General features: G+C 32.3%; 2 protein-coding genes and 1 long non-coding RNA gene across 3 annotated transcripts; 1 reads left to right on the top strand and 2 right to left on the bottom strand.

The window, feature by feature from the left end:
- Window positions 1–17,482: 17,482 nt before the first annotated feature.
- On the bottom strand, window positions 17,483–28,845 carry LOC140450770 (uncharacterized). The gene is made up of 5 exons (XM_072544442.1): window positions 28,388–28,845; window positions 22,149–22,545; window positions 18,690–22,046; window positions 17,772–18,451; window positions 17,483–17,729 (listed from the first exon to the last, which is right to left on the bottom strand). The coding sequence occupies exons 1-5, from the start codon at window positions 28,843–28,845 to the stop codon at window positions 17,483–17,485; spliced, it is 5,139 nt and encodes a 1,712-aa protein (XP_072400543.1).
- A 14,411-nt stretch (window positions 28,846–43,256) lies between these two features.
- On the bottom strand, window positions 43,257–44,348 carry LOC140449561 (uncharacterized). Its single transcript, XR_011951829.1, has 2 exons — window positions 44,207–44,348; window positions 43,257–43,585 (listed from the first exon to the last, which is right to left on the bottom strand). It is a non-coding gene; the product is annotated as an uncharacterized lncRNA (long non-coding RNA).
- A 6,620-nt stretch (window positions 44,349–50,968) lies between these two features.
- On the top strand, window positions 50,969–55,300 carry LOC140450771 (uncharacterized). Its single transcript, XM_072544443.1, has 3 exons — window positions 50,969–51,292; window positions 52,883–53,749; window positions 54,311–55,300. The coding sequence occupies exons 1-3, from the start codon at window positions 50,969–50,971 to the stop codon at window positions 55,298–55,300; spliced, it is 2,181 nt and encodes a 726-aa protein (XP_072400544.1).
- The last annotated feature ends 16,439 nt before the right edge of the window (window positions 55,301–71,739 follow it).

Below are 71,739 nucleotides of genomic sequence, written 5' to 3' on the forward strand. Positions count from 1 at the left end.
GCATCGTAAAAGTATTGTTAACTCGCTGGATGAATTTGACAGAGAAGCAATAAGAAGAATAATCCATCAATTCTTCTTTCGAAATGAAATACCCACAATAGACAAAGTTCTGAGGGTTGTTAATGAAGATCCGGTTTTGCCTAACTTCAAAAGAACAACGTTTTTTAAATTATTGAAAGAAATAAATTTTAAGTTTCAACGTCGTCAGCGAAACAGCATTTTGATGGACAGGGACGAAATTGTCTTGTGGAGACGAGAATTTCTGATAAAAATTAAGTCCTACAGAAATGAAAACCGCAAAATTTATTACTTAGACGAGACTTGGCTAAACGCTGGTCACACCAAATCTAAAGTATGGGTCGACAATTCGGTAACGTCTTATAAACAAGCGTTTTTAGATGGACTTTCTACGGGGTTAAAAAATCCTGCAGGTAAATGTTTATGTGCTTGTTTACTCCAAGTAATTTTTAAAATAATAAAATTTTCAGGAAAAGGAAAAAGACTAATAATCTGTCACATTGGCAGTGAAGATGGGTTTGTTCCAGAAGGGCTGTGGGTGTTTGAATCAAAAAAAAGTGGGGACTACCATGAAGAGATGGACGGGAAATCTTTCGAAAATTGGTTCAGAAATATACTGCCCCGATTAGAAGACAACTCCATCATTGTATTGGACAACGCATCTTATCATTCCAGAAAATTGGAAAAAATTCCAACTACTGCATCTAGAAAAGCTGACATCCAAGCCTGGCTGAAATCAAAAAATATAGGGTTTGAGGACTCCATGTTAAAAGTGCAACTGCTGGCTATCGTTAAGGAACATAAGGGACAATATAATAAATATATCATTGATGAGATGGCAAAAAGCCAAAACAAAGTAGTGTTAAGGCTGCCCCCATACCATTGTGAGCTCAATCCGATTGAGCTCATCTGGGCAGAAGTAAAAAATTATGTAGCAGCCAAAAACACTACTTTTAAATTTGCAGATATGAAAAATATCTTTTACGATGCAATAAATAATATTAGTCCAACTACGTGGCAGAAATGTGTGCAACACGTTCAACAAAAAGTCGAGTCCAAAATGTGGAAGTTGGACAATATAATAGAGAACCATATCGAACCCATAGTAATAAATCCAGACGAAGACAGCAGCACATGTAGCTCCTCAGACTCTGAGTAATTTAAATGGTATGTTTTTATGCTTTGATAAACTTATGACAATGCTACTTTATTCAAAATGTTTACTTTGTTATGTATCTCTCAGTTAATGAATATTTTATTTTAGCACATTTTTCTTCAATGGAACATTAAATTTTACTCACAATGATTAAATTTCAAGAAATTCTTACACTAATAGTTTCAAAAGTAAATATTTTTAAAAATTACATAATATACCTCAGTACGACCCTTTTTAGCTTCCACTTGCGTTTGTTTTCATATGGGAATTTGTAAAACGAATGAGGTTTACATGTGTCTATTTTCTATTTTCCAAGTACCAAATGTTGCATAAACATAAAGGGCCTAAATATAAAAATCTCTTTTTCATTACACTACCACACACATGCATAGTTGGTTGCCTAACTATAACCACATTATCTTCTCTCCACATTTCATCTCATACACATAAAAATCAATTTTTAAAAAACAACAACATTGATGGTTGATACTGTTATATTATTTAATATCAAAAAATCTATTACTTTAACAAATTTAATTGTCAACATTGTCATTTAAATCAGTTGCTTCCATTAAGTCCTCGTAGACACACCGTCTCAGGACTTGCAACTTCAACGTGGAGTCATATGTCGCCATGTTACCTAATCTAACGGTAACTTTACCATCCTAGTAATTTATATAATATAATGTAAAACAAATGTAACTAAATTTTTGTTAACGGGTTTTTACCCATGTATTTAGTGGCTACATTCATGTGCACCTAGTAAGTATTAACCACACTTTACATTAACCTTAGTCAAAATTTTAACTTCACGTTCTTTTTAATTAAGTGGTTATATATTTTATAGGACACTGATGATGGAATAATGGATTCCGAAAACGTTTTGTCTAAAACAACCCGTTTGGGTTTTTAAAAATATATACCTTTTACAAAGGATTTTTAATAAATTTTTTAATATATGGTATACAGCCAAATACAGGAACGTAGATTCCTTGTGGATTTTAGATCAAAAAGATATAACCCCATAATCAATAACAATTGTCTCATATGGAGATTTTAAATCGAAGCCTTTAGGTTATGCTACTTTAAAATGTTATTATAAAAATCAAGTTAAAGATGTTCAGTTTCTTATTGTAGATCTAAATACAGAACCTCTTTTAGGATTATCAGATTGTATTGAATTTAATATGATTTCACGTATAAATACAGTACAGAATAAGTTATTTCATTCAAATATTACTTTGCCAAAAAATATTAATGAATTACATAAAATGTTTCCAGAAGTTTTTGAGGGATTAGGTTGCATTCCAGGCATGGTTGACATTAAGTTAAAACCTGATGCAAAGCCAGTTATTCAGGCACAAAGGAGAGTACCATTAGCGTTACATAATCAATTAAAAGTTGCACTTAATGATCTGGAACAAAAAAATATTATATCAAGAGTAGAATATCCTACTGATTGGGTTAATTCTTTGATGATAGTTGAAAAACCTAATGGTAAACTACGACTGTGCTTGGATCCTAAACCTTTAAATCTTTACATTTGTAGGGAAATCTATAGTATTCCAAAATGTGACCAGCTTCTTAGCCAGCTGGATGGTAAAACTACATTTTCATCAATTGATGTGAAGGATGGATTTTGGCAGCTACAATTAAGTAAAAAAAGTTCTGATTTGTGCACCTTCAATACACCATTTGGTAGGTACAAGTTTAACAGGGTTCCGTTTGGACTTAGCAGTATTCCTGAAATTAAAAAAAAAAAAAATATGGAGGTTTTTGGGGATATTCCTAATGTTTACATATATTTTGATGATTTGATTTGTTGTGGTATGAATGAAAAAGAGCATGATGAAGCTTTTAAAAAAATTTTAGAAAGGGCCTTAAAATACAATATTAAATTTAATTTAGAAAAATTGCAATACAAGTTAAGTGAGGTAAATTTTTTGGGAACAAACATATCAAGTAATGGTATACAACCTTCTAAAAAAAATATTGAAGCTGTCATGGCTATTGAAAAGCCATTAAACAAAAAAGATTTGCTTAGAATACTAGGACTGTTTAAATTTTTTTCAAAATTTTTGCCAAACTTATCTCAATTAACTGCAAATATGAGAAATTTGACACGAAATGATGTAAAATTTCAGTGGAATGACTCTCACCAAAAATAGTTGGATGCACTTAAGGCACGTATAACTAATAAACCAATTTTAAAACCTTTTGATGACAATAAACCTATATTAATTCAAACAGATTCCTCTAGTAAAGGTATTGGTAGTGTGTTATTGCAAGATATGCATCCTGTAAGTTTTGCTTCTCGTTCAATGAATAGTTCTGAAATTCGATACCCTCAAATTGAGAAAGAACTTTTGGGCATAGTATTTGCGTGTTAGAAATTTCATTTCTGGATATATGGTCATGAAATACTTGTTCTTAAGCCATTAATTTCAATTTTTAAAAAGAATCTTGATGATGTATCTGCTCGTTTACAAAGAATGTTGTTAAAATTGTTAAAATATAACATTAAAGTTGAATATTTACCGGGGTCAAAAATGTATGTTGCAGATACTTTAAGCAGATCTTTTATAAAAACCGAAACTCCAATTGACAAAGAATTAGAATATACTGTTCATGCTCTTTCTCTGTCAGTACCAATGACAAAAGAAAAAAAGAATAGTTTTCAAAAGGCCATAGAAAATGATCCGGTTTTGACTCAAGTGAAAAAGTTTTGTTTATCAAACTGGCCTAAAAATCCTCATAAACTTGAACCTGATGTAAAATATTACTATAACCTTAAAGAACATATTCATTTGTCAGATAATTTGCTTTTCTTTGATAAAAAAATTATTATTCCTGCTCAACTGAGAAAAGAAATGCTGTGTCTAATACATGGGCTAGGGAAATAATGTACTGGCCAAAAATGTCAAAAGACTGTTGCCGAGAGGGGGCATTTGGGCCTGTAGGACCCATCGCCGGCTCTTCGGGCTTCTTCCTATCCCCGGAATTGGATCGGGTATTCACCATCTTTGGTTTGTCGCTGGTAGAAAGGCTAAATACTACCGCTGTTATAAATAACAGTTCCAGTGACAATTATCTGTTATAGGTAACGGTTCCAAGGAACAGTTACAAAGTAACAGAGCAAAAATTGAAAACAGATAGGTAAAAATGATCTAAGTAAGATTGACTTACGGAAGGAATAACTTAATAAACAATTAAATTAAATGGTATAAAAATATAATGCAAAGAAAAAAAATGTTTCTAAGTGTTTCTTGACTTACGGAAGAAACAACTTAGGACAGAAATATAGATAAATGAAATATGTAAATGTGAGAGTAAAATATGGAAATATTTCTAAGTGTTTCTTGACTTACGGAAGAAACGACTTAGAGTGGAAAAATAAAATACTCAAAATATAAAAACGAGAAATGCAAAAATGAAACAGATTATAGAAATATGTCTAAGTGTTTCTTGACTGACGGAAGAAACAACTTAGAATAGAAAATAAACAAGAGAATAAAATATAGTAAAATATGTGAAAATATTGCTAAGTGTTTCTTGACTTACGGAAGAAACAACTTAGCATAAAATAGAAAATGAAAGAAACAAATGTATTAAGTATTTTCTTAACTTAAGAAAGAAAATATCTTAGATAAAATATCGGAAATAATAATGCAACAATGATTATGAAAATATTTCTAAGAGTTCTTTGACTTACCGGAAAGAACTACTTAGACAAAGTACAAATCAAAATATAAAATAGAAAAAAGCAAGATAAATATTTCTAAGTGTTCTTAACTTACGGAAGAACAACTTAGACACAAAATACAAGAAAAATAAACAATCAAAATATCAAACAATCAGTACATGAACAAATATAGATCAAAGTAATATTCTAACCTGAAAAGGTTTGAATATACAATAATGCTAAAATAAAAATGGTATATAAGAAATCAGAAATAAAACAATAACTTAGTTGGAACAATAATAGCACCGACTAGGTCTACAGTAGAAGAGGCAAGCTCGACTGACTGATGAGAGAAAATCTACCTGCTTTTATGTAAAACAAATCCTTTGTTTTACGTAGCAAAAGTGGAATTTCCCTGCATCGAGTCGATTAGAAATTTGTATTTGGCCAAACTTGGAATTCCCAAGTATTTTGACCAATATCCAAATTCCTTTATGCGTCCGGCACGACAGACATTGAATTTTATATTGAAAACTGTGAACCATGTCAGTTGAACAAACCTTTAAATCAAAAAGAAACGCTGATTAATCACAAGCAACCTGAAAGGCCATGGCAGTTTTTATTCTCAGACTTTTTAGAATTTAAGTCAAAAAGTTATCTTTTAATTGTTGATTTATACTCTCACTGGATAGAGTTATTTCCTGTGAATGACAAAACTGCTAATACGGTTATAAGGTGTTGCAAAGAAACTTTTTCAAAATTTGGTATCCCAGATATATTTGTTGCAGATAATGTTCCTTTTAATAGTTTTTGTATGAAACAATTTGCTCGGGAATGGAATTTTGAATTAGAGTTCTCAAGTCCTGATCACCACCAATCAAACGGTTTTGCAGAAAAATATGTTCAGATATGTAAAAATATGCTAAAAAAAATTAGTAACGTAAACGAGCTGCAAAACTGTTTGATGGAATACAGAAATACGCCTCTTACAGGTATAGGTTTCGCTCCCTCTCAATTATTGTTGAACCGTATTGTCAAAATAAAACTGCCGATTTCTTCTGAAAATTTAAAATCTAATATTGTTGATCCACAAGTAGTTTCAGAAAAATTAAAAGCAAATTCACAAAAAATGAAAGATCACTATGATAAAACAGCTAAAAACTTACCTACTCTTCAGAAAGGCAATAATGTGTTATTCCGGAAGAATAATTCATGGCAAAAAGGTAAAGTAGTTGATAGGTATAATGAGAGGTCATATTTGTTAGTTGATACAAAAGGCCAACAATTCAGAAGAAATCGAAAGTTATTAAATAAAACCAACCTGCCAGTTACAGTTTCTGAGTCTTATTTTTCAAATTTATTATATGATGATGCTCCTAGTTCTAGTTTGATGTGCCATGTTGAAAATAATGAGACTGTAAATATGTCATCTGAGATGGAATCTGCTGATGAATTAGAAAACACAGTCATAGAAACACAAAATACCTCAACTGAAACAGCACAGAATGAGGACTCCAAAGATAATGATAATTGCTGTGACAATCCTGTTGGTAATAATGAGGAACAGCCGTCCATCTCAGGTAACATACATCAAGTAACTGAGAGTAACATAGAGCTGGTGTTTGAGAGTGACTCAGAAACTGATAAAAATAGTGAAATAAACCTTCCGACAGACGTAAAACTAAAAAACCAAATTATCTTAAGGACTTTTTCTTGTATTAATGTTTTTGTTAAAAAAAAAAAAAAGCGTGTTGTATATTTAAGAATTAAGTTTTATGTTTAGAGTAGAATCTAAGTTGTATTTTAGACATTACTGTTTGTCTGTATGCAGCTTAAGATCATGAACTTTAGTGTGTAGACAGCTTAAGCTGACAGCTGACAGAGAACAATGATGGCCGCTAGTTAGAGCCCGTAATGTAAGTTTATATGTTTTAAAAAAAAAGAAAATAAAGTTCTCCAGAATAGTTATTTTTATAATATCCACCACCAACGAAATAAAACAATACCATTAGGAATTACTGGACTGAGTTTAGAATATATTAATTCGAGTCAAATAAGCATATTTATCCAACATCTCTAGCCTCACGATAAGGGTCTAAAAATAAATATTTATTATAGTTTATTCGTCTTCCGGGTTTGGACCGTGTCATTTGTGAGTGACCCAAAAGTGGGTTCATCTCGACGTTTCGCTACAATTGTATGTAGCTTCTTCAGGAGAAAGAAAAAGAAACAAAAGACAAGAAGATGGGTAGTTAGCAACGGTAACTCAGTTACTCAACGCAACCAGAGGCGAATACTAACTACCAAGATGGGCATTTGGTCACAGTAACTCAACTACTCAACGCAGCCAGAGGTGAAAACCAAATGCCAGGACAGGGATTTGGTTTTCACCTCTGGCTGCGTTGAGTAGTTGAGTTACTGTGACCAAATGCCCATCTTGGTAGTTAGTATTCGCCTCTGGTTGCGTTGAGTAACTGAGTTACCGTTGCTAACTACCCATCTTCTTGTCTTTTGTTTCTTTTTCTTTCTCCTGAAGAAGCTACATACAATTGTAGCGAAACGTCGAGATGAACCCACTTTTGGGTCACTCACAAATGACACGGTCCAAACCCGGAAGACGAATAAACTATAATTCTGACTCTGGCCGTGGAAGCCTACGATTTCATATAAATATTTATCTTAAAATATAGAAAGGAAAAGGATTTTTTTTGCTTACAGACCACAAAAGCAGAATCACGTCTTAACGGTTTGACGTTTTAAGCGATAAAAGAAAGACGATATATCCTTTCCGCTAAAAATCGAGATGATTGACAAGTTAATGAACGTTCTCATCCAAAGGATATATTTGGAATTGTAGTAGAATCCTTGAGTTAATTAAAGTACTTGGCAGATAGATGGCGGGAGGAATTTTATTTAAAAAAAAATTAATCGAAATTATAATGAATTTTCTAAAACTTTTGAAACGGTTACAGTATTAATTATATTTACGATAAACAATTTGGTGTTCAGTAATGAAATCTAGTTGGGGAATAACTACGATATTGGCGACTTACTTCAAGTACAATTCCTTAAAGATGACCAAATATTTTACGTTGAAAACTTATATATAAATGAATACATGACAGAAGAAATATATGCAGAAGATGGTTATTTCAGTTTTAATGACATAACGCGACACGTCTTGACGTGACGTTTTTCAGTACGCGTAGACAAAGATACACGGAGATGGGCAGATACACTTAGAGACCATCTACGACACGTAGACAGAGGTACTCACGGACGTGCAGAGACACTCGGAGACCATCTAACCTAATACATTTACCATCGTAATGCTGGTCACTCACTTGCGGATATCGAAGAGGCCATGCGACTGACAGGCCCTTAACTGAAGGCCAAAATCGTCACATACACGCAGTTATCGTAAAGGCATCGGCGCGCTCGCTTATCGAAACTGCACGTGTGTGACATGTCATCTGCAGTCCATTAACTTAACTGACATCGTTAGACAAATCCGATTTTTTGAAGAACAGATGGCGAACAAAAGTGCAAATAATCCCGAATTTTTACGTAAATTCATTGATATTTATCAATCACAACCTTGCTATGGAAGGTTAAAGATAAATCTTACGCGAATCGGGATTTAAGAGAGAAATCGTATCAACAATTAATAAACCTATAAAACGGTTAATGTTGAAGCATCTCAGGATACAGTGCGCAGCAAAATAATTTGCGAAAAGCTTTCCGTAAGGAATTAAAAAAAGTTCAAAAGTCTAAAAGAAGTGGTGCATCCACTGACAATATTTATACTCCATGGCTCTGGTATTATGAACTTTTGTTATGTACCGCTAATCAAGAAGATACTCGTGAGACTGTTTCTTCAATTAACAGTAGTGAGGATGAGGTAGAAAATAAAGAAAATGAAAATTTAAGTATTATAATTTTTATATAACACGTTTATGAATATTAGTTATCACTACAAAAACCGATCTTGCCAAGAAACTTTACTTTCACCAACAAACAAGTGTTCATACATTTCACGGACATGTATAAAGCTTTCGCATTGCGTCGTAAAAAATTATGTAGGATACAACAAGCCATAACTACTAGGTCAACCTTTTCCGGTTTCATGTTTGTCTCTGTGTGAAGTATTCTAAAGCGATTCGCCAAAATACCGAACGCGTTTTCTACAACGTTTCGTGCCCGGCTTAACCGATAATTAAAAATATGCCGTTCGTTGTTTAAATTTTTGTTAGGGTATGGTTTTAGTAGGTGTTCATTCAAGGCAAACGCGTCATCGCCTACGAAAACAAAATTTAAATTCGATGTGGTCGAATCACTATTAGGCAAGTGTAAGTCTAATTCAGTTAATTTTTCAAAAAAATCTGTTACTTTCAAAACGCCCCCATCCGATACTCTACCATTGAAGCCACAATTCACATAAATAAATTCATAATCAGCGTTAACTATTAGAACTATGCTGCAATATCCCTTGTAATTATAAAAATAGGAACCGCTGTTCGGTGGTTTGATTATTCGTACATGCTTTCCATCTATTGGTCCCCCACAGTTTGTAAAGTTCCATCTATTTTCAAAATCTTTTCCAATTTGAGCCCATTCTAGTGAAGTTTTCGGAATCTAAAAAAGAAAAGTAATTTTTAACTCTTTGTTTCAGGTCAGTAGTGAGGCGATTCATGTTGAATCTGTTACTAGCCAAGAATCGATTTTGGAACATGCGTCTACTCCAGTATTATCTAGCACTTCATCTAGAAAGCCTACCTACTCCAATAACACTATACGTAAAGGAAAAAAAAACTAAACGAGACGACGTTATTGATGAAGCATACAAAATTTTGACCAAACCTGACGACGAATGTAGCAGTATTGGTATGACGGTCGCATTTAAACTAAGACGAATGAATGAGCGTCAAAGAAATATTTCAGAATATTTAATAAACCAAATTTTATTTGCTGGAGTACAAAATAAGCTAGATGAAGCAACATATAATGCGTATTCTGCGCCTCGTCAATTTGATTCTACTCCCAGTAATATACCAATAAATTATACCAATAATGACGTATCATTTGAAAATAAACAGCCCAATAATAACTTTGACTTATCCAATTATTTACTTGTACCAAATAAAAGTGTAGAATAGAATTGTCTAAAAATGATTTTTTTAAACAATTCTAATTACTTATTTTTTTACCTTTTTGTTATTCGTTTCTAAGAATTATTAATATATCTAAAATATGGCATCAATTTCATATTTACCTTTAAATATTCTTTTTTTAAGGTGGTTTGAGGTGAAATTAAAGTTGTATATTTCATGTCTTCAAAACTGCGACCGGTTGCCAAAAACCCTAATGTTGCAGTTAGTCTTTCTTCCACAGTAAATATACTTCTCATTTTAGTGTTTTGTTTTTTAATAAAAGGTTTCACTACTTTAACTAATGTTTTAAAATATGTTTCATCCATTCTTAAATAGTTTTTATAATCGTCCGTACATGAAAGCTTTAATTCTGTCATAAGTGACATGTGGGATAACCTATTCTTTTTCATCAGCTAGTCTTTAACCCTTTATAGGTCTGTGGTCGATATTTCGACCACTGCTCTTATTAATACTTATGAGCTAGTAATTGACATGAAAAGTTACCGAAGTGCAAATTTAGTGTTTGTAAATGAATTGTACCCAAAATGAACACCACAGAACAAAATACGGCAACGTGGCAGCAATGTGGTCGATTCGCCAACCACAACCCATCATACTCTGTAAGTTACCGTTGAACGTGATCACAGGTTTTTGCCGTTTGTAAAAGTTAGAAAAATAATTTACAAAAGATTTATACATCAAACTCAAGGTAACACATCACAGTATTATGGTCTTTTATTATCTATTCAGATTTTATTGGCGCTAAGATGATATATCTTGATTTACTTAACATAACCTCAAAGTAGCACATGCTGATTTTACAACTGTTCTATTGAAATGTATTTTCACTCTTGTTTATTTTAAATCTATACAATTATATTCTTTTTTTACGTAAATCTGACTTACTTGAATAATATTTCCAAGAATTAAATTGCTGTGCGGTAGATCAAGTAATTAAATTTTTCAAGTATTTGTATACAACAATGTACGTATCTTTTGCAGTAAAATGGAACACCGCAATATACTTGAAAATTTACAAAATATGACTCAGGATGATTTATTTGATTACATAGATGGTATTCCATATCAACAAGCCATAAATTCAGATTTTGAGGGTGATTCTGATGCAGAAGATAATCTTCCTATTTCCAACCGAACGTCGGTTGCATCCAACGCGACTATTACTTCATTGTCTAATGATGACAAGGTTGAATTTCTTGATGTTGATTCAGATGACTCAATGGATGATATAGCTTTCCACCCTCAGGTAAGAACAAATCGCATTTTTGACGACGTCGATACTTCCTCAGGCGAAGACGAAATAGAAGAGAACCAAGAGAACACAGTAAAGTGCGATGATACATATAAATGGAGAAAGAACGCTTCTGATGCACAAAAATATTCGAATGCGCCGTTTACCAGACCATTTGGCCCAGCAAAACCGGTCAATATAAATTCACCATTCGACGTGTTTTCTTTGTTCATGAGCAAAGATATTATAGCTAATATAATTACACAGTCAAATCTCTATGCTCAACAACAAAATCATAATAATCTCGACCTAACTGAGGAAGAACTGAAAGCATTTCTAGGGGTTCTTATAATCATGGGGTTTCATAAATTATCTAGTTTGAGACATTATTGGTCAACTGATATTAACATGCACGTGCCAAGAGTTTCGCAAATTTTTACGCAAAAACGATTCTTAAAAATTTTTCGTTTTCTCCATCTAAACAATAACGAAAACATGGAAAGAAATCAAAATAACCCCAATTTTGACAAACTGTTCAAAGTAAGGCCTTTGATAACAGAACTGCAGCAACGCTTTCAAGAGAACTTTTATACAAGTAGAAATGTTGCGGTAGATGAAAGTATGGTTGCTTTCAAGGGGCGAAGTTCTCTCAAACAATATATGCCGAAAAAGCCCATAAAAAGAGGCTTTAAAGTTGGCTAAAATTTTGGGTCGTTGCATGCTCCGAAACTGGATACGTGCACAAATTTAGCATATATGAAGGCAAATCTCAATCACAACATGCTGAATATGGTTTAGGAGCTAAAACGGTATTAGACATTACCGAGTCTCTTAGAGGCGCAAACTACTGCATTTATTTCGATAATTTTTTCTCGAGTTTTCCTCTTCTTAAGAAAATGTTAACCTATGATTTGTTCTGCTGTGGAACTTTTAGAATAAATCGTAAAGGCTTTCCAACACAAATGAGAAAGGACAAAACAATGAAAATGGGAGAACACGATTATTTCATGTCCAATGATATGTCTGTTGTTAAATGGAAAGATCGGGGGCGCAAATGCGTTTTAGTCGGCAGTACTATGCATAATCCACTTGAGATTACTTCAGTTTTGCGAAGAAAACCGAATGGTGAACAAGAAAGTGTTAAGTGTCCAAAAGCCATAAGTGATTACAATCGCTATATGGATGGAGTCGATCTATTCGATCAACTTCATGCTTATTATCCAATTTCATGGAAATACCGAAGATGGTATATGAAGATTATTTACTATTTGATTGATGCAGCAGTGGTAAATTCATATATAACTTATAAGACTACAATGAAAATGAGGTCCATTAAATCGAAACCAATGAGTCACCTGTATTTTAGAAGTGTATTGGCCAACGAGCTCATAGGTGATTTCTATAACAGAAAGAGACCAGGACCTAAGGTAACAATAGGAAGAAATAAACTGAAGAAAATGGGAGCAACCACTAATTCTGTTAGCGTTGAAAGCACGGTGAGACTAAGCGATGTTGGCAATCACATGCCAGAAAAAGGAACATCAAGACGTCGTGCACTCTGTTCAACGAGAGCAAAGCCAAAACGTTCAAGTATTAAATGCTCAGATTGCCAGGTTGCATTATGTATTCAATGTTTTCCATTATTTCATAATAAAAATGTTTAATTAATGTGTTTTTTTCTGTGGTCGATTATGGAACTACAACTACATTTACCAAAGTCAACATACCTAATCAGGCTGTGGTCGAAATTTCAACCACCTAAAAAAACAACAAGGAGTGAAAATAAAATGAAAATACGAATGAAAGTTCAATAACGGATCATTCCTTATATATAATCTGCAAAGAATTTGTTTATATTACCAAAAAATAATTCTGCCCTATAAAGGGTTAACCCAGTACACTCTTTTCTTTTGCGTTTTAAGCACAATTATTAAAGCACACACCCTTTTTCGCGAGAGAGATATGTTTTCTCTTCGATAACTGCACTGTGTATGGTGAAGAGTTGCGGTTTCATAGAGATTTTTAACTGAAGGAAATGGTCGTCGGATAACGACCTCATCTCGTATGTGTCGGTTTTCGATAACGGCCTTCAGTCGCGGCCTGCATGCCATCGCTTCTTTGATATCCGCAAGTGAGTAGCCAGCATAAGGCACACTTTGACCTTTGACCGTGTTAATGGCGCATGCGTGAAATAATCAATTAGGGTGGGGGAAGCTGTACTGGTAGATAAATTTAACGACTTCCTAAGGACTCTTTTAGTCTAGTGAGACAGTTTTGAGAGTTCAGTTCTTTGTTCTTAAGCATTCAGTTAAAATATGCCTCTTCTTCCTCTTCGCGTGCCATAGCAGAATTATCCGACGTTGGCGATCACCATTGCGAAGACTTCTCGATCTTCCACCATATGGAATAATTCTCCTGCATTTGATATCTGTGTCCATTCACGAATGTTTTTTAACCAAGAAACTTGTTTTCTTCCTACACCTCTATGGCCCCCTATTTTGCCTTTAAGGATCAGTTGTAATATTTTATATCGACTACTCCTTACTATATGTCCCAGATAAGACATTTTTCGATGGTTAACAATCTTTAGCAGTTCTCTATCTTTGTTGACACTCCTTAGTAGTTCTTCATTAGTTTTCTTTGCTATCCAAGGTATCTTTAGCATTCGTCTATGAACCCACATTTCCAATGCTTCAATTTTGTTGATCGATGCTTTTAGCGTCCACACTTCTGCACTATACAAAAGTACGGACCAAACATAGCACTTAACCATTCTCTGTCTTAGTTCCAAACTAGTCATTGCTATTCTACGTTTTATTTCTATGTCTGGATCTAGTTGGTCCGTTATCACAGTTCCCAAATATGTCATTTTGTGAACTTTCTCAACTTGGACTTCGTTAGTAGTTATAAGTAGATCGGGGTAAGGATCAGGACTTCCGATCCTGCTCCTCACCCCATCTACATATACAGGATCAGGACTTCCGGTCCTGATCCTCACCCCCATCTACATATACAGGATTAAGACTTCCGGTCTTGATCCTCACCTTCATCCACTTATACAGGATTAAGGCTTCCAGTCCCGATCCTTACCTCCCCCATTGCTTGCTGAAAGGATTACTGATAAAAAAAGTCCTGCTCCCCTAATGGATCACTGAGAAAAATCTAGGATAGGATAAAAATAAGAAAGGATTATCGGTAAGAACATGTAATAAGAACTTTCAATACTTCCAATAGCACAAAATGTAGCAGTCTCACTCAAAATGGAAATTAGTTTTTCTAGATAAGGAGAGATTTAAAAAAAAACTACCAACTCGAGACGAATCAAACCAATAAAAGTACTAAATGAACTTCCGATCAAAAGAAAAAACACTAAAGATAAAATGTCTTCAACGACAGCACAAAATACGAAATTAGAAAATATTATTTTTCTATTAATGAAAAATATGACTAGTGCCGTGTGGTTTAAATATTCTCCAGAAGAACGTGAAATGTTAAAAGAATTTGTGCCTTGTAAGAAATATTATTTTAAACATGAATGGAGTGATATATGGGGTTGTTTCATGACTTCAAAGTCTTTATTTTGCAATGTTTCATACTATAAGCCTGAGTAGTACTGTATCATAGTTAAAATAAATTAGTTTTCTCAGTTGTGTAGCCAAATTCTTTTTACTTATAAAAAATAAGATAATAAAACTTTAAAAATAATTGAATTCACCTTCAAATTTAAAATTAGATCCCAAACCGACAGAAAAAAATTACATATAAGTTAAGGAGCGTGATTGCATTATCGGCATTGATATTTTTCAAAAATAATCTAGACAATATCTGCCTTTTTTCCTTGAGACCAACCTACAGACATGTATTTTTAAAAAAGTATGTAGGCTTTATATGTTATATAATTAAAATCACCTTGAGATAACTTTTACAAACGCATGTTCTTTCGGAAGCTTTTCAGACGAAAACATCCTTGAGATTATGCCTTTTTTCCTTAAGATAAGTAATACAAATATATATTTTTAGAAAAAGTAAGTGGGATTTTAAATCTTATATAATTAAAAAATCACTGCAGAAAGCCATTGACGAATCAGAGGTTTCCAAAAAGTTGGAGTCAACTAAATATAAACGGCTCTATGAAAAAATGTAAACTATCTATTTAACTCTGTTTATGACAAATTTCTGAAATCATTTACAAAAATAAATCTTTAAAATTTTCAATATGCGACATTCTAAGCAGTTACTCTTGTTCTGAATACAAAAATTACATAAAAAAAAGTTGAGAACTTCTGGAATAGATACAGATTCAATATATTTGAGTGGTATACCTCAAGTATAAATACAAAAGTCTTACTTGACTTTTCATTGTAGTCATAATGAAAACTGTTACAAATACCAAAGTTACTCCCAAACCGCGGGGTGGAAGTAAAGATATAAAAATAATCAGTTATCAAAAGAAATCTGTCGATTCTGATCATGTAGTAAAGTTGCCCAATACTATCAACGAAGAAGAGGATAATCAAAGTTCAACTTCGTTGGTGTTTTTAGACGATCCTGCAACAGTTAAGCCAATTGGATATAGATCATTTACAAGACATGTACCAGCATCATCAACTCCTGCTAACCATATGGAAGAAATTTCTAGTGACGAAGAAATAGATCGCAATATATTGCAAGCAGAAGTTAAAGGTGAGTTTCATCAAAACCCAGAAGGCATCACAGTAAAATCGATGGTCGAGGAAACAGTTGAAAATCTCCCTGAAAATAACGTTGACGGAGAAAATTACATGGAAGCTGGTCATGATGAATTTGTCTTTGATGAAAATGCTCAAGATGTATCTCATATTCAATCTATTGCCGATAACTCCATGTATGAAACATTTAACTATAATGAAGAGATTCGTTTAGAAAATGAGGAACAATTTCAAATGAAGAAGATAGTGGGAAAATTTATTAATGTAAACAAAAAATTTCTTATGACAAAACAGAAAAAAAGCTACGTATAGAAAGGGAGCTGAAACGATGTGTAGAAAAAGAGACAGAACTCCTAGCAAGTATAAATATAATGAAAAAGAAGAAAACACAGCTTCAAACTACATTAGATTCTATAAATAAGAAAATTTTATCAATAACTAAAATTACTAAATATATTTATAATTGTAATATTTAAATCAAATAAAAAAATCTTTATTATTTTTTTTCATTATTATTTCACTAAACAGACATAATAACGTTAGAAATGAATATAAAAGAAGTAGGTTTCCTATTACAAACAAAATGAGAGTATGTATGTTAAGGTAACGTGGGTAATCTACACCGGATAAAATATGATATTTGTGTTGATATAACACATGACAATAACTTAAACATGACTTAAAGCTTGTAAGACAATAATTAGAAAAGTCGATCTCCCTATAGAGAAAAATGAATGATATTTCCATGAATAATAATTTATATCCCAAAAATCTCCTTTTTTTTAACTTTTATTCACACACAGCCGATATAGATAGAAAAATAAAATTTTTTAACAACGTATCATTTCAAATGTACAATTTTAACTGAGGTTGTTATCTATAATCCGGAAATTAAACCTTGATAACAGATAATCGGTATAATATTTGCTAAGTTAACTAATAGACCAGTCAAAAATGATCTGAGATTGTTTATAAATTAACAAAGAAATATATAAATGTATATATATATATATATATATATATATATATATATATATATATATCTAGAAAAGGAGTACGACCGTCAATCCAAAATAAACTAAGGTACACTCGAAGAGTGGTGGGTTTTTCGGTCAAAGTGGAGAAATAAAAGACAAAGAAGGTGGCTACGTCATCTATTTATTGAAGACGTTTCGCGTTCTGCTCAGAAAGCATCATCAGTTCATCTAAAAAGAACAATATGAACCCAAACATCCATAGAGAACTTACAACAAAAGTGTGTTACCTTACAAAGACATGTAGCAGTCAATGATTGGTAATAAATTTGTACAAACTTACATGCGATATAATTTCTAAAGTAAAGGAATGTCTGCGTTCTTCAGTAGCTGGCAGTGGACTGTGTCTTTTACGGTACGCGATGCGACCGGTACGGGGAAAGGGACGCGGAAGAAACGGAGCATCTTTCGCCTTGCTGTCACGTGTTTTAAACAGGCCCGGTTTTGGCACTAACATAGAGTCCCGGCCTTGAAGCACTGTAGGGGTTCGAAAGAAAATAAGCTAGTTCGGCAAAACACAAATTTTGGTCACGGCACGTTTCAATTCACTGGTAGCAGTCTTTAGGGTGACGGCACGAATGACTTGATCATCGCCAATGTGTAGTTTGGAAATTCGTCCTAATTTCCATTTTAGTGGTGGGACTCCATCTTCTTTAATGAGGACCATAGCGCCAACGTTGATTAATTGTGGAAAATTTTTCTTCCATTTGAGACGGGCTTGTAAGGAGGATACATATTCCTTGGACCACCTGGTTCAAAAATGCTGCACCATAGATTGTAGTCGTTGAAACCTTGAAAGTCGGTTTTCAGCCACATCATGTAACTGGCGATCGGGTGGCGCCATCAGGTTGTCTCCAATCAGAAAGTGTGCGGGTGTGAGAGGAGTTAGATCATTGGGATCGTGTGAAAGAGGACAAAGAGGACGGGAATTGAGGCAGGCTTCTATCTGACACAATACTGTATTATATTCTTCAAAAGTTAATGAAGCATTGCCCAGTACCCTTTTTAAATGTTGTTTTGTAGATTTAATTCCAGCCTCCCAAATGCCCCCGAAGTGAGGAGATTTGGGAGGTATAAACTTCCACTGAATACCATCTTGTGATAAACCATTTGCGATGCTATTCGCGTTACAAGAAAGAAATTTGTTTAATTCGTTGTTAGCTCCTACGAATGTAGTCGCATTGTCAGAATGTATTTCATTGCATTTACCACGTCTCGAAGTGAAACGACGTAGACATGCCAGGAAGCACTCAGTTGTGAGATCACTGACTAACTCTAAGTGTACAGCCTTTGTGGCGAAGCACACGAAAAGTGAAATGTAAGCTCTAGTTGTTTTGAAATTTCTACCCTTACGATCACGTAGTAGGAATGGGCCACCATAGTCTAAACCAGTTATCGAGAAAGGCCTAGAAGGAGTGACGCGAGAAGCAGGAAGATTTCCCATGAGGTGTGATTCAGGTTTGGGGTTTACCTTAAAACATTGTATGCATTCGCGAACCACACGTTTCACCAGATTGCGTCCTCCTAGAGGCCAAAATCTCTCTCTCAGAACTGATAAGAGAGCTTGTGGTCCAGTGTGTAAAAGTCTAATATGTTCAGAGCGTGCTATGATAGTTGTAAGGTGACATTTTGAAGGGAGAATAATTGGATGTCTTTTATCCAAATCAAAATTGGAGTGTTGTAGTCGACCTCCAACACGTATTACCTACATTGTGTGTGGTGTCGAAGAAGGGATGTAGGGATAATAATTTACTCCTTCGATTAAGAGGTTTAGAAGAAGATAACTGGTGATATTCTTCAGATAAATGGTAACGCTGTACCGCACGAATCAAAAAGAAAAGCGCTTGATGCTGTTCAACGACCGTTAGAGGACCAAGCTGTCTAGAGGAGATCTCATGAATTCTAAGATTGTTCATATATCTTAAAACATAAGCGAATATACGCTGTAATTTAAAGAATGAAGAATGTTTGTTGATCAACTCAATAATGTAAGTGTCGAATATGTTGACAATGTTGATAAGAGAAAAGTTCGTGTTTCGAACTTCAGGAAGGTTTTCAGTAAGAATCATAGAAGATTGTTGAGTATTGTTAGTTGGCCATTGAGATTCAGTTTGAATCAACCAAGAAGGTCCATGAAACCAAAAATTTGAGGAAGCTAAGTTAGAAGGTGTCATACCACGTGTCAGTAAATCTGCAGGATTGTCCTTAGTATTTACATAACACCATGAAGTGACATTCGACAGTTGCTGAATGGTTGCCACTCTGTTAGCGACAAAGGTCTTCAATATATGTGGGGATGAATTGACCCATGATAGACATATTGTGGAATCAATCCAGTAGTAAATGTTTTGGAAATCAAACTCACAAGAAGAAGTTACTTTGCTAACAAGTTGTGCCAGTAAAACAGCGCCAGAAAGCTCCAATCGTGGAATAGTTAAAGTTTTGAGGGGAGCGACCCGTGTTTTGGCACAGTACAAGTTGGAAGTAAAATTTCCCAATGTATCACAGCAACGTATGTATATTGATGCACCGTAGGCGTGCTGCGAAGCATCGCAGAACCCGTGCAGTTCCACTGAGGTTGGGTTTGGACAAGACACTTGTCGTGGTATTTTAATAGAGTTGAGTAATTGTAATTGAGAATGATATTTAGACCAAGTCGTGTATAAGTCAGCAGGTACAGTTTCATCCCATGATATTTTGAGCTTCCAAAGCTCTTGGAGTATGATTTTAGCAGTGACAGTGACTGGTGATAGAAGTCCAAGAGGGTCGAAAATCTGTGCAGTTGATGACAAGATTTGTCTTTTTGTAATTCTGAAAGGAGGAGTTAATCCACTGATCGAGTATTGTAGGCAATCGACGTTAGGATTCCAAAGTAAACCAAGTGTTTTGGTTTGGTCACCTTCACAAATGTGCAAAGGGGTTTGGTTGGAATTGGACAATGAGGCTGGATCATTTGAGATCCATTTTCTCAATGGAAATCCGTGACGTAGAAGTAGACTAGTGATTTGTTCTTTAATTTGTATGATTTCATTTACAGTTTCTGCACCTGTTAGGAGATCGTCAACATAAAAATCGTGTAAAATGATATTAGAGATTTTAGGAAAACTATTCATGTTTCTATGAGCGACTTCTTGAAGTGATCTAATGGCAAGAAACGAGGCAGAAGCTAATCCGTATGTCACAGTGTTTAAGGTGTATACTAGAATGCTATCATTAGCGTTAAAACGCCATAGAATCTTTTGAAGGTTGCGTTGAGATTCTTGTACCAGTACCTGACGATACATTTTTGCTACGTCCGCGCTCAAGACGTAGTTGTGTTTTCTAAAGCGCAATAATATGTAAAATAAGTTGTCTTGTACGTTTGGACCGACCATCATAAGGTCGTTAAGTGAAACACCGGTCGAACTTTTAGCTGAACCATCAAAAACGACACGAAGTTGTGTAGTAGTAGATTCAGCCTTAAGCACACAATGATGTGGAAGAAAGAAACCGTTTTTGTCATCTTGATCTTCAGCCAAAGACATGTGCCCAAGATCAATGTATTCCTTAATGAATTGATGGTATTGTAACCGCATATCATTGTTTTTAAGCAATTTATGCTCCAATGTAAAAAATCTGTTAGTTGCTGCAGTTCTGGAATCTCCAAGTTCAGAAATTGATTTTTTGAGTGGAATTGTGATGATAAAACGTCCATCTGCGTCTTGAGTTACATTTTCTTTGAAATGTTGTTCACAGTAGTTTTCTTCGTCAGAAAGAAATTCAGTTTTTGGATATTCTTCTATTTCCCAAAATTTGGAAAGTTGTGTATCCAAGTTGTTTGTTACAAAACAGTGTAAACTTGTATATGTGTTGGTTTTGGTGTGTATAGGTCCAGATATTAGCCAACCTAACTTGGTTTTTTGTAGGATGGGTAGATTACGACCCAGTTTAATTTGCCCTATGCTTATTAGATCCCAGAATATATCTGCTCCTATCAGTAAGTCAATAGGAGCAGGTTTGTTAAACTCAGAATCATCCAAAGAAATATTTTCTGGAATGCGTAGTTTGTCAGTACTAATTGGCAAGGAAGGCAAGTTATCTGTAATGCGAGTTAAGACAACACAAGTTATACGTCTTTGAAAATTCTTAATGTTGAATTTGAAAAGTAAAGAAATGGAGTATGTAACCTTAGTTTGCAGTTGATTTATTCCGGATATGGAAGTATCAATTTGAGTTTTAGGCAATTGTAGAATATTGGAAAGTTTCTCAGAAATGAAGTTTATTTGGCTTCCACTATCAAGAAGCACTCTACACTGATGTGGATTGTGGAAGTTGTCAAACACCGTAATACAAGCAGTTGAAAGGAGTGTCTGAGGTGGTGAGGAAATACTACTTGTCAAGCTGACAATCTCATTCGGTGTGCTAGGAATAGATCCAGTGTTGTTTTTTGAAGTGCTCTGTGTAGCTTGGATCTGCTCCTTGTCATTATTCTGAAAGTGAAGTAAAGTGTGGTGTATTTTCCCACATTTTCTGCTACCAGAAGATTTGCAGTTTCGTGTTACATGATTAGTACCTAGGCAGTTGATACATAATCTCAAACGTTTCGCAGTATTTAATTTTTCAAGAGGTGTTAGTTTCAAAAATTTGTCACAGGTGTACAAACTGTGACTTGCATTGCATAAAGTACAATTGGTTGTAGTGGTAGAAACAAATGATCGTGTTTGCCTATGTGGCTGTTTCGATGCAGTGTCGTCCTGATGTTGAGTTATTGAGGATAGAATACGACAGCGCTCTTCCAGGAAAGAAAGTAAATGTTGTAAGGTTGGGATGTTTCTAGCATCAGTGCGCGATTCCCAAGCTCGTTTAGTAGTGTTATCGAATTTATTAGTGACAAGGTATATGATTAAATCATCCCAATGTTCAGTAGGCCGTTGTAGCACTTCTAATGCGTTCAAGTTCTTCTCGATTCCGTCGCGAATTGATGTTAAGCCGTAATAAGATTCTTTTGTTAGAGTGGGTAAATCAAAAAGAGCCTTAATGTGATTTTTAATAAGAAATTGTTTGTCTTCAAATCGATCTTTAAGTAGCTTCCAAGCAATGTCATAATTCGCGTCACACAACTGTTATGATTTGACCTTGTCTGCTGCTTTTCCTTGTAGGAAAAGCCGCAGGTAGTGAAATTTCTGTACTTTAGACATAGACGAATTTTCGTGTATAATGGATGTGAAACTATCTCTAAAGAAAAGCCACTGATCAAAGGACCCGTCAAAAGTAGGAAGGGATAACTGAGGCAAGCGAATGTTTGAGAAGTTACTTTCTGAAGAGCTAGTACTATCATTATTATCAAATTTATTTGTGTTCATGAAGGAATTCGTTAGTTTTTTGGTGGCTGCAATGATTTTGTAATAATCGTTTTCAAATTTCTCTCTCTCGCGAGAATGAGCATCACAATTAGCATCATAGTTCTTATCTTCTGCTTCAATAGTTGATTGAGCTGTGTTGAAATCGTCTAGCAGTGTTTCAGCTTTATTTAATCGCTGTTGTAGTTCGTATAAATCGATTTCATCACATTCCGAATCTTTAGAACTTTAGAATCTTTCCCAACTCAGAATAATATTAAATAATTCAATTAATAACACTGTTCTGCCTAATACTGTACTTGGGAATCCAACTACCCATTACTCATCTTTACCTTATTTTCCTCAAGTTACTGAGAAACTCGTTAAACTGTACAAACATAACAACGTACCGGTTAAAATTGCTCTTAAGAATGCTAAGACTGTCAGGAATTTGTTTTCTAAAACTAAAACACCTCTGTCCCTTCTGGAACAAGTTAATGTAATATATCATATACCTTGTGCTGAGTGTGACTCATGTTACATCGGTCAGACAGGGAGATCACTGAGAGGGCGTCTTACGACACACCGCAGTGATATTAATTTATCTAAGCATACTTGTGCTCTTGCCCAACATGCTATTAACACTAAGCACGAAGTAAACTTTAATGAAGTTAAAATTCTTGGCACTGAACGCAATCTCGTTAAAAGACAGTTTTTCGAAATGTGTTCAATATTAAAACATCCTAATACCCTTAATAAGAGAACCGACATTAGTAATTTGAGTCAAATTTATCATGCATTAATTTTACAGAATTAGGCTTGATATGTTGTTTACTTAAATTTTGTCCCACATTGGGGTTTCGTTATTACATTTTCATATAATAAATTTAAATAAAAATAAAATAAAATAAATTACTCCTTCCTTAACTAAGATTTATCAACTTACATTTTATTAATATTTGTCAATATCACTTTTACATAATTAAGTAATTGTTCTTTTTGATGAACTTGTTTGATAAAATTTAAACTGAAATTGATTCATAGAATCTTTTTCATTACGGTCCTAAATGGTTGAACCTTTGGACTCTGGAAGTTGTATTAATCTTCACCTGTTAGCTGGCTAACTAGTGACGTCATAATATTATAATATATGATATTTTGATTGACTTCGCATGCTTTGTTCTTTGTTGACAGATCAATCACTGTGGGGTAAATGGTGATCTTAACCACCTTTTCCTTTCATTGTTTGGTTTTTTAACGACAAGCTGTCAACCAAATTTATCACATTCTTTGAATATACCGCCTTATTATATAGAGGTTGGTAGGTTGCCTTGCTGTTTATGTCATTTTGACCTCAAGGCCACTTCTATTCACGTTGTTTGCGTGGGTGTTAAACCTGTAAATTCATTTATCGGCGAGACTCAGTAAGCTAAAGACTGGTAACTTCATTTTATCTTATTACTATTAATCTTAAATAACTTATAATGTTACCTAAAGTTAAAATTAAAATCTAATTTATTAAATAAATTTGTTGGAAGTGCATTCTTATGATCTTTCTAGTTCTTTACACTTTAAAATAAACCTTAATGTTTTTTACTTAAGTTTTTATAATAACTTGTTTATACATGTATGTTTATCACATGTTCTTTTGCTGTGCTAATTTTGTTAAATTGCAAACTATACCTAGTTTCAATTAATTGTTTTATACAACGTTAACTCTGAATGTCCAGTTTCGTAAGCTTTTTCATATTTTTAACATCATTGACTGCTACATGTCTTTGTAAGGTAACACACTTTTGTTGTAACTTCTCTATGGATGTTTGGTTTCATATTGTTCTTTTTAGATGAACCGATGATGCTTTCTGAGCAGAAAGCGAAACGTCTTCAATAAATAGATGAAGTAGCCACCTTATTTGTGAATGATGTTTTAATGAGCAATGAGTGTTTTTTAATAATATATATATATATATATATATATATATATATATATATATATATATATATATATAATTGAAAAACAAACAGTTAACGGAAATATAATTCATGAAGATTTTTTGGGTTTCGTACCATTAAATGAATTAAATGCTAAATCAATAGCACTTGAAATTTTAACATTTCTTTCAAAAATTGATTTAAATGTGGAAAAATCGGTGGGGTTGGGATTTGTTGGATGCGCGACTATGGCTGGTCAAGAGGGTGGTGTTCAAAAAATAATTAGAGAAAAACATCCCAAAGCATTATTTTTTCATTGTGCCTCACACAAATTAAATATGGTTGTTAATGATTTAAATACTGTTAGAGAAATTCAGAATTGTGTGGGAATTAGTAAAGATGTCATCAAATTTTTTCGTGATAGTACTTTGAGACGGCGATTAGCACCAAACATGCCTTTGTTATCCGAAACTCGCTGGTCATCAAAATACAAATCTATTCGAATATTTTCAGAAAATTTTATTGAAATCAAAAATGTTTTAGAAACAATAATAGCAGATAACAAATTTAATTGCTCAACAAGAGCACAGCAGCTTTCATGTGCCACATCTGATTCCACTTTTATAATTTCCCTAAATTTGATTTCCAAATATTCTTCTTTCTTAGAACCCATAGTAAACATTTAACAAACTAAATCAATAGATATGCTGGCAGTTAAAAATCATATACAGTTATTTCTTGATATGATAAAAAAAGCACAGACAAGAAGCGGAAATAACTTTTAAAACAATTTTTGAAAAGAGTACAAATGATGCCGAATCTATAAGTATTACCCTTGAAAAACCACGAATCGCTCCTAGAAAGCAAACACAACGGTCAAACCATGCGGTTAATTCAGCTGAAGACTTTTTTAGAGTGTCATTATTTATTCCGTACCTAGATTCTTTAATTAGTTCTCTTGGTGTCAGATTCTCAGAAGACAATAATTCTGGTATGTTATTGTATAACTTGCATCCCAAAAACATAATAAAATTAACTGAAGAAGACCTCGCCAAAATAATAGAAATCATAAATAATTTATACAAAATTACTAATCTAAAAGAACAGGCATCATTGTGGCTCTATTATTGGAAAAATCAAACCAATTTAGATGTAGAAGATATTTCAATGATAGAGCTACTAGACCATTGCTTATTTTACCCAGCTATAGCCCAAGCTATAGAAATTTCTCTGTGCCTTCCTCCCACTACATGCACGATTGAAAGATCATTTTCAACTCTTCGAAGGGTTAAAACCTGGATTAGGTCCACTATAAAAGAACAAAGATTAGATGGACTATGTATGATGAGCGTTCATAGAAATAAAATAGAAAACAATCGAAATAATTTTATTAAAAAAGTAATAGATGAGTTTGGACAAAAGCCCAGAAACCTTCAGTTTTTATTTTCACAAGATACAGAGCACTAGCCTTCAATATCAAGTTTACCTTTTACGTTTTGTTGGGTTTAACATTTTACCATTTTAGATTCTATTGGGAAATTATTCGTTTCAATAAATTATAATACATACAATACTAACTGAAAAAAAATGTTAATTTTTTTATAATAAATTATAACAAATAAATTTTTAATTAAATTTCTTCAATCGTTTCCAACATAGTACACATTTATAATGTCAAATATAAATAAGTTGGCACCCAGCGAAGTATTTGACTATTTATGCAATTTCGGCTAAGCATGGTAGTAGAAGGGTGTACACCCTAACCCTTTCAACGTAGTACAGTTTTGAATATTTGTTTTAATTTCCTAGTAAAAGAAATTTTTCAATTCAGATATTATGTTACTTACATATTATTTAAACTACACTATTGCTTGTGTTGCATTTCGTATCTCAGAGTACCTGCTTTTTTTATTACTATTTTTTAACATCCTTGCTTAAAATTGATTTTTTTATTCCTACATAAAAAATTTTGTATAATAAAATTTGTATGTATAAAGTCATACCATAAAATATGTTGTTAATAATTTTTTGTTTAAGATTACTTTTACTTTTCTGGTATTTCTTTACTGTTTGTAAATCGTGTTTATATTTTTGCATTTTTGCAATCGGCTATTTTAGTTTTTATTAAGTTGTATGAATCAAAATAAAAATTTGAGTTGACTTGCCCCCCCCCCCTGGATTTTGATATATGGGCGCCCATGAGTGCAAGTCCAAGATAAGAAATAATCATTAGATAAGAAAGTCCGTTAATACGAAAATAGAAAAAATCCGTAAGACGTTCACAAACATAAATAGAGCATCCCCAAATCCCCCCTCCACCACTTAAAACTTTATAAGAACATCTAAGCCACTATACAAATCATTTACACTATCTCACTATGTCGTCCTGTGTAGAGCAAAATGTATACCTAGGTGCAAAAAGTTTAGTCTGAACTTTTCAAACGCAAAGTTTATATCAGTGTGCTTAGCGAATGAGTTAAATTTTGCTCCGTGCGTCAAAATACTGGATAATAAAGGATATTATATTTTATTTAGTGAAACAGAATGGAGTGAGTTTTTATCATATCAAGATTTAATCAATAAATTTATAGTGAATGGTGAAAATCAAGACTTAATCGATGTCAAAAATTTTTGGATAAGTTTTGAAAGGTTTCAAGACATTAAGACATTGAAAATATTAAGTGCTCACGCTACTGTATGGTTAGATGGTAATTCCATTTCAGAGCTGTCGAGATTACTTCTAATAATTAACCATAATCTACAATCATTGAAGGAGTAACACTTTTTCGGAACCTTCAAAATAATTCAACTTGGAGTTAAACATGTAGAAGATGTAATTACTGCAGCGCTTTAATTAATTACACACGAATTAATATACAAGTATCCTAATCTACTAAAGAATGAAGAAGGTAACATTTAGGGAAGATTTAAACATAGTCTACTTAATTCACAAGCCAGAAAGAGAATTCAACGTTGAAATGATTAAAAGTATACGATTTCGTCACCGTATTCAAGAAACTGCTAAAGTTATTAATCCTATTTTAGATATAGATTATAGAGTTAAGGTTTATAATAAAACAAACTTAAATAATTAAATTGTGTAGAACCTGATTTCTTCGTTTTCTTAGAACTTACACAATAAGTATGCACTTGATATTATATTTTATTCCGATAATTTTGTTAGGCAAAATAAAAACAGGTTCATAATAGCTATGTTTATCTACGCAATCTCTCACTTGAACATTAACTCTATAACACACAAATTTTTTATACCTGGCCACTCACAAAATAAAGGGGATAGTATGCATGCTCTAATAGAGAAGGAGATTAAAAAGTTTAGAAAATCAGGTCCTATATTTTCCCCAGATCAATACGCGTGCATAATTAGGAATTCAAAAAAGAAAGGTACGGCGTATAAACTAAAGGAATTATGTCACACTGAAATTTACGATCTTAAAGCTTTAACAGCGGAACTATTTGTCAACCTACATATAATGTAAAACTGAATAATATCAAAATGGATAAGTTGGAAAAAAATCAGCCTGGGATTTATTTTTATAAAACCTCCAATGAACAATCCGATTACAATGAGGTACAAATTATAAAATCAAGAAAATAAATTAATGTTAATAAAATCGAGCTCAAGAAAGCATTTTCTGTAAAACCTGGTATAACCGATGCAAAAAAAGGGATTGTTATCATTAATTGAAAAAAAAAAAACATTGCGTACACCTTTATTATACTAATTTTTACAAAAACCTCTGAACTATTTTTATGTTAATGAAAAATTCATTTTGTTTCGAGCGTTATTCTGTTTATTTGTATGAATAGTTAGTTGTAAGTAAATTATGTAGTATAATATTAAAATAAATATTTTGTTGATCTAAAACTATATTTTTTTGCTTTTATGGTTTAATGTCAGAAGATTCCATAAATTGTCCTCGATGCAACCACAAATTAAAAAAAAAGGACCGTTGTGTTATGGGAAAGGCAGTTACATCTTTCAAACTCTCCCTAGCTTTTATTTTCTATAACATATGTATATACATCATCTTAAAGTATTTATAAAATCTTAACTACAAAATGAAAATGGTAACTTGACACTCTGTAATTTAAATAAAATAAATATTTTTATTTCAAATAAAACTTAAACTGACTCTCCTGAAAAATATTCTTTTTTGAGATGTAACCCTCTTCCTCCAGATGAACGAATATATTTCCTAGGTAATGGATTATAGTCATCCCAGTAATTTGCACGCGTCTGGTTAGCAGTATTTTCAAATCGATTTTCAGAATCATTTTTAATCTGTCCTTTTATATCATCCACTTCAATGTTGTCTAATATAGATTGTTTTATTTCACTTGTTTCAAAGTCAGTTTCCTCATCACCATCATCATTTTTAATGTACCTTAAAGGTTCATAGTTTTTTGTTTCATTTTCTGGACTTGAATTCTTACTCAACTTGGTCTCAATATTTTTCAAGTGCTTTATAATTGGATTAAATAAATCTTCTTGAATTATTTGTCCTCGTTTTAGTTGTCTCAATTTACTTTGGATGTTTTTTCGTTTAGTTATAAGTTGTCTCTTCAAATCCTTATTTATTGTAGGTATCATCCAAACAGCTTTGGATCAGCTCTTGAACAGGTCTTGAACAGGTCTCGAACAGGTCTTGAACAGGTCTCGAACCGGTCTAGATATATTTGTTCAATATTAGAACAGTTATGAAATTATTTATTGTGTACAAGGTGTTAAATAAGAATAACGTACAAAAAAGTATATATTTTTATTAAAAAAACACACAATTATTTATACAAATGAATACATATTTAATGTGCTGTTTGATTCTTGAGATTCCATGAGAACGATGATGATTAGGAACACAGGTAAAATTTAGTTTATGTTGAGGTTTAACCGTTTCATTTTTATAAAGATATTCTATAACATTTATGTCATTGTTGCTCAGTTCTCGAGGAACATGATCTAGATAGAATTTATTCATTATCGGATTGTAGTTGCGGTTATCAGTTAGCCCCAAATATTGTCCAATGCGGTGAGTTAAAACCAATTGCAAATTAAAACCTGGTACAACATTTCTGATTTTTTGATTGAATCTGATTTTTTAACATAGGGCCTATTGTATGGGCTACTTCATTTCTAATATTTTGAATATCAAAAAATAACTTACAATCCTCAATCGGTAAACATAAACCTATTATTCTATGTGCATGCGTATCAAATAAAATTGATAACTTTTGGTACCTATTCTGTTGCACAATTCACTTCTTTAAACCTAATTCCACTTACATTACTCTATGTATTGATAGCTTCGTGGACTATTCCAGTAATCGAAAAGGTTGCATGCAAAGTACACCATGTAATTGGTTCATTATTAATAATAAATGGGTCTCTAAAAAACGGTATACGTAAAACACACATTTATCAATGTTGTAACGAAATATTTTGCCTACCATAGGGTATTACTAATAGGGGTAGAAGATTGAGGATAGAAATTACTGGGGACGAAGATAAGGTAAGCAAAATAAACGCTACTTGTGCGAACGGCACTCAGGGTTTGTTAGGAGAGCTGGGGTCGTGGATAAAAAAAATATCAAGGGGTTTGGATTGGGGCAACTACAAAAATAAAACAAAGAGTCATAAATCTCTTGGGACAAGTAAAACAAAAAGAAACAGGAAACCCCTCTAGTAATTTATAAAGAGCGTCATTTCGAGGTGCCTAATTATAACTATTACAACAACTATTTGTAACTAGGAAAATAATTATTAGAAATGCAAAAACATATCTTTTTCAAATAAAACTCAAAAAGGGTTAGTTAAAAAAGAATAAACAAAATGTTAAGAAAACAAAATTTAACATTGATTGTGTCTTGCCACAAACAGTTACACAAAATAGATAATATAAAATACTATATTAATAGTTACAAATTCAAAAAAAAATACAGAAAAAACTTACAACTTACACTTAGTTTTACAACTAAGTGAGCCTTACTGGTATAAGGGATACTGTGTTTATTTTGACAAATTTATTGAAAGGTTTATTAGAGAGGAACATTTTTGGTTGCGGAACTTTCAGGGTTGATAGAAAATATTATCCAAAAACAATACTGAAAACAGACAAGATGATAAAGGTAGGGAATTTAGATTGTGCGTAATCAGGAAAACTATCGATCAGATGCTATTGCTGAATATAATTTATATATGGGAGGAGTCAATAACTTTGACCAATACCACTCTACATATTCAATTTCTTGGAAATTACAAAAATGTGGGTAAAACTATTCTATTATTTAGTTGATTGTTGCATTGTAAATTCTTATATTTTATATAAAGGGTCAGTTCCTGCAAAAGACAAATCTATCTCACCCTTAAAATTTCGAACAATTTTCGCTGATAAGCTAATTGCACACTATAATAGTCGAAAAAGAAGGGGCCCAGCTGCGACAGCAATTAAAAAAATTGGAGGAAGAGGTGTCTACATAGAAACTAATATTAGAAAAACAAATTTGGAAGATTACTTGCCAGTAAAAGGAACATGTCGACGTTGTGCATGTTGTAACACTGCAAAGAAAGCGAAAAGAAGTCAAATTGTTTGCCGTAGATGTAAAGTGGATCTTTGTTTAGAATGCTTTGCACCGTTTCATGAAACATAAGGAAATGTTTGATATACTGATTTTTTAAGAAATAAATACTTTTGTTCATTACTTTTTGTTCTTATTTTGAAAAACAGAAGTGGTCGATATTTTGACTAGGATTCAAGCATAGAGTATATTGTGCTTGACGTGCGCTGGTCGAAAACTCGACCACCCCCTCTATCTCAAAGTTCAAACTTAAAATATTTTTTAACCCTTTCGCTGTGGACGACGCACATGTGCGGCGTAGCGAAGTTGAGCCATATGCGGACGACGCACATGTGCGGCGTCGGTACACTTAAATTATAATCATATTTTCTGAAAGTAGCATAGCATATCTATACCCGAGAGCCAACAGGAGTTAAGTCCAATATTTTTAAGATATACATTTTTGACTTAAGCGACACAGCTTTACCAGGTCTATGTAATGGTAATAGAATTTATGTCCTTAATACTGTGTAAATCTCATTTTTAAATATTGAAATGGTTTAAGTACGTTGCATTTGTAACGTACAATGAGTTATGTGACTTAAATCAATATTATATTTACATTTAACAGCATCATAATAGTTCCTTAACCTTAAGTCCCACTTAACTCATTGTGACATTATAATTAGTGACTTAACCCCTCAGTGTCAGTCAGTGTTTTGAAATCTGTTGTATGACGTGTGTTGATATAGTAATAATTTGCAAGGTTGAACTTAATTATAATAACAAGATGAATAGTAGAACATTAAAAATAATGAACATGTTACCTGTGACATTGGTAGGAGAAAATGAGAAAGCTCAAGAAGAAACTTTATCTACTCCAGGTAAGATAACCTCACTTTCTGATCATGTGTTATTGTAAAATATTTAATATTATTTTATTTAAACGAAAACAGTCAATAATTTGTTTTGTATGATGGATAATTAACCAAATGTGTTTTCCAGATCTGTGTCCGGGAATTGACATTAATTCTGAAGTTCCACAAAATACAGAATATGAACCTACTACCTTAGTTACTGAGACAGAGACTCAAATTCACGTAAACGCAGCTAATCATTTACTATCTGCAGGTAATAAAATACATTTTCCTTATGCATTTTAGTATTAATAATTTAGGAAAAATAAATCTGATATTTAGAAAAAACTAAATTATATAAAATAATACCTACAGAAGCAGAATTCAATGGGTTTTAAATTCAATGAGTACCTATTTCTCACGAAACAAATTTTTGAATAATCCATTCTTGTAATGATTTACTGTGTTTATGCAACTAAAGAAAGTTACAAAATAAAGCCTAATTAGGTTTTTTTTGTTTTTAAATTTATCATTTTTTATGAAAAATAATCATTGCGATAGCAAAAATTCATTGAGTCTTTCTTTTGTGGACACCAGGTATTTTAAATATCAATCTAATTTTTTTTATAATTTTCAGTAACACAGTCATCTCTTCTAAATAATTACCGTATTAAATCATTAACTTGTGGATCTTGTCTATTGTAATTTATCTTTTACAGAGTGCAGTTTAATACCACTGGAGGCTGAACAGATAGGCAACATTGTATTTGAAATAAACGACGAAGTGATGATACCCTCAGAAAATTCCAATACCTATTTACAAAATTACAACCTTGCTGTAATTGACAACTTTTGTGAAAACGGTGATGAAAATCTTCAGGACCTTTCCGTTGTCACTGGTGACGATTGTGTTTTGTTAACAAACTCGACCAATGGCATTAACCTGAAAGACAATAATAATCCAAATTGTTTCCAACCCGATAAGACACAACGTAATGATTACGTTGTCGATGTCGATGAACCAATCACTAGCGATGACGAGAATATAGATCCAAATTTCACAGGAACCATTTCAGAGACTACTTATTCTGACACATCTTATGAGAGTAACGAATTACCTACTAATACTAGTAATACTGCAGCTGATGAGTTAACACAATTACAAGATAATCCACCAGATTCAAAGCAAAATAAAGGGAGGAAACGTATACGAAATGCAGCTCAATGGAAATGTAATATTAGGAAACGAGCAAGGACATCGGGTGAAGAGTATCTATCAAGTAGAAAGACAGTTGTTCGCGCAAGGAGACTGAAGAGTCCTTGTAAAACAACTTGTAAGCTCAAATGCTTTGAAATATTTTCTCATGAAGATCGTGAGAGTATAATTAAGCATTTTTGGAACGACGATATAGATTATGACAGAAAGAGGCAATTTGTAGCTTCAAATGTGGAGCAGATTCCCATTCAGCGTGTCAGAAGTAGAAGTGGAGCACGAGAGGGAAAAAGAAAAGTTAGCCATATTTACACACTTAGCACAAAGAATGGTGCAAAGAAAAGAGTATGCAAGACATTTTTTCTTAGAACCTTGGATATTTCACAAAACTTTGTCGACATAGCTGTAAGAAAAATAGCAGGTGGTGGCATAATTAGGGGTGATTTGCGAAGAGGACATGCACCTCCAAATAAAATCTCAAGTGATGTGAGAGAAGGAATAAAATTACACATTAATAATTTTCCGACTTTGACTCCCATTATAGTAGGGAGAAAACAGCTAAAAAGTATTTAGAGTCGGATTTAAATATATCTAAAATGCATCGTCTCTATGTTGAAGAATGTAAAGAAAAAAGAATTCCAACAAACAAAATTGGAAAACTGTGGTTGTATCGTGACATATTTAACACGGAATTTAATATTTCCTTTAGACAGCCATCTAATGATACATGTGACACTTGTGATGCTTTTATTATAAAGCTTAAAGATGCATTGAACATTGAAGATCGTGCCAGTATACAAACGGAGTATGATAATCACTTGGAAGATGCAAAAAACAGATACCAGCTGAAAAGGATGGATAAAGAAGACTCAAAACTAGGAACCAATAAGAAAATAATTATGATTGATTTGGAAAAGTGCCGACCGACACCACTTTTGAAAAACTCGCAAAGTTTTTATTCGCTTAAATTGTGGACTTTCAATTTAACGATCCATGATGCCACAATAAATAAAACTCATTGTATGATGTGGGACGAAACAATATCAGGAAGAGGAGGAAATGAAATTGCATCAACGTTAATTAAGGGGGTGCAACTGAAAGGAATAGATGAAAGAGTAGAAGAGCTGACTATCTGGTCTGATAACTGTCCGTCTCAAAATCGTAATTTAATGATGGTGATGTGCTACTTTTACATATTCAGCATATGTCCTACACTTAAAGTGATTAACCACAAGTTTTTATTGAGAGGACATACCCATTTAGAAGCGGATAAGGACCATGTTTAAAAAAAAGAGCTCAGAAAAAGTTACCAGCTTTTCAAATTGTAACGCCATGGGATTGGCAACAACTAGTTAGAATTACTGCACAAAAGTTTAAAGTGGTAAATATGGAACTAGAAGATTTTTTGGACATGAAATCCCTCTATTCTGATAAAAATTCCCCGTTTGTAAAAGGCAGAAAATCTGAATCAGGAGACGTAATGCACATATCAGCTGCAGTTCACCTGCAAGCACGTTCTGTAAAACCAGGAAGTTTGTTTTATAAAACAAATTTTACCCAGGAACACTTTGAAGAAGTAAATTTCAATCGTCGGGCCATAAAAGAAGGTCCGTTAGAAGTAATGCCAATAAGGAAAAGTGAGAAACCAATAAGTACAAAAAAATATAAACATTTAAAAAATCTCCTACAATGGGTTCCTAAAAGGTTTCATAAGTTTTATGAAGATTTGAGTCATGTTGAACAAAAAGATGAATAATAATATAATTAGTAAGATGTTTAATGAAATATATTCTTTAAGATTTGTATTGTCAATTAATAAATAAAAATTGATTGTGAAAAGTAAACTTGGTTGTTTAAAATAATTATTAAGTCCACTACTTTAACAATTTACCCGTACGTAAGTCCAATTAAGTCCCTATATTATTAAAGTTACATCGAGTTATGTCACATAACTTATATAAGAACAAAAATTTACTAAAGTGATAAATTGCAGTGTATTTCCACTTCTTTTTGTAGCTTATTACATAAATAAAAAAATCCAATTGCATAGTTAACGATGAGAAATATAGATTTAAAGTAAGTGCAAAACTTTAAATGGCTACCCTGTCAAATTTGCATTATGTGACTTAACACCTGTTGGCTCTCGGGTACAGATATAAGTTTATAGAATTTTATCAGCATATTGCTAGATATTCAGCCTATTATTAAGCAAATTTCGTTATGATTTTTATTTTACACTCTAGATGACGTCCCGTTTTAGGTATGTAAGAATTGAGAATTTAACGGTTTTTTTACATTATAACCTTATTTTTGTCGATAGAAAAACGTGTTATATACTCTGGTGCGTAAACATTAAATTGAAATGGCGGATTTAAGTAAACCTGGACCTTCTAGTACAAAAAAACGTAAGATTGTACAAGTGAGAAATCCTAATAAGTTAACAGTGGAAGAAATTATGGAGTTTTTATATGAGTCAGATCAAGAAAGTTTTTTAGATGACAATGATAGCGATTATGAACGTGTTAGCAAAATAATAAATATATAAGATTTTAATTTGTATCTATTATTTTATTTCTAGATCAAATACAGAGCGAAAATAAAAGTGACAATTCTACAAGCGAAGACGAATATTTGCAGGTGGGTGAAAATAATACAGTTGTTTCTAAAATAAATAATCAAGACATTTTAAAGTGGGAATGTGAAATTGACAATATGACTCAAATTCCCTTTGTTAAAGAAAACAAATTATTGGTTGAATCACCGGGTGAGCATCCTTACGATTGGTTTAGAATGTTGGTTGATGACGAACTTTTAGAAATGATAGTACGAGAAACCAATATGTATGCCGTGGAGGTCCTCTGTACTAGTAGTGGTAAAGAAAAGTCGAGAATTTCAGCTTGGAAAGAAATAACTGTTTCAGAACTACTAATTTTTTTGGGACTTACCCTACATACAGGAACAATAAAACTTAATAATCTACAGGACTACTGGAAACAGCATCGGTTGTTTTCTCTTTGTTTTGGAAATTATATGAGTCGAGACCGATATCTACTTATTATGAGATGCTTACATTTTCATGAAAATATAAATGATCCACAGATAAGAACAGATCGACTTTATAAAATAAACCACTATTAGATTATTTCACATAAAAAATGAAAAGCATCTACTATCCAGGCCAGAATTTATCATTAGATGAACCGATGGTTTTATTTAAGGGCAGACTTCTATTCAAACAGTACCTTCCTCAAAAGCGACATAAATATGGAATCAAAGTTTATATGTTAACCGAAAGTGATAGGACCGTTTTAGATTTAGCAGTTTATACAGGATATAATGATGTACTAGGTGGTAAAGATCATGCACAGAAAGTAGTACTGCATCTTATGCGCAACTACTTGCATTCTGGTCACTCTCTTTACATGGATAACTATTACAATAGCTATCATCTAGCTAAAACTTTAATCGATAAAGGTACTTTTTCCACAGGTACACTACGAAAAAACAGAAAAGGTTCTCCAGAGGATGTTTTAAAGTTAAAGTTAAAAACAGGTGAAACGAAAGCCAAATATTTAAATAGCGTTATGATTGGAAAATGGTGTGATAAGAGAGAGGTAACATATATTTCAACTGAATTTAAAAACGACATGGTAACAGTGAAAACTAGGCGAGGACTAGAAAAAGAAAAGCCTTTGCCTATTGTTAATTATAATTAGCATATGGGTGGAATAGATAGAAGAGATCAGCTTATGGCGTACTATCCGACAGAGAGAAAAACATTACGTTGGTATAAAAAAATAAGTTTGCATATCATTCAGTTATTACTTATTAATTGTCATATCCTATATAATAAATTTTATGGCGAAAAGAAAAGACAGAGCAACTGAAAAAGCACTGACATGAGATCTTAGAAAAGTTGTTACCAGAAGTTCCATCTCCAGGAAAAGGCAGGATACAAAATGTTGAACACACACCTTCAAAAATTGATGTCACCAATGAATGCGGTAAAACTTTAAGAAAAAGATGCTGAATGTGTTCTACCAAAAAGATACGAAAAGATAGTATTTACCATTGTTTAGAATGTGAAGGAAAACCAGGACTTTGCCTAGGAGTATGTTTTCAGGAATACCATAGAAAATAATAGACTTCATTTATTTTTGTTATTTTTATTTTTAAGTTGCAAATAGGACATTAAACTTTTCCCTAAAAAAATGGTTTTCAATCATTTCGTGAAGGCTCATATGGCTTTCGCATATTTCTCACATATGCGGATACCGCGCATGTGCGTCTAGAAAAAAATTTTATACAAACCTACAAATATGGCTTTATAGAGTCTTAATAAGGTAAAATAAACTTGTATATATGAATATTTTCATTTTTAAGAGAAAAAAGTGAGCCGCACACACGGTACCTACTAGTAATTTCTGCCGCCGCGAAAGGGTTAAATCATGGCAATATGCTAATTTTTGTATATATAACTCGTACATATCGTTCTTTTTTGAAAAAACTGAAAAAAAAGTAGTTTTGCGTGCTAAAGGGTTAATTCTCATAGAAGAGTTGTAGCTACCAAACTTAAATCAGAACGAACCGGAAGACAAAGATATTTAATTAATAAGAAAAAAGATGAGGCCATAAAAAATCTTTACGAAAGCCTGAAAAACTGACACCTTACAGCAAATAAGAACAAATGTTAAAATTTCTCAAAGTTCAAGAAAAATTATTGTTTGCAAAGTGCTCAATCAATAAGTAAAAGAAAATTATTCTTCTCTTCCAAATAATAAAGAAAAAGAATTTTCAAAGATAAGCGGTAAACTGATAAGAAATGCAACAGCGCACTGCTACAACCAGAAATGCATTAAGCCCCTGAATATAACCGTGATATTGACGCTTCATTTAACAAATGAATGTCCGTCCCGAATAAGGTTGTAACCCTAAATATTTGTGAATCGGTATTATTAGCGGAATAGGGTTGTAAACATCATTTGAGTCGTCTATTATCAAAGGCGACAATCTCCATTTTTTTGTCAAACTGAGTTAAATTACGAAACTAAGAGGATAAATTAAGATCTTTCAGAAAAACATTTCGGTCATTATCATAGTCGACTAAAAATACGTGTAATTAAACGAACAAAATATCATTCAGTTTCAAAAATGGACATAAAATATGAATATTTCTTTTAAACATGGAAATCTTCCTCTTAGCCAATCAGACGGCTCGCTGTGATGCACATGATGTTATTTTATAATCACACTTTTTAGTTACCTACTATAACTAAAACAAAACAGTGTATGCATTTGGTTTTGTCAATTCATTTTTAATTTTGAATAATAAATTATCACGAATAATTAATAATGGAACAACAAGATGTTAAATTATAGCCCGGTTACAGATAATTGAGAGATTTAAAGAGATAGACCAATTGGTATACAAGTGGTACCGATCAAAATATATCCATGTGCTTAGATCAAATGACATCTGTTTTAATAGCTCCTCTTGCCTTGTTACAGGATAGTATTCAGAAAACCGCAAAAATAATAATTACTGTAAAATATAATTTTATTAGGTATAATTATAAATATATTATATTTAAATAATTATACCTGTTAGGTCTATTTAATCAAAATAATGTTTTTATCTGCAATCACAATAATGCTTTTATTTACGCTACTGCTAAAATTTGACGATGTAAGCCCCTTTTTATACCTATCAATAAAAGTTTGAGTGTATGACTCCTCTAACTCGATTGTCGGGTTCTTGTCACAGCCCTGCTGTGCTGACCAAGGTTTTTAAATTTCCACGAAATTCTGAACGACTGATAACAAAACTGATGTGGCTTTCGGTATTGTTATACATATAATATTTAGTTTAAACTCTGTAAAGAGAGCACGCATTTATTAGTGACGATTTCGCTGTCAGAAAAATATTAAGTACCTAAATAAAAATGTGGCGTCCATGGGAGAATAGTGCATTAGAAATTGTTGAGTATAATGAAGTAGAAATTGTTGAAGAAAATGAGGAAATTCTACCACCAAATAATCCTGAAAATGTTGCTGGACCAAGTAGAGGAAGTATTAAAAAGCCAGAAACAAAAAAACATTTATCGAAAGTCGCTAAAGAAATTATGTTAAATGTGTTTAATGGATTATGTGAAGAATCGGAACGGCACGAGAGTGTTTTAAAAACTGCGGCTTTAACAAAAGTTTCATTTACTACTGTATATCGAATTATAAAGGAGGGCATTACAAATAGACAAAAAAGGAGCGACTTTGGACTACATCGATCTATTGAGCAACATCTTTTAGGTCCCATTTCAGAAACCATTTATAATATATTTGCAGGTAATATTATACCCACACTTAACCAAATTTTAGCTGAATTAAAATCTAAAAATATTATTAATTGCTGTAAATCAACTTTAAGAAAATTGTTACTATCAAATGGTTGTAAATATAAAACAATCAATAAACGACATACTATAATGGAAAGTGCCCGTTTAATAAAACGGCGTAATGAATATTTGGAATAGATAACCGAGTACAAAAATAGAGGAATTAAATCTATTACTTAGATGAAACGTGGTTTGCCACTAACGAAACAATTGGCAAAGGTTGGACTAATGACAATTATTACAAAAGTATTTGTAAATAAATATATTATTGATGATGCAGCAAGTAAAAATGGACATACAACTTTAAGACTACCACCATATTACTGCGTTTTAAATCCAATAGAGTTGTTATGGTCTCAACTAAAATATAATGTGAGACAAAAAAATGTAAGTCCAAAATGTTATAACACTGTCGTGACTCGAATAGATTCTGAATTTAAAAATATATCTGAGGATAACTGGAAGAAAACAATAGAGCACGTAAAAAATATCGAAAAAGAATATCTTAAAAACATTCCTGTTCTAAATAAAATTATTATCAATGTGGAGAACAGTGATTCAGAGAAAGAAAGTGACGAAGTGTAATGCCACAACTTTCTCTCAATACTGACTTTACCCGAAATATTTTATTACATAATCAGGTGTAGGGATTATCGACATATGTTCAACACCAAACTACTGCTTCAATTTTTGAAGAAACACGTGGACTCATTATTTATAATTATTATGAAAACTTCACTTATTGTTGCAATATCTATATCTTTGAAAATAAGTTCTTAAGAGAAAATAATAATGTAACTAAGTGTTGACTAGATAAAGTTTTAATTTTTACTTCAAGGTTTTATAAATTATTTAAATATATATATTTTTTTATCTTTCACTACTTACTGTTTGCTCAATTATTAATTAGTTTTTGTATACAAACCCATTATTGTTGGAACATTTTATAGAAAATGCATTGCAGAAATATGATCAAAGTAATTTAAACTTACACAAAATCATCAAGACATAAAATTAAGCTTTGTTTATAACAATACAAATTTATAGAACCAATTTCTTATAAAATATACCATATTATGTTTCATGTAGGTCGGTACTATCCTGTTCTTTACCAGCCTATAGTGCTGCTTATCGCATTTTTCTCAAATAAATATAACCGACCTATACCACCAACTAATTGTAGAAAACTTTCTACAGGGCCTGAAAGCTGGAAAGTAAATTAATAGAAAAATAAATATAAAATATACTAAATAGAAAATAAACTAAAATTAATCACATGAGCCCGATTGTACATCGCAGGCTTAAGCGATCGCTTAATTGAACCGGCGCAGTGGCGGCCTCATATTTGAGCGTGGGTTCAACTTCATGAGGGTTGTTCAATGCCAAGTTTAGTTAAGCCAAGGTTCATACAAATTTTGATAAGGTTGGCAACTTAACGCATGCGTATTCATTTATAGGTTAAATCAAATGTCGCAATTTTCCCGCTAATTTTACATTATTTGGTTTTTGTGAATATAATTCCTCCGATAATTCTGTTACTTATTATTAGTATAATTTAAATTAATTAGTTTAATTTTTAGTCGTTTTCCTACGTTAAATTTGTGAACAAACCATTGGAATAGGTAAGTATAGTATATTCTTGCAATATGTTTATTTTTATGTGAAAAATTGTTTGTAGAAGTATATTTTTTGTAAAATGGACTCAAGAAATGGACTGAAAAAATATTGGTATCTTTGGCCAAAAAGTACAGCAACATTTTAGAAAATAAAATGTCCAATGTGAACATGAATAAGAAAAACGTGGTGGCGTGGAAAAAAATAGAGGAAGAGTACAATTCTTCAGTCGGATTAAATTTTCGTGAGGTAAAAGTGCTTCGAAAGAAGAATGAGAACATTAAAAAACGATCCAAACGAAAATATGCTGATGGCAAAGCACATGTTAAGGGTACAGGTTGAGGTTCCCAGATGGACAGTCAGATCAATGAAATTGATTTAAACATAAAAGGAATTAGGTACCCGATTAGAAGGATTGTATTCAGAATTCGATGATGATGCTGTGGTCTAACAACCTGAAGAGGTGTATGAAGCTTGTGATTTTATTATTGATAAAACCGAGGAAAGTGGTATGTTATACAAAAGGTTCGTTCCAAGACGCCACACTCGTACGATCCCATAAACCGTTACGAAATCGATTGGACTGTTTTAATGCGCAGAATCGAAATTAAACGGTTTTATTTCGATCCAGAATCGATTACCGGAACTTAACCCTCTTGGAACGTGTTTGTGTACCATTTCAAGTTCGAGTTGCGCCGGAGCCATTTTCACTAGGAGTGCCACGAGGATTTGTTGATATTGATTTACAGCTGTGCTTTATTATTAAAATTGAAATTTAAATTTTGAAACAAAATAAGAAGAATAATGGATTTAAATAATGGTAAGTGAATATCATATAAGGTAATTTTACTAATTGGGTCATCATATTACAAAAAAACTGCAACTTATCTTAGTTATTTTCTACTCATAAATTAAACTTTGTTGCAATGTACATTAGATGCAATTAATTTATTCGCGTGTTTTATTAAACTCACGGTAAACTCATCTTTATATCCAAATAATTTTTCAAAATTATAACAGAAATATTTTATATTTAAAATTATTTTGGAGTGTGAGACATTATGCTGTCTGATCTGGATGTTATACAGAAAACTCGCACAAGCAGAGAAATGAATCAATTTATTGAAAAGATGCAGGGACATCATCCCACATGGTTTGAGTTTATCATCTTAAATCAATGTATGATGGCTTATTCAGAACATTCTCTATTAAATTATATAAAAATACTGTACACATTTTAATGTTTTGCTTATTTTTATTGCAGAACTTCAGTCCTACCTCATTCTACAGCGACAATAGAATATAAATGGAGTGAGAATGCTTCTAAACTACTCATAGATTTATATAAAAAGTATAGAAACCGAGTAGGCACTGTGGAAGTTAGGAGCGTGAAGACGCTTTGGGTGATAATAGCCCAAGAATTAAAAAAACATAATGTTCATGTTACTCCCAACAATTGCATAAATAGATGGAGGGTTTTGGAGAGAAATTATAAAAAGTTTGTCGATAACCCAAACCAAACAGGCCGCAAGCGGAAATACTTCGAGTATAAGGAGGAAATGGATGGAGTTTTTACAGACAGAGTAAATATTCGCCCAGAAATTGTTCTTCATAACGAAGAGACTGACGATGATATGGTGAAAGATCATGGAGTACAGGAAGCGTCTACCAGCCTCATCCCAGAGGAAGCATCTACCAGCCAGATGCCACAGACCACAGCACCAAAATTAAATAATAAAAAAAGTCCTATCGGTAGAAGAGGAAAGGGTATTGCTAGGATGAGGCTGATTCGTGAAAAATTTTATGAAGAACGACTTAACCTGGAGAGAGAAAAGATTGCGGAGATGAAGAGAAGAACAAATTTGTCTCATCAAATCGCCAAGGAGCGAAATCAAATTTTAAAAGATATGTGCCAGAATTGTAAGTGTTGTATAGTTAAGAGAAGTGAATTCCATGAGAATTTATTATAAACAGTTGTAGTTTTAGTTGTTTACTTTTTAGTATTAAATTTTTTGCTATTAATTTTTAAGTTGTAACGTTAGGCACCAATTTGTAACGTTCCAACGAACATTCATTGGGTGCCAATTTGTAATCCTTCGAGGCTCAATTTGTAACATCCCAACGTTGAGCTGCTGTTGTCAACTTGTAACCGCAAACCTTAGTTTGCTGCTACAATCCGACTAACATCACTAACAACGTTGGAGTGACAAATCGTTTCCCGTTGGGACCAATTTTTAACGTCATAACCCCTAATGTATCAATTGCAAAATTGCTACATTAGACGTTATACGAAACACTCCCTGGCTAGCTCACTCAGGACGTGAATATGGCCTACTCTGGAGCAACACACGCAAACAAGTAAAAAGAAGAAACAATACACAGTTAAATTAACACATGTTTATTAAAATATTAAACAAAAAGGGCAGAAAAATACATGTTTAAATATTATATTGAATTTAAATAAAAATTATTTGACTTCTTGCTACAGTGTTACATTATAGTAAGGAAAAATGCTTGTCACCAAATCCTAGGTTTTATCCTGGTCTTTTCTGCTATGGTTGTTAGCAAGCCATGTTGTTAGTTGTGGATTTTCTTGCCCTGGAGTCAACTCTCCTATTGGAATGATAGTGCCATTCTCAGGCCGGTTGGTCTTCTGGATGTTAATATAAATTGACCCGCACCTGAGAAATGTATCCCGGAGGTTGACTAAAATGAAGAAAAACACACCTTGCTTCAGAAAATGGTGAAACCAAAATGAGAGACCTTGCTTGGGGGATGAATAGGTGACCAATCAAATTTAACAAAATTTTATCATTATTCACCCAAGCAAGTCGAGAAACAATTCTTATTTATGTAGCAAATAAGTAAAAGTAAGGATATATAATCTTTTTAAGCAAATGGTAATTACTTTTTACTACTGAAATATTCTAATATTAATTACAAAGCGGATTCGGTAAAAATGACAAGATATATTTATTGAAAAGTTAGATAATTTAGAATTTAGAAACATTTCTATATAGAAATGGTAGTTTGTCAAAAGTTAATTATTATTAAAATCAAAAGATATTATTAAGGATTTAAATTCAATATTTAAAACTGTAAAAATATTCGTAAAACTTTTACATACTATATTAAAGAAACTATATATTTCTTATCGCTAGTTTTTATATAAAATAAAAAAACATAAGAAATATCCACAAAAATATGTACCTACTTACATATGATAATCATAAATAATGAGATTAGAATTTTCAAAGTTAAAATTATAAAAAGATTTTTATACAACAGGTAGAATCAGGAAACCGATAAAATATATTAAACTCTTACCTCCTAATTCAGGAGACGACACAACAATTGGTTATTATACTTTTACAAAAGTCATGAAGAAAATCGACATTTTTAGAAATAAAAGCCATTATATCGACTTTTGTATCGAACGGGAAGGGGGAAATGTCAACAAAAAGGAGTCTTTGTCACTAGCATTAAACTAAACAGAGAATAAAGATGGCACCTCTCGTTCCAAAGTAACAGAAATAGAGATGAAATGATGATTATTAAGAAAATAGGAAAGGTAGATACTGAAATATATATATATATATATATATATATATATATATATATATATATATATATATATATATATATATATATATATATATATATATATATATATATAAAGAAGATAGATTTGGACGCCAACTGGTTTTTATACCAAATACCAGTAAAAATGAAAAGAGAATAATGAATCAATTAAGTAACGACATAATTCTGATACAATCTATATCTGAGAAAATATATAGAAAAATAAGAGATTCAATGGAGGATATAGAAGAATATGAATTATGACAGAAGATATGGAAATTGTAGAATAGAATTAACGAAATATATTAATATAAGAAAGAAAGCAGGCAATGTAGCAGTTATAACGCTACAAAGTTAAGTTTGTATGTAGGATAGAATATGGCTCAAAATCACCAAGGTGCAGAATTGGCTTTGCTAGCAAATTAATGTTGAATTGATATTGATTGAATTGATATTGAATCTTGACTTAAAGAAAAAAATAAAATTAATAAATGACTACAACTAACCTGTTTTGTGTGTACTTTAACCAATATAGTTTATAATTTAAGTAAATTTTAAATTAAATCAATACACATGCATAGAAAGTCATTTCGGGAACGCGTCCTAATGGACGATATTCAATAACAATAAAGTACAAAATATAAATGAAAACGTTAAGGTATTTAACACATCTCCTTATTTAATATACCGTCTTTTTTAAACAAAAACTAATTTTGAAAAGTATACTAAAAGATTATTTAATTTTAATAAGTAAAACTGCAAAAAAAAATTGTCCGATAACGCACAAGTCATCTAGTGAATGCATCGAAAATCGAACAAAAACAATTCTAACTGAACGCAGTCATTCAGTGACAAACGTCAGTTGACGAAGAACACAATAAAAAAGACGGCTGTGGGTGCTTTTATCATCAAATAAATTATATTTAATTGGTAAGTACCTTTCAATTCATTATTTGTAAAGCGTACATCAATTGTCCGTCAATTCGTGAACGTATTTATTATATTTAATTATTAATGAAATTCTTTTTTATAACACCAAATATCAAAGTAACTTCAATTATGTTGTTATTGACAAAGTCAAGTTGCATTTAAGATGGCAGGCGTGCAATCAAAGCGCGCGCTTATTTGAAATCATCATTTCGTGAACGTTCCCGGACATAATGACACGTTCCCGGAATGACTGTTACGTTCTCGGAATGATAATTATCGTTTCTAAGAGCGAATCATTTAAATCTTTAATACATTTCTTTTATCATTTAGTTGCTTTTTTATTACAGGATAATGGAGACTCCTCATACAGAAAAAAATAAACGAAATACTCGAAAAACGCTTAAAAAAATAGTGCAGCTTATTTACGCCAAAGAGAAAAGGCAAATGCTAGAAAAAGAAAGTTTTTAGATAAAATGACTGAAGAACAGAAAGAAATAAAACGAGCTAAAGAGAGGGAATATTATAAAAAGAAAAAGCTAGAAAACAAAGTGAAGAAAATTACCGATATGACCGAACGAGAGAAGCGAAAGCAGAGAAAAGATTGGAAAAAAGCATCAAAAAAATACAGAGAAAAGAAAAAAGGTTTTTCAAATCAAATAAGTAATACGCCGCCACAATCAGATGACAACTTATCCGTAGTAACTCCAGATAGAAGACAAGTAGGCAGAAAAACAGTTCGAAAAGATAGGGAGAAAGCATACCGAAAAATTAAAAAGCAAGAAGAAACTATTGTTCAAATGAAGCGGAAGATTCAATCTCTGACCAAAAAACTACAAAGAAAAGAAGCCACAATGAAAACTGTTCCAAGTCCCGTTAGGAAAGTTAATGCTTTAATTACAGATATTCACGTTCCTCCTACAGTACGCAAGCAACTTCTGTATAGCGAAGTATTGACTAGCCAATTGCAAGAAAAGGCTGATGCTTTTCCCAAAAATTCAAAAGAGAGAGAAGTCTTTAATAAATGTATCGGTGGAAGCACTTTGCGGAAATACAAAATGCTACATATGGCCAAGAAGATTTTACCAGCTAGGTTAAAGGAAACAAACTCTAAATCAAGTCTTTTGAAGTCTGATGTCAAAGTTCGCGAAATTGTTTTAAAGCAAGAAGTTCGCCAAAAGGTCATTGACTTCTTCGAACAAGATAATGTAAGTCGAATGTGCCCTTCTAAGAGAGACTATGTGAAACATAATTGCATTAAAAAACAAAGACGCGTGCTTTTACACACAGTTAAAGACCTTTTGTCAAAATTTGTAAAAGAAACTGGAATTGTCTTATCATACGCAACGTTATTGAGAGCAAAACTATTTTGGGTCGTAGCGCCAAAATCAAGGGATAGAGAAACTTATATGTGCGTGAAGCATGCAAATTTTGAAGAAATATTCAATAAACTGAAATATGCAAAAGAGCTTAAACACGCGTCTATTGAACAATTTATTGAAAAATACACTTTTAATGTTAAGTCTCACGACTGCATGAATAGTTTATGTGAAAAATGCAAAATTCCCGAATTTGAATTAGGAGATAATAGAGATTCTTTGACATATTTTATGTGGAGGTCCGTTCAAGAAGAGAAAATTATAAAAGATGTGAAGAAGACCTTTAAGATAACAAAAAAGTTATGATTTCCAGTACAGTACAAAAACTGAAAGTTGCTTTATTTGAAGATATTCCGGCTATGAAGAAACACTTATACGGCATCTATAGTTACAATAAATTGAAAAAAGAACTAAAAGAAAATTTACATGGAAATGAGGTAATGATACAAATAGATTTTTCAGAAAACTATACTATGAAGTACGCAAATGAAATACAGTCGACACACTTCGCTAAGAAACAAATATCTATTCATACAGGCGTATATTATTTGCGAAGCGATAACAGTAATAATTTGAAATCAAAATCTTTTGCTACAGTAAGTGATAATTTAGATCATCAAGCACATGCCATATGGGCTCATATGAAACCAATATTAACAACAATTTTGGAAAACAAAAAAATTGACACACTTCATATTTACTCTGACGGACCAACATCGCAATACCGGAACCGTAAAAATATAACTCTTTGGATACAAACATTGGTTAATGATTTTCAACAAGTGACCAAATCTACTTGGAATTTTAGCGAGCCTGGGCATGGTAAGGGCCCTATGGATGGTGTAGGAGGATACCTAAAAAGAGTAGCTGACAGACATGTCTTAATGGGTAATTATGTTAGAACAGCCTCAGAATTCGCAGATTTGTTCAAAACCGCTATTATCGAAGTAAAAGCAATCCCAGAAGACGACGTGATTGAGGAAAAGAGCCGTATACCAAATTCTTTGGATGCCATTCCAGGCATAATGAACATCACAAAAGTGCAATGGCAAAAAGGGTTAGATGTTTCAATAAAGTTATATCGATACGAACATTTTCATAAAGAGCTAAAACTATTGAAGCTTTCTAGCTTGTGTAACTTAAATGCAGTTGAACCTGTGAATGTTTTTATGCCTTCAATCCAATATCCTATTGATCAAGAGCCCATGATAACAGATAACTACTTAAATTGTAAGAATAGGGTAAGCATTTATAAATATGTTTACAACTCTTCCTCTTCGGACGATGAAGATTTAATGACAATATCTCGTAAGCAGCATAAAGGTAAACATATTGATGTTGAAGCAAGTACATCTTATGGCAAAGAAAATATACATCCAAATGTTGTATCCCTTGGAACATTCTTGCTTGTTAAAGTTTCTACTGCGAAGCCAAGTATTTTCTTCAGATATGTTGCTACCTGTCAGACGTGTGTCGATGACGATGATGGGGAAATATTAGTAACATTTTTGAGATCTGTGCGTAATAATATCCGAAAATTTAAACTGGAACCAAAGGATGTGTCATATATTAACTTTGACCAAATAATCAGTATTATTCCAACACCATTGCCGAAAAAAGAAAATAAGCTAGAATATTATTATTTTGATAATGATATTGATGTTTTCGAAATTAAGAACTGATTCAAACTTTAAGAAGATAAAACAATGATTATAGAAGTTCCATTAGATTCATTTATAAAAATGTTTAAACTTAATTTTAATAAGAATTTATTAATAGTAAGAGTAATTTTTCTTTTTGTAAACAATATGGTAATATAAATAAATATTTTTTATTTAATCTGTTGTTTATAATTTAAATATTTCCTTACTTATGCCTTATGGTATTAATATTCTCATTTCGGTAACATTTTTGTCATTCCGGGAACGGTTGATCATTTCCGGGAACATTACAATATTTCAAAAAAATAGGCATAAATTAAGATATTTTTATTACACCTGTATTTATTATATTACAGAACTTTTATTCTAATTATGTAACGTTGATTCGATCCTATAAGTCTTGAATATTTTGAAATTTCCTAAATATTATTGCACGATAATAGCATCTTCTTTAATTTTTTGACATATTTTGCTTGTAGAAGATTTTTTATGTATTTTCTTCATTATTGTTTATATAATATAGACATAATATACTTAAGGTATTAAGCAAACCTTAAACTCTGTACTTTGTTTTGTTTTTGTTGATTTTATCAAACTTAAAAAAACGTTCCCGAAGTGACGGTTTTCTGTAAATTATTTACTAAAAAGCAATATTACTAAAAAAGTATATAATTCTGTGCGCTGTCCTGTCAAAATTTATTAATACACAAGTTTTGCAACAGTATAAATTAAGATTCATCATCATAGCTTTCAACTTTTTTTGACATAAAACCAAATTTGAAATTTGCAACCTTGGTGATTTTAAGCCATATAAATTTTTGTAAATAATGTGTATTTTGTAAATATTAAGTACATAATATAGTTTGTATTAGCTAGTAGGTAGGATAGTATAATAAATTTATGTAAATAAGGTTTGTTTATATATATATATATATATATATATATAATAAAATTTTTATTGACTAACCCATCCAAAACAGTTTTATATATTTTTTTAAACGAGTCACAAGTACTTCTTTTTTCTTATGTATATATATATATATATATATATATATATATATATATATATATATATATATATATGTGTGTGTGTGTGTGTGTGTGTGTGTGTGTGTGTGTGCGTGTGTGTTTTCTTTTGGTTCAAAAACTTCAATGTGTTATTTGTTGATATTTGCAGTAGTTTGTAGATAATTTGAAATCATGTCACATTTCATTACCTATAAAATCTTGAGAGTCTAAATAGAAACTGTTTCTATTCTGAAGATTGAACAGATAATGAAATATGAGATAAAACATCTACAAATCAAAAGAAATACCAACAAAAACAGATGAAATCCCAGAATAAAAAAAACATTCTTCTATCAGTGAAACCAACACACAATATAAGTATATAATCTATAGGTATCTAAATGTATATGTTGTAAAAACAACCTGTATAATATTGTAATCGTATAGATATTTTATCAAATTGTGCGCTCAGGTCGTCAGCTATCGTGTTAACGTGTGTGCGACTGATTTCCTACATCAGGGACCCGTCCTCCCCTCGTTATATAACTTAGGACCAGACAGACAGTGCCAATTTGCCTCTCGGCAAGTGAAGGCCGGGTGTGTGTGATCCCGAAAAGTACGTAAGCCGCGTATGCGCTATCGTGAGCCGGTGTTTTCAGTGTTTTGTGTTAAAACGTATATAGTTGGTCTCTCTCAATTTTATCATTTCATGTATATCTGTTACTGCCTCCCCGCACTCACTGTAAAGCTGATATTTGTATAACTCTTTTTAGTATTATCAGAATTGCGATAATTGTCAATGTTTGAACCAGCCCTTAAGTCTATTGTGTAAATAAATCGAAGGAAAAATACATTTTAATTGTTTTATTGCTTCAGTGGTCCTTAATAAATATTTTGAAGCAATTAGGTGTTCAAATACGCCTCTCTTAAATGTGGATAGTTTGGCAACAAAGTTTACCCTTTCCATCATTTGTGGTCTCTTCGAACCGCATATTGTTTATCGCAATTCATAAATCAAATTAATTTTCTCTTATTTAATTCTTTTCCCATAAAAATTAAAATAAAACCCATTACTAAGTGCTCTTCACAAAATAGAACTTTGCATAAAAACATAAGAAACAATCTCACGGCATATGGAACATTACGTCACCACGCAAGTGTTTGAAGTGTTCATTCCAACATTCTTAGATTTATCGCTCTTCGCCGGCCGGTATCAAGTAAAATTGCTGACAAGAAACATGTGATGTGACTATGGATTTATGGATTTTTTAGATTCATTTCTATTTGGTGAGTTCGTTCCAAGATATATTTTTATAATCACGCGTACAGGGACATTCAAAAGTTCGAACGCATATTATTAGTATACGGGACGAGTTTATATTTCGCAGGATTCGTACAGACATTATTTTCCGAGACTCTTGTTTATTATACGGGGTGGACTAAGCTGTGTTTTAAACTCTAAAATTTTTTATTTCTCGTGTATCTCTCATAGATAAATATCTCGCAAAGCTTTCGATACATCTCTAACCGCAATGGATCAATTGAAGAAACAACGCAAACCGTTGAAATCAAAAATCTCTCGTATCTCTAATTGGTTAAGGGATAACTCTGCTCAAGAAACGGATCCCTTGCAGTTCCAACTCCGTCGTACTGAACTAACGAATTGTTACGCCAAATATGATGACCTCATGGATCAGATTGAGGAACTGGACGAAGCAAACACTGAAGAACGCGATAGGGAAGAAATTGAAGAAAAATACTTCTCAACTCTAGCAGGTCTTCAACATAGAATGGAGATGCTCCAACCTCTTTCACACCAGTCCAGTTCTACTTCTCCACGTTTAGCTAGTGCTAAAGTGACTCTTCCCGAAATTAAAATTCAAACTTTCTCAGGATGCTTCTCAGAATGGAGTGCATTCTATCAGCTCTTCGAGACGTTAATTATTAATAACCCGGAACTCAACAACGTCCAGCGTTTTGTTTATCTCAAATCTTTTCTACGCAACGAACCTCTCCAGTTGGTAGAAAACATCCAAGTTTTAGAAGAAAACTTCCAAATCGCGTTAGACACTCTTCGAAATCGCTACGAAAACAAATCGCGCGTAATTAGTTTGCATATACAGCGTCTTTTGAAAGTTCCATCCTTAGTCAAAACTAATGCAAAGGTCTTACGTGAATTTTTGGTCACCGCAAAACAGACCTTACTCGCGCTAAAAAATATGAATGTACCCATCGAGCATTGGGATCTCTTATTAATAGAAATATTCTTGCAAAAAGTGGACTTTACCACTCACCGGTCTTTCGAATACGAGTTAGGGTCAAAAGATATTCCTACGCTAAATCAATTCTTTGTGTTTTTAGAAAAAAAGTGTGACATTATGGAAAAGTTAAACTCCTCAGATAATAACGATAAAAAAGTTATTAAAACTCACTCTAAAACGGTTCTCTTCTCTTCGGCAAGTAATAAAAATAACTCGTACTCCAAAACATGTGTATTTTGTAATAATGCTACACACACTATTTATGCATGCACAAAATTTGCTAATCTTTTCTTACAGGATAAGTATAAATTTGTTAATGAAAACAAACTATGTCGCAACTGTTTAGGAACTAAACACTTTTCTCAAAATTGTTCGTCTCAACGTTCATGTAGTATATGCAAGAAAAGGCATCACACACTCTTGCACAATGACCATGAAAATAGCTCTTCTTCTAGTAGATCTTTTCAACGACAAAATCACGCAACCTCTCGCAATGTACAAAACACTTGGTCTGATGGTGAAGCCGGTCCAAGTAATTCTGTCTCTCTCTCTGAATCTCAAACCTCTCAGGTATAAAATGTGATGACTTCTCTCTCTGCTCTGTCAATAAAGCAGGATGTTCTGCTGGCAACCGCTCTAGTCACTATTTATTCAAAGCATGGCGTACCAATACACGCTAGATGTATTTTAGATAGTGGATCTCAGTCGTCATTTGTCTCTAAAGATTTGGTTCAAAAATTAAATCTCTCTCCTTACAGCAAAAGGTTACAAATCTCTATCATCTCTGAACATAGTTCATTCTCGAACAAAATGGTCGATCTAGAAATTTTTCCATACAAAAGAAATGGTAATGGTTTCAAAATCTCCTGTGCTATTTTAAAAAACATAACTTGTAGACTCCCCCGGGTATCCATAAACAGGAGTAAATTTCATATTCCCTCTACAGTCACTCTCGCAGATCCCACCTACTCTGTCCCTGGAAATATAGATCTTCTTCTTGCCAGTGACATATATAGCGAGTTGTTATCGGATGGTTTAATACGTTTAGGTAAAGGACTCCCTGTTCTCCAGAACACACGCTTAGGGTACATTATGTTTGGTGCTTTACCTCCTTACGCATTTCACAAAGGAATTTATCGGTCACAGTTGTCCCCTACACAGTCAAATGTCTCTTTATTTGTGCAGTCCACATCTGAGGAAGATAAGCTCGATAATATAATTCAACAATTCTTCGAAGTCGAAGAAGTGAAACCCTCTGTTAAAATCTCCTCCTCTGAGGATCTGGCTGAACAAATATTCACTGAAACAACTCAAATTCTACCTTCTGGTCGGTTTCAGATAAAGCTTCCCCTCATTTCCGAAACAGCACATAAAATGCTGGGCAATTCTTACAACATGGCTAGAAAAAGGTTTATTAGTTTAGAAAATAAACTCTTAAAACACGAAAATGTATACTCTCAATATAAAGCATTCATCAATGAATATGTTTCTCTTGGACATGCCAAAAAGGTTCCTCTTTCTCTCACAAATGTGCACTTAGAAAATAAATACTTTTTACCTCATCACTCTGTCATAAAAGAAGAATCATTAACTACCAAATTACGGGTGGTTTTTGATGGCTCCATGAAAAGTTCCAGTGGCTATTCTCTTAATGACATCCTGTTGAAAGGAAAAACTCTTCAGCCTGAACTTTTCGACATTCTCCTTCGGTTTAGATTGTATACCTATGTCTTCACTTCCGACATACAAAAAATGTACAGGCAGGTACAAATTCATCCTGATCACACATTCCTGCAGAATATCCTCTGGCGGGATTCTCCAGAACAGGACATCGAATGTCTTGAGCTTCAAACCGTAACTTATGGAACAAAAAGCGCAAGCTTTCAAAGTACTCGTTGTTTGATGGAATTAGATAAAACTCATCAAAACAACTACCCATTGGCCTCCGATGCTCTCTTAACAGGCTGCTATCTAGATGACATTCTATATGGGGCCAATGACACGCAAACTCTTCTTAAGGCTCATAATGAGATAACTGACCTACTTAACAAGGCATGCATTTCTCTTCATAAATGGTGCTCTAATTCAAAAATGTTTTTGGAAAATGTTTCTACTCTCTCTACAAACTCTGCCTATGTTATTTCACCAGAGAATGCTTCTAATAAGGTTTTAGGTCTCTGTTGGAACCCCAGTACTGATATATTTTCAATTTCTGTACCTCAATTATCAATAAAGAATAATTACACAAAAAGGGAAGTACTCTCTATTATCGCTCAAATTTTTGATCCACAAGGGCTCATTAATCCCGTAACTGTTCTTGCTAAAATTATAATGCAAAAAATTTGGATTTCTAAAATTAATTGGAATGACTCCGTGGATTCAAATATTTTAAATGAATGGTTGAAGTTTATAACTGATCTCGCTGCTCTCAAAGACATAAGCATACCCAGATGTCTTTTCTCATGTCATGAAATTTCTTCTATTGAAATTCACTCTTTTTCTGACGCAAGTTTGAAAGCATATGCTGCTTGTTGTTATATACGGGTTATCTACAAATCAAAAAATGTCTCGTGCTCTCTCATTGCTTCGAAAAGTCGTATTGCTCCTTTAAAGACCATAACGCTTCCAAGGCTGGAACTTATGGGTGCTTTATTGGCTAGCAAGCTCACCACAAAGGTGGTTGATATCATAAAGGATAAATTGCCCTCTATTACCTCTATTAACATGTGGAGCGATTCTGAGATAGTTTTGGCGTGGCTCAGATCACATCACTCCAGATGGAATCAATTTGTCGCCAACAGGGTAGCTCAAATTCAAGAAAATTCTTCTCACTCTCATTGGAGACACGTAAAGTCTAAAGACAACCCTGCTGACATCCTCTCCAGAGGAATGATGCCCTCTAACATACTCAACTCCACTCTTTGGTTTCACGGTCCTCAGTTTTTGCAAACATTTGACCTAAATTTGTCTGAATATAGTCCGAAGTTTAATTCTAATAAATTACCTGAAGAAAGAAAAGTTGTTCTTCACACTCGAAGTGCTCAATTTGATTTCTTTGTCATGCTTTCTGAAAGGTTCTCCAGTTTCACGAAATATGTAAGGACTATAGCTTATGTACTCAGATTTGGTAATAACGCAAAGTCTGGCACTCAAAAATTATCCGGTGCACTTGAAGTATCTGAACTTCAAAATGCCGAAATGAAAATTATAAAATTATTGCAAAACTCAAGTTTCTCCTCAGAAATCGCTGATCTCAAAGGCAATAAGATTATTTCTAATAAGTCTCTCTTACAATTTGCTCCTTTTCTTGACAAAAATGAAATGCTCCGTGTAGGTGGACGTCTTAGGTATTCCGAAGTTACCTTTGATCAAAAATATCCTCTCCTCCTCCCCTCGAAAAATCATGTTGTTCGTCTAATTCTCAAAAAAGAACATCTTAGGCTCCATCATGCAGGTCCTCAGAATACTCTCTCTCAAGTTCGCCTTAGATATTGGCCCTTGAATGGTCTACGGGAGATTAAGAGGATAGTCCACGAATGTCATGTTTGTTTCAAGTTTAATGCCAAACCCTTAGCTCAAATCATGTCTGATTTACTGATTTAAGTTTTTGCTCATGTAGGTTTGGATTTTGGTGGTCCCTTTCTAATAAAGGCCTCTAAACTTCGTAAAGGTCCCTTGATAAAGTCATACATAGCTCTATTTGTCTGTATGTCCACACGTGCGGTTCATATAGAATTAGTCAGTGGGCTCACAACAGAAGCGTTTCTTCTTACTCTCAAGCGCTTTATCAGTCGAAGAGGTCTCCCTTAGACTATATTCTGTGATAATACGACAAACTTTCTTGGGGCTAAAAATCAGTTATTCGAACTCTATAATTTCTTGAAAAATAAGGAAACTAACTCTTCTATTCAGGCATTTTTAGCCTCCTCTCAAATTCGGTGGAAAACAATACCACCTCGATCTCCTCATCATGGAGGACTCTGGGAGAGCGCTATAAAGAGCGCTAAACATCATATCTATAGATTGTTGGGCAATCTCAAAATTACATTCGAGGAATTCAGTACCGTGCTTACCCAAATTGAAGCCGTACTTAATTCTCGGCCCATTTGTGCCCTCTCTAATGATCCCTCCGATTTCACATATCTTACCCCTGGTCACTTCCTAATTGGAAGGTCTCTCACCTCGCTACCCGACCAGGAGTATACATCTATCCCGGAAAATAAACTTAGCATCTGGCAAAATCTCTCTAAGCTCCAGCAACTTTTTTGGAAAAAGTGGTCGACTGATTATCTGAATCGACTTCAAAATCGTCCGAAATGGTTTCTCCCATTCAAAAATTTAGAACCCAATGACCTTGTGTTAGTTAAAGAAGATAATCTCCCTCCTCTCTACTGGTCATTGGCACGAGTGATGGATGTCTTTCCGGGTAAAGATGGCCGCGTGAGAATTGCATCTGTTAAAACTAAGGATGGGATTTTCAAACGAACGATAACAAAATTGTGTCCCCTTCCTAGTGAAGGATTATGTTAATGTTATTAGGTTTAGTACTTTTACTCATATGTTGTTTGTATACTATTACTCATATTTTTTTTTATGTACTCTTTTCTTTTTAATGCTTTTTATAATGTTAAAGCTAGTGCTTCAACTGGGGGCAGTATGTTGTAAAAACAACCTGTATAATATTGTAATCGTATAGTTATTTTATCAAATTGTGCGCTCAGGTCGTCAGCTATCGTGTTAACGTGTGTGCGACTGATTTTCTACATCAGGGACCCGTCCTCCCCTCGTTATATAACTTAGGACCAGACAGTGCCAATTTGCCTCTCGGCAAGTGAAGGCCGGGTGTGTGTGATCCCGAAAAGTACGTAAGCCGCGTATGCGTTATCGTGAGCCGGTGTTTTCAGTGTTTTGTGTTAAAACGTATATAGTTGGTCTCTCTCAATTTTATCATTTCATGTATATCTGTTACTGCCTCCCCGCACTCACTGTAAAGCTGATATTTGTATAACTCTTTTTAGTATTATCAGAATTGCGATAATTGTCAATGTTTGAACCAGCCCTTAAGTCTATTGTGTAAATAAATCGAAGGAAAAATACATTTTAATTGTTTTATTGCTTCAGTGGTCCTTAATAAATATTTTGAAGCAATTAGGTGTTCAAATACGCCTCTCTTAAATGTGGATAGTTTGGCAACAAAGTTTACCCTTTCCATCAGTATATATAATTATATTGTGTATATAATAACAATACAAAAATCAGCAAATGCAGAAGAAGAGAGGTAAGAGATAAAATCAAATGACAGGTTATACTTCTCGAGAAAGTTGCAAGTGATTGTTTTTTGTAGATGGACTCACATCCAGAAAATACATGTAGTTTTGTTGAACAATTCAAATCTAAAATACAAATAAAAACCAAAATATTGTTATAATAATTTGTTTATTAAATAATATCAATTCAACAATGTGTTTGCAACTCTATTTCTAACTACAGCAGCTTCCACATTTTCTTCTTCCTCATCACTATCTTGTTGAATATTTTTGAAATTTTGCATGTTAAGTTGTTCATTGTCTCCATCTGCTTCAAAATTATCCTCCAATGCAATATTGTGTAGAACACATGCAGCTCGAATAAAATATACTATAAAACGTATGTTTCTCAACTTTACATGGTAAAGTTAACGAAACTTTTGTTTTAGAATACCAAAACAGTGTTCTATAACGTAACGGTTTTTGGACAATTTTACATTATAGTTCTGTTGCTGCCTTGTAAGGTTACCTCTATTTTTATAAGGAGTAAGCAAATTATTCCTTAATGGATATCCGCTATCCCCTAAAAGAAAATAGTGCTGACATTTTCTTTCTAAATTGGCATTTAGAGGTGAATTTCTGAAAACACGACTATCATGGACAGATCCAGGATAACCCAAAAATAAATCTATTATTTTTGAAGTTATACTTCTATACGCATGGTCGGCGTTGGAAATTTGCATGAGAGTGAATCTGTGAAACCATTACATATGTGAGATAATGAGTAAGAGAGAGACAGAAGATATATTTTCTCTCTCTTCCTCTCGAGAATAAAAATGTTCCCTTTGTATATATATTTAATATTATATATATATATTATATATAATATTGTATATATATATATATATATATATATATATATATATATATATATATATATATATATATATATATATATATATATATATATATATATTGTTATGATATGTGAATTCGATGCAAGAAAACTACAAGTTGCTCTTATTTACCGGCTAGCTTTATGAAGATAAAAATAATTTTTTTTAAGTTGATTAATTTGTAATATTGTTAAATTTAGAAATGCTTTTAATAAAAATTATTGAACGCCTGAAAATAAAAAAAAATTTGACAAACATTTATTCTACTCACCTTGTATTCTCTAAATCTGTATTTTGAATTTAAATTTTTTTTTACTTATTTGTCTTAGAACATGTAGACTCTTAACTCAAGCGAGTTCTGTGACCTGTACTGCTTGATAAAGCTATATAAAATTATATAAAGCAAAAAAATCACCACACAAGAAGTTTTATTTTTAATGTACTGTGCAATTATTCACAAGTGATCAATTAAATATTACACAACGATATCTTGTATAATATATAAAAAAAATTATTTAAGATTCTTCCAATAAATAAGCCAATACTTAACCGTTTAATACTAATATGAATGGATTTAGATTTATGACGTAATACAATATTGAAGTAAGTATATGAAATTAGTGTTTTGTGAAGTTGCAACAAGAAATACTTGATCTAAGATCTAATACGTGTTTGTTTGTCAAAGTATTTATAACCTCACTTACTATCTTTTTAGAGCGAAAACAAAGGTTTATAATCCTTCAATTTTTTTTTAGTTTAACTGTTTTGTTTAATGATTTTAGTAAGCAAAAGAAACGGTGAATTATATTTGGTTAATATTACAAAAGCGATAATAAAATTTTTGTGAACTTGACTTCAAATTATTTTGTTTTTTAACACAAAGATGATTTAGAATGATATAGGCTGTTTAAAAAAAAGGTAAGATTATTTCTAAAGAAATTTCAAAACTTGCGTTTAACTTTATTAAAGTTCACTTTCGTCTTTCAGATAATCCCTTCTCTAAACATTTTATGGAAATCTTCAATAACAAAGATTGCATCTTTCAGTGACGTCTTCTAATGGATTAGGGCCGCAAAACTATCAGAATTATCTCTCCAATGGTTGAGAAATATTTATAAGTACCCAAAATGAATTTTAAATGATCTTCAGTCAAAAATAAACACCAAACGGTCTCTTTATTCAGCGAGAATTCAAATGAGTGGAAAAACTCACCTTTCTGGTAGCTGTGGACCTCTTTATGATGACTGCTAACAATTCCCTTATCGGAAAATATACTGTTAATCTGCAGGCTTCGCTAAAATTTAATCAGAAACGATGGTTTCTTATCGGCAAGGTAATTTGAATATACTTTGTTATAATTCAGGACTTTTTTAAGGTTTTTTAAAATACTTTTGAAAAATTGTGACTGCTGAAAAAAATCAAAAATTTTCTGCCTCTTCGTAACTATTGATTTTCTATCTTTTATTTTTCATTGCTTACCAGATCTCCAAGCATTTTGACAATGTTTTTTAAGATCTGACAGGATTTTTGTATATTTTTGACATTTATGATTAAAATAAAAAATATTTTAAATTTTCATAAATTGTTAAATCTTGAGAACTATATTGACTTTTGAAATGAATTGAAACAAATACTAGAGAATTTAAGCATTCTTTTGACATATAATTTCTACAACAAATGATAATTTAAATATTAAAATTTTTACTAACAAATTTGACATACACCAATTTTAACATGAATTAGTTGCTTTTATTTTGCTTTTATTTAATTTTAAAGCTATCTGAAAGCATTTTTGATATTGAATCACTGAGAATTGTCTTCAGATTACCTGTCCATTAAAGATTATATCATTCTGAACTCTTATTTATGAGATATATCCTATTTCACCTCCTAACACGTTTTATTTTCCGAGCTCTATCCATGTTAACTGTATGTTTACTAACAAATTGAAACTTCTTACTTTGTGAATAAATGACTTAAATATTTTATCTGTTTTAGGACTGTTGAAGATTCTATTGACTTGTATATATTAGAATTTGGATTATAATAAAAATTGTAATTAATTAATAAATACAAATTTATGGTTTTTATTTCCACTCGATCCGAAGTGGTTTGATATTTGCTTTTTGTATCTTTATGTTGTGGCTATATTGGCTTATTCTGTAAGTATCTCTTACATAAATAATATAATATATATATAACGAACAATAACTTAAGTTTAAATCATAATCAATTTCATGATCAACAATTGTTTTTGGTTTAATTTTTTTTTTTTTATATATTTTTTTTTTATTGAAAAGTGTTTATCAACCAACTATAACTCAGTGGCTATAATAACTCACATATTAAAAGAATCTTATTTCTATTATGCTGAATTTGTTTATAATAAACCAACTGGTTTTAATTATAATAATAATAAAATTATTTTGAAAACATTAATTAAATCTGGTGATACAATATAGTCCTTATTGGTTTGTTACATGTCTGTGAATTCTGCTTATTTTTGCTTTTAGTTTCTTTCTTATTGTTGAATCTAGTTTCAACTATTAAATTAACAACAATAATACAATTGTTTGAGTTAAATATATATGTGGTATATTCAATATTGTCATTTTGTTTTATGTTCATACTATTCATAAAAAAAAACTGTTTAGGAGCTTTAATTTCATAACAATTCTCCAAAAATTAATATTTCATATTTGACAATTTTTTTGGCAAATACCAAATATTCATTTTTCTTTGACTGGTTTTTTGCAAGTTGTGTGATTGTTTCTCTGAACGTCGACACAAGTGTATGTTTCAGTGATTTTATGAATGTGTGATGGTTAAAAACAATTAAATTTTTGATTCAGTTGCATATATATGGTATACAATTATGCTGCAGATAGTTTGAATGCTCTCTTTGAAAAAAAATAATAATTAGTTTTGTTCTTTTAATTTTGCATGTGTAAGCTTAAGTTGCTTTAGTTTGTTTTATTAATGCATGTTTTATTTTGAATATATACAAAAAAATATAGAGTTTAAGTTTTATTTAAGCACGTGTGAGCTGCATTTTGTGGTTAGAGTGTAAGCTAGTTTGAATGTGACTTTATTATCATTCGGTTATTTTTAATAAGTTTTCGTTGAGGGTTGAGTTTATATTCTACTTTTGAATCCATTTTATAGTTGTTTTTCTTCCTTGGTTTCTTAGAGTTCTGCCATCTTCGTTTCAAATTTTTCCTCTCCAATCCTTCTTCTGTAATTCCATTCCAAGTTTTATTATTATACTGCATAATTATATCATTATAATCTTTCATAATTCATCATAATTCATATTATATTATATATCATATTCATAATCATAATATCCGCAATAATTCATATTTCATCATTTTTCATAAATAGCAGCATTATTATTATTATTATTCCATCTTCTGTATCCCATTCATGTCCTTTACTTAAAAAAAATTGTTTCATTTTATAAATATAACTTAAAATTAATAATGTCTTCTTATTTCTTCACTTATTGTTCATATTTGTAAATGTCTTTTATGTTAAAAACTCCTCTAAGATACCCACTCTCAGGATATTTCAATAAATAACTATTTTCTCCATCTTCTGTTTCAACTTCATAAGGTCCCTCCAATGGTGGTAAAAGTTTGTTACAAATGTTATCTCTATAATTGCTTACCCTATGTGCTCTAATTAATACTAGTTCTCCTTTTTGAAATTTTTGGTTTGTTCTCATCTTCCTTTTGTTTTGTCTTTTCAAATATTTCTCTCCATTCTTGATGATTCTTAGTTTTACATCTTGACAAATTTGGTCATATTCAGGTTCTATTTCTATAATCCAAGGTCTTTCTGGTCTTATCCTTTTCATTAGAAATAGTGGTATCTCATTAGTCACAGTGTTTGGTAACTGATTTATGTATTGTTCTATCCTTAATAAATGTTGATCCCATACAGTGTGTTTGTTTTCTATTGATATTCTTAAAAATTTTATCACTTCTTGAATATATCTTTCCGAAGGATTTGATTGAGGATGTCTGATGCTTGTAAAACTTAATTTGGTTCCATTTCTTGTCATAAAATTTTTGAATCGGTCGTTTTGGAAATATGTGGCATTATCCAGTATGCATTGTTTAGGTTTTCCTATTTCTTCAAAATAATTGTTTAAATTATTTATGATAGTGTTGACTTTTGTATTTTTACTGGAATAAAGTTTGATGAATTTTGAAAATAAATCTACGATTACCATGATATGTTTATGTCCATTTCCTTCCGTTTGTATCAAGTCACTCAAAAAATCTATAGCTATTATATCTAAGGGCTCTTGTGCTATTATATTTTTGGGAGTATTCCAATTTGAAAAATTCTTCGATTTTTGTCTTTGACAAGTATGACATTTTCTAGTCAAGTTTTTGATTATGCTTGTATCCTTCTTGGTGATATAGTTTTCTCGAAACATTAACCATATTTTCTTACTACCCGCGTGTCCATTCTTTTCATGTAAATCCTTCAGTATTTCTTCGGCTAAATTTTTGCTGATGTAATATAACTCTTGCTCTCTAATTCTTTTAATGTAAATTTGATCTTTCAGTATACATCTTTCCTTTTCTTTCTGTGTTAAATTTTGCTGATCTTCTCTAATGGCTTGTTTTGAGTACATTCCCTCCTGTTCTTTTAATATATTTAATCCGATTTGAATTTTTCTCTCTTCTCTTGTTCCTTCCTCTTCGTTCCTTGTCAAGGCATCTGCAATGACATTATCTCTTCCTTTTATATGTCTAATTTCGAAGTTATATTCTTGAAGTAGTAAAGTCCCACGATGTATTCTATTATTAAGCAATTTGTTATTCATGATATTTATTAACGATAAATGGTCAGTTTCAATATAAAATTTTGATCCTAATAAATAATACCGAAATTTTGTTACACAAAATAGTATGCTAGCAAATTCCAATTCGGTGACACTATACCTCTTCTCGTAATTTCTGGTTACACGTGACACAAATGAAATAGGAACTTCTTCATTGTCCTGGACTTGTAACAACACTCCTGCAAATTTGTGCATGGAAGCATCTGTCTGTAGAATGAATGGCAAATCGAACCTGGGGTGATAAATTCTTAGATTAGTCCGAAATATGTCCTTTAAATTTTGAAAGGCCTGGTTTTGTTCTTCTTTCCATTTCCATTTTTGATCCTTCTTCAATAGTTGAATTAATGGTAATTCTTTCTCACTCAAGTCTGGAATTAATCGTTTAAAGTAGTTGATTAGGCCTATAAATCCTCGTAAATTTTTCAAATTTTTCGGTGCTGGATAGTTCATTATTTTCTCAATTCTTTCTTCGTCCATAGAAATACCACTTCTGTCTAATTTATATCCTAAATACGTGACCTCTTGTTGATAAAACTGGCATTTGTTTAAGTTAATTTTTAATCCTGCTTCATTCAATGCATTCAACAAAATATTTATGTGTGTTAAATGTTCGTGTGATGTGTGAGAATAAATGAGAATATCGTCAATGTAGTGTATAATAAAGTCTTCGTATTGATCCAAAATTTGATGTAAAGCACGTACAAGAGCTGAACATGCACTTTGCAAACCGTATGGAACTACTTTAAATCTATATATTACCCCATCTATCGAAAAGGCTGTAAAATCCCTACTATCTTTATGCAATGGTATCAACCAAAAGCTATGCTTCAGGTCAATTTTTGTAAAATAATTTGATTTAGTTATTTTTCCAAAGATTGCATCTACACTTTGTGGTGCTTCATATTGTGGTGTTGAATATTTGTTAATGTTCCTGGCATCGAGGCATAATCTTAACTCACCATTGCTCTTCTTCACTACCACTATAGGGTTTATGTACTTTGAATTGCTGTTTTCAATTATTCCGTTTTGTAACATCTTCTCTATCTCCTTTGAAACTTCTTTCCGGTATTTATAAGGAATTGGATATGTCTTCGATTTAAAATTTTCTATTCCTTTTACCTCAATTTTATGCATGTACTTTTCAGCCACTCGGTTTTCGGATTTTATCAAACCATCATATTTTTGCAACAATCTTCCTACATCTTCTTTCCATTCTTCTGCACATACTAAATTTTCTTCCAATTCCATTTTACTTTCTTCTGGTTCATTATTTATAAAATTGTAGTTTGTATGATTTTTAATATTGTTAATTTCCTTTATCTTTAATTCCTCTTGTTTTGATTCCTCGTCTTCTGTATTTCCAAATTTCAGTACTTCTTCTTGAATTTGTAAAGTTTTGTTTACATAATCGATGACCATTCCATTTCTGTCCATTTCGTCTGTCCCAATCAAAATATCATGTCTCATGTTTTCTACTATTATGAATTGCATACTATATTCGGTTGTATCAAATAATACTTTTCCCACTATTCCCTTCTTTGCTTCATATAGTTTTTTGTTGTTTGCACCCACTAGATTAACCTTTGGAATTGAATAACAATATTTTTGAAAATTTAATTCATTAATAACTTTATTGTCAATTAGTGAAACTTCAGAACCCGTGTCTATTAAAATTTTAACTTGTTTTTGAAAGAATTTACCCTGAATTAAAATTAACCCTTGCAAATTTTGATTTTTCTTTTCTTCCCCAAATGTTATGAACTCCCTTGGATGCTCATAGTGACATACGGCCGCATTTAGCAGGTGCTTTATTGAAAATTTGGTGATTGTGAATCTGTTGTGTATTGTGTGTCAAAGGGTTGTGATGGTGATGATGTGTTGAGTGTTTCAATTGGTGACTCATGTTGACTGACGTCGGTGTATGATTGATGGTGACTTAGAAAATTCACTTGTCTTTTTTGGTTATTTCTATTTATATCTTCTAGACTTCTAGTGTTATGGTTTCGATTGTTTGTGTAGTTTTGATTTGACTGTTGTTGTGAATTGTTTGTCTGATTCTGTTGAATGGCACTGTTTGAAAATGCATGATTCATATTGCCATTGGAGTTAAAGTTTCTGTTGTTATTATTGTAATTATTTCTGTTAAAATTTCCGTTGTTTTGATTATTGTAATTACCGTTTTGATACCGTCCATTATTTCCATAGTTATTGTTGTTAGTTTGATTGTTACGATTATAGTTTTGGCGATTAAAGTTCTGATTATTTTGGTTGCGGTAGTTATTATTATTATTCCTAAAGTTCGAGTTATTATAGTTGTTGTTACCATTATTTTGTCTATAGTTATTGTTAAAATTACGATGATTATTGAAATTATTGCCGTTCTGATTATTGTTTCTGCTGTAGTTATTGCTCCCATTGAAGTTGTTATTATTGTTATTATTTGCTTGGTCATTGTTTTGATACATGGGGTTTCGTTGCTCATGCATCATCAAAAATTGGCACAGTTTGTCTATTTCTTTAAAGTTGTATAACATCATGATATCTTCCAATGTCCGATCAAAGTGTTGCACGATACAACCCACAATGTATTCTTCGTTAAAACCACAGTCTAAGTATTGAGCTGTGCTGTAAATTTGCATGGCGTACCGGTGGTATGACATGCTACGATTTGGGTTGTATTTGCCACTTAACAGCTCGTTTTTGATTGAACGCTGTTGTGCTTGACCCCAGAAATATTCACTGAATTTGGTCGCAAAGTCTTCCAGATCCACCAACTCATTTTCTTTGTTCGAAAACCATAGTAACGCCTCATCCGTCATCTGGTTTCTGATGAATTCTTTAAAGTCTTCGAAATTTCTGTAAGATGCATATCTGTGCCTAAGGAATTTCATGAAAGGTACTGGATGCTGCTGTTTTATTCTTCCACTAAAATAGATTTTACAATCTCTTTCGACCGTTTGTACAACCGGCCTTGCATCCAATTCCTTCTGTGTCACTTCTTTAAGAGACTCTTGTACTCTCCCAATTTTTTTCTCCATTATCTCTTTGGTCTTATTCATATTTTCATCTATTTCATCTTCTTTTTTCTTCCACTGTTCATTAATGTCTCGTCGAAATATCTCTTCCTTCTGCTCAATATGATGCTCCAGCTGTACTGCCAACACTCCCATTTGTTCGTCAATATCTTCGAACTTTTTTTGGTTATTTTGTTGTTCTAGCTTCAAATTTTGTTCCATTAATTCAATCTTTTTATTTTGAGTTTCATTATTCTTTTCCAGCTGTGCCGATAACACTTCCATTTGTTCTTTGCACTGCTCTTCCATCTTGGCCATTTCTAGGGTTAACTCTTCTTTTACTTCTTCTATCTTCTTTCCCAACTTATCCTCAACCTGTTGTGCCATCTGTTGTATTTTGTCATCAAAATTTTGTGTTATTTCACGTTTTATTTCTTTTTTTGTATCTTCAAGTTCTTTTGTCATATGTTGTTTATTTTCTTCTGCTTTCTGGTTTATATTTTGCTCAGTTTTTTTTATTTCCTGTAACAAAATTGCCATCATCTTGTGAAAGTCCAATTCATCCTTCTTTACGGGCTGAGCTTGGTCTCCACTTGCCATTTGCCTTTCCATTTGTGCTTCTTCTGGCTGTCTTTTCTCCTCCATTGTCTCCTGTACTTCTTCAGTCTCTTTAATTTGTTCTTCGGTTCTGTCTGTCACTTCCTGTTCTTCTTCTACGTTCTTATGTGATCTAGTCTTTCTTTTGTCCATGTTTATTTTTATTTAATTTCAATTCACTCAATAAACTTATTATCTACACAAATTATACTCTTAACACCCTGTATATTATGTTATTAAATGTTTAAGGTACACCACTGGTTAATACTTTGTTATAATGCACTACCTGTCACCGTCCAAATACACAGCCACACGTTGGGCTCGCCAAATTGTTATGATATGTGAATTCGATGCAAGAAAACTACAAGTTGCTCTTATTTACCGGCTAGCTTTATGAAGATAAAAATAATTTTTTTTAAGTTGATTAATTTGTAATATTGTTAAATTTAGAAATGCTTTTAATAAAAATTATTGAACGCCTGAAAATAAAAAAAAATTTGACAAACATTTATTCTACTCACCTTGTATTCTCTAAATCTGTATTTTGAATTTAAATTTTTTTTTACTTATTTGTCTTAGAACATGTAGACTCTTAACTCAAGCGAGTTCTGTGACCTGTACTGCTTGATAAAGCTATATAAAATTATATAAAGCAAAAAAATCACCACACAAGAAGTTTTATTTTTAATGTACTGTGCAATTATTCACAAGTGATCAATTAAATATTACACAACGATATCTTGTATAATATATAAAAAAAATTATTTAAGATTCTTCCAATAAATAAGCCAATACTTAACCGTTTAATACTAATATGAATGGATTTAGATTTATGACGTAATACAATATTGAAGTAAGTATATGAAATTAGTGTTTTGTGAAGTTGCAACAAGAAATACTTGATCTAAGATCTAATACGTGTTTGTTTGTCAAAGTATTTATAACCTCACTTACTATCTTTTTAGAGCGAAAACAAAGGTTTATAATCCTTCAATTTTTTTTTAGTTTAACTGTTTTGTTTAATGATTTTAGTAAGCAAAAGAAACGGTGAATTATATTTGGTTAATATTACAAAAGCGATAATAAAATTTTTGTGAACTTGACTTCAAATTATTTTGTTTTTTAACACAAAGATGATTTAGAATGATATAGGCTGTTTAAAAAAAAGGTAAGATTATTTCTAAAGAAATTTCAAAACTTGCGTTTAACTTTATTAAAGTTCACTTTCGTCTTTCAGATAATCCCTTCTCTAAAAATTTTATGGAAATCTTCAATAACAAAGATTGCATCTTTCAGTGACGTCTTCTAATGGATTAGGGCCGCAAAACTATCAGAATTATCTCTCCAATGGTTGAGAAATATTTATAAGTACCCAAAATGAATTTTAAATGATCTTCAGTCAAAAATAAACACCAAACGGTCTCTTTATTCAGCGAGAATTCAAATGAGTGGAAAAACTCACCTTTCTGGTAGCTGTGGACCTCTTTATGATGACTGCTAACAATTCCCTTATCGGAAAATATACTGTTAATCTGCAGGCTTCGCTAAAATTTAATCAGAAACGATGGTTTCTTATCGGCAAGGTAATTTGAATATACTTTGTTATAATTCAGGACTTTTTTAAGGTTTTTTAAAATACTTTTGAAAAATTGTGACTGCTGAAAAAAATCAAAAATTTTCTGCCTCTTCGTAACTATTGATTTTCTATCTTTTATTTTTCATTGCTTACCAGATCTCCAAGCATTTTGACAATGTTTTTTAAGATCTGACAGGATTTTTGTATATTTTTGACATTTATGATTAAAATAAAAAATATTTTAAATTTTCATAAATTGTTAAATCTTGAGAACTATATTGACTTTTGAAATGAATTGAAACAAATACTAGAGAATTTAAGCATTCTTTTCACATATAATTTCTACAACAAATGATAATTTAAATATTAAAATTTTTACTAACAAATTTGACATACACCAATTTTAACATGAATTAGTTGCTTTTATTTTGCTTTTATTTAATTTTAAAGCTATCTGAAAGCATTTTTGATATTGAATCACTGAGAATTGTCTTCAGATTACCTGTCCATTAAAGATTATATCATTCTGAACTCTTATTTATGAGATATATCCTATTTCACCTCCTAACACGTTTTATTTTCCGAGCTCTATCCATGTTAACTGTATGTTTACTAACAAATTGAAACTTCTTACTTTGTGAATAAATGACTTAAATATTTTATCTGTTTTAGGACTGTTGAAGATTCTATTGACTTGTATATATTAGAATTTGGATTATAATAAAAATTGTAATTAATTAATAAATACAAATTTATGGTTTTTATTTCCACTCGATCCGAAGTGGTTTGATATTTGCTTTTTGTATCTTTATGTTGTGGCTATATTGGCTTATTCTGTAAGTATCTCTTACATAAATAATATAATATATATATAACGAACAATAACTTAAGTTTAAATCATAATCAATTTCATGATCAACAATTGTTTTTGGTTTAATTTTTTTTTTTTTATATATTTTTTTTTTTATTGAAAAGTGTTTATCAACCAACTATAACTCAGTGGCTATAATAACTCACATATTAAAAGAATCTTATTTCTATTATGCTGAATTTGTTTATAATAAACCAACTGGTTTTAATTATAATAATAATAAAATTATTTTGAAAACATTAATTAAATCTGGTGATACAATATAGTCCTTATTGGTTTGTTACATGTCTGTGAATTCTGCTTATTTTTGCTTTTAGTTTCTTTCTTATTGTTGAATCTAGTTTCAACTATTAAATTAACAACAATAATACAATTGTTTGAGTTAAATATATATGTGGTATATTCAATATTGTCATTTTGTTTTATGTTCATACTATTCATAAAAAAAAACTGTTTAGGAGCTTTAATTTCATAACAATATATATATATATATATATAAATATATATATAATATTATATATAGTATAATATGTATTAATATTATTATTTATGTGATATGTTCTGTATTATTTAAAATTAAACGTTTATAATTATTTTAGGCTTTTGTATTTCAAAATAATCACTGTTTTACCGAGAACTGTCAATTCTGAAATCCGTTAGTGTCATGTCTAATTGGCAAATCCTTTACGTGTTTGGTTCATACGCTGGTGGTTGTGAGTTCGAATCCCAATTATGAATTTCCATTTTTATTTTTAAAATATTTAAAAACCTCACGTTAATCTTATTAAATATATGTAATATACGCAAAAAACATAAATTTTAAAATAAAATGAAAATTTACAACATAATCCCCCTCCAGTGACGAAAAAGAATTCAAAGCGAAATCTACGTCAAATTTCACGTCGACTGAAAGAAGCCAAGTGTAAAATCAGCTAGTGGGCGGGGCCTACAATAGCTGGTCTGGGTACAAGGGCCTGGGGAGACACCCAGAAGTTTACTGGCAGCGGCCAGTAGACTCGTAAAAAACAGAGTCGTTTAAGTAAACAGCTTATCATGTCGTCTAAACGCACATTGCGTTCCCATAGCCGTCAGGCTTTCGATGTCGAATCGATCACACAATTCCCACCCATAATATCACCCGCTAGTTCACTAGCATCCTTACCTATCAGACCCCCTTCCAGTGCCTCGGAGGCAGCCACAGAGTATCACTCTACTGCCGACGAAATTACCTCCCTCCTAGACGAGCTAGAAAACGTGCCACAACTGGAGTTTTTCTGCTCACAGATCCAGCGAAAAATTAACAAATTAAATAACAAACAAAAATCTAACAAACCCTCGGATAAAAGCTCCAAAAATGCAAAAAAATCCAATAAAAATCCCGTTTCCCGTCCCACAACCACTCACAATCCACAAATCCAGGAAGTAGAAGACCTGTACAACGCGCTAGAAGCGTCTCTCCTACCCCTGGAACCTCTCAGTCCGCAATAATAACTCCCAAAACCACAACAAAACCCACCAATCCACCGAATAACCCTCCTAGACCGGCATCACCGGTACAAAATGCACAAAAAACGCAAAAAAATGTGTCGAATCCCTCTACCACAGACCCAAATGTGAAGAAAATCTTCACCTATCGCATCGAGAACATATCAGATGACCTTAATTCACAACAAGTACTTTTCAGAGTACTACACTCTAACGGGCTACTCCGAAATTATGACTCCTTTGTAGTCAAGCCCCATCTTAAAACGGCTTTCCTAAACAATTTATCGGCTTTAAATGCAGCCGAACTCCAAGCCAAAATCCGTAACGTTACTGGCAAAGACATAACGGTTTCTTCCTCTGTCAGACGTAACAGGAACAATAATAAAAAACACCCACAACCTTCCACCCAGGCTAGTTTCCATCTAGTCATACGAGGGGTGGACAAAAACTTATCGAACGAAGAGATTGAGGAGCAACTAACAATCTCTAAGTTCCCGTATTCCAAAGTAGCGGGAATCATCTCGAAAGCCACGAACTCGCCTACTGCCCTAGTCAGAGTATTTACGGACTCTGAAACCCACTATGCTGAGGCTCTCAGGGATAAAATCCGTATTAACGGAGAGAGACTCACCTGTGAAATGCCTCTATCGGCCACTGTCGCTTCAATCCGCCCCAAATATTGCAGCAAATGCTGCAAAAGTGGACATCTCGCCTCCTCATGCCAAGCGAGAACTCCACGCTGCCCTAACTGTGGACAAGAACATAGTTCTAATCAGTGCCCAAACGCCCAAAACCCTAAATGCCCTAATTGTGGTGGAGATCATCCGGCGCATTCACCGAGATGCCCGGCTAGAAGAGTGATCCCAGACAATCCAGAACACATACAACCTATTTTCCCATATAGACAAGATCCTCCCTATCCACTCTCTCAGGATCTTAAATATTTAACATATTACAATAACTTAGTCTTAATGAACTTGTTCCCTGCTCGACGGGGAGACATTATGCAGGCATCGAACAATGTAGTACAGGCATTGTTAGGCCATGTAGTCAACCCGCTGCAGCACGGGAACAATGTTGCATTTAGATTTGTACCCATTTATTAAAATGCAACTATTGTATGAATAGTAGTGTTTTAGGGACAGTTAACTGCCAGGGTGCCAGTAGAAAACACCATTTAATTAAACACCTCCTACATACCTATAATATCCAAATCATATCACTCACTGACACCCTACTTAACCACACTCCCTCATTCACCAACTATAATGTTTTCCATCGCCCGAAGGACTTTGTATCTAGAGGGAATGGCATTCTAGTTAAAAACAACATTCCATGCACACCTCATATTATCCCTCCTAATGCCAACGTCCCAGATACTGACTTCCTGGCGGTAGATATTCACCTTAAAAACAACGAAAAAATCACGATAATCTCGTACTATAGACATCTACAATTGCCACTATCAGATGAGCTTTTTGAGTATTTTTTCTCACTCA

Source organism: Diabrotica undecimpunctata, chromosome 9 (genome assembly GCF_040954645.1).
Source record: "Diabrotica undecimpunctata isolate CICGRU chromosome 9, icDiaUnde3, whole genome shotgun sequence".
Taxonomy (NCBI): domain Eukaryota; kingdom Metazoa; phylum Arthropoda; class Insecta; order Coleoptera; family Chrysomelidae; genus Diabrotica; species Diabrotica undecimpunctata.

Excerpts from the sequence above, each read along its gene's own strand:
- LOC140450771 (XM_072544443.1), top strand. The coding sequence starts at position 50,969 with ATGGATCAATTGAAGAAACAACGCAAACCGTTGAAATCAAAAATCTCT. Across the intron at positions 51,293-52,882 it reads CACGTTTAGCTAGTGCTAAA|TCCACATCTGAGGAAGATAA; the intron begins GTGACTCTTCCC and ends TTATTTGTGCAG. Across the intron at positions 53,750-54,310 it reads TAACTGACCTACTTAACAAG|ACCATAACGCTTCCAAGGCT; the intron begins GCATGCATTTCT and ends GCTCCTTTAAAG.
- LOC140450770 (XM_072544442.1), bottom strand. The coding sequence starts at position 28,845 with ATGATACCTACAATAAATAAGGATTTGAAGAGACAACTTATAACTAAA. Across the intron at positions 18,452-18,689 it reads TCTTCGACACCACACACAAT|GTAAACCCCAAACCTGAATC; the intron begins GTAGGTAATACG and ends CAATGTTTTAAG. Across the intron at positions 17,730-17,771 it reads GCTGAAAACCGACTTTCAAG|GTGGTCCAAGGAATATGTAT; the intron begins GTTTCAACGACT and ends TTTTTGAACCAG.